Source organism: Quercus robur, chromosome 9 (genome assembly GCF_932294415.1).
Source record: "Quercus robur chromosome 9, dhQueRobu3.1, whole genome shotgun sequence".
Classification (NCBI taxonomy): Eukaryota; Viridiplantae; Streptophyta; class Magnoliopsida; order Fagales; family Fagaceae; genus Quercus; species Quercus robur.
In genome coordinates, this window is record NC_065542.1 from 32726145 (window position 1) to 32798233 (window position 72089).

Genomic DNA, 72089 nt, shown 5'->3' on the forward strand with positions numbered 1-72089 from the left:
GTAGCCCCGCTAAGAGCCATGAGTCTTCTAGTATGGAACTGTTACAGGCTTGGGAACCTAGTGACAGAGAAGGAGCTTGGTGGTACAACCTGAGCTAAAGATCCCTTTATCGTGTTCATCGCTAAAACATGGGCTAATGAAGCAAGGCAAAAAATAAAAAATTAAACGTAGTTTGTTGTATGATCATTTGTTCATTGTCCCTCGGATCCATAGAATAAGGGGGAAGGGGGGGCTTGTTCTATTCTTGGAAGGATTTGATAAATTTGATAATGGAGACCTCTTCAAAAAATCACATTGATTGCATCATTAGGAAGGGTAGTGAAGGAGCTTGGAGGTTCACTAGTTTCTATGGTGAACCAAACACTTATAATAGGAATGAATCATGGGATTTACTCCGGAAACTTAATTACCAATACGACCTTTCATGGTTGTGCTCAGGTGACTTCAATGAGATAATGAGGGGGTCGAAAAAGAAAGGGGGGAGCAATCGAAGTTATGCACAAATACAGCTCTTTAGAGAGGCGATCAACAAGTGTGGTTTTTTGGACATGGGGTTCAAAGTTACTCCATTCACCTGGAAAACACATTTTAGAGATGGGCATACCATTGGGAAGAGATTGGACAGAAGCTTGGCAAACAATGAATGGCTAATCTGGTTTGGGGGCTCCACAATACACCAACTAAACAGCAGTACTTTGGACCACTCCCCTCTATGGATCTTACCCGAGAATTTGGAACCTGCAAATCCAAAAAAACCATTTCACTTTGAAGAGATGTGGCTTGTCGAGAAGGGATGTTCAAATACTGTTAAGTCCGAATGGGTTAAACATAGAAACAGCAACACTGCTTTGGGTATTGTCTCCAAAATTGAGGATTGTGGGAAGGCTTTAAAATAGTGGAGACATAAGAATTTTGGAAGCATATGTAGAGAATTACAGCATAAGCAAAAATTACTTGCTAAGGCAGAGTTGGAAGCACTAACTTCAGGGATTAATTTTCAAGCTAGAATGCTTAGATGTGAAGTCAATGATCTCCTTGATAAGGAGAAAAGAATGTGGTTTCAGCGATCTCGAGCAATGTGGGCTACTCATGATGATAAAAATTCAAAATATTTCCATAGTAGAGCCACCCAACAATATTGGAAGAATAGAATCAAAGGAATCAAGGACTTCTCGAGGCAGTGGTCCTTGGATACAAGGAAGATAGCTAGGGTAGTGCTAGAATTTTACTGCAACTTATTCTCCTTTCCCAACACATGCCAACCCAATTTAGTTTTGGATTCTATTTAGAGAATAGTGATTGATGATATGAACAGCCAATTATTATCATATTTTATGGAATGTAAAGTTAAGGTGGCTCTCAATCAGATGGCACCACTGAAATCACCAGGTCCAGATGGCATGCCACCACTATTCTATCAACACTACTGGGATTTGCTTGGTAAGGATATCTCAACATTTGTTCTCTCTTTCTTAAATTCGGCTTCCCTTCCCGATTATCTCAATCACACCTTCATAACTTTAATACCTAAAGTTAAAAATCCAAAATTGGTTTCGAAATTCTGACTCATCAGTTTATGCAATGTGTTGTACCAAGTTTTTTCTAAGTTGCTGGCAAATATGTTGAAGAAGATCCTAACACATGTCATCACGCTCCAGAGTGCTTTTACAAATTATCAGCTTATATCTAATAATATTCTAACAACCTATGAGTCCTTACATTGCATGCAAAACCATAATTCTGCCAAGGATGGTTTCATGGCTCTCAAGCTTGACATGAGCAAGGCATATAACCTAGTGGAGTGGTCCTTCCTTGAAACCATCATGAGGAAGCTGGGGTTTAATGAGCACTAGATCACTCTCATGATGCTTTGTGTTTCCACTGTATCTTATTCAATTCTCATTAATGGTGCACCTACTGGTTTCATTAGGCCAACAAGGGGTATAAGGCAAGGTGATCCCCTTTCACCATTCCTGTTCCTCTTATGCACTGAAGGATTCCCTGGCTTACTCACCCAATCGGCCTTGAGAGGAGACGTTCATGGTTTTTCCCTTAGCAAGTGAAGTCCCTCACTGACTCACCATTTATTTGCAGACGATAATTTGCTATTTTGCAGGTCCAATGTGGAGGAGTGCCAAAGAGTATTGGAAGTGTTACAAGTTTATGAAATGAGTTTGGGTCAACAAATAAACAAGGCAAAAAGCACTGTTTTCTTTAGGAAGTCTACCAGTGAAGAGTAGAGACAGATGATCAAAAATACATTGGGAGTGGTAGAGATCAGGAATTATGAGAAGTATTTGGGATTGCCGTCTCTAGTGGGAAGGAACAAAAAAGCTAGCTTCAATTTCATAAAAGAGCGTATCTAGAGAAAACTTCAAGGTTAGGAAGAAAAACTCATTTCCTAAGCAAGTAGAGAAATCTTAATAAAAGCAGTGGTTCAAGCTATCCCCACCTATACCATGAATTGCTTCAAGCTTCTTATTGGTTTGTGCAATAAGATTAAGGCCCTTATTTGGAAATTGTGTTGGGGACATATAGGAGATTGAAGAAAAATCCATGGGATTAGATGGGGGGGAGTTTTGCAAACCAAAAAGTGAGGGAGTAATGAGATTCAAGGATCTAGCATTATTCAACGATGCTCTTTTAGCCAAACAAGCTTGGAGGTTACTTCAAAACAAAAACTCTCTTTTCTATAGAGTGTTCAAGTCGAAATTCTTTCCGCATTGCTCAATCATGGAGGTGGTAGATTCTCAATCAGACTCTTATGCCCGGAAAAGCATTCTAAAGGGTAGAGAGGTGCTTAAGGAAGGGATGAAATGGAGAGTGGGAGGTGGGTCAGCCATTCGGATCTAGTCTAACCCTTGGTTGCCTTCAGATTACTTACCTTACATCTCCTCACCAATTGTTCCTGTGCTTGAAGATGCACATGTCGCGACTATTATCAATCCAGCCACTAATGAATGGAATTTTTCTATTTTACAGGAACATTTCCTCCCAAGAGACATTGCCTTGATCGAATCTATTCCATTGAGCTCCAATCCGGTTGAAGATAAGCTTTTCTAGCCATTTACTCCATCGGGTATTTACAAAGTGAAGTCGGGTTACATGTTCCTCTACAAATCTCAAAGCTTTGACAATTATGAGTATGAACCCGATAACAGTGATTTATGGAAGAAGGTTTGGGGTTTAGTTGTACAACAAAAATCTGGAACAACCTATGGAGAGCCATAAAAAATTCAATCTCGACCAAGTCTAATCTCAAACGTTGATTGATTATTCCTGATGATTGTTGTGGTCACTGTAAAAATGCCATGAAAGATGTTGTTCATGCGCTTTGGTCTTGCCCTCTCCTTTCACCAGTGTTAGTAACACAGAATAATTGTATTGTATTTCATTAGTAATAAAATAAACATAAGTGCCTTTATATAGGAGGCAAAGTGTGCAGTACAAGTAAGTGTGCTATACAAGTAAACAAGGTGGGCCTAAAGCCCACATACCCTAATACACGTTAACAGCCCCCTTCAAACTCAAGGTGGATGTGAGACCAACTTGAGGTTGTCAACAAAAGTACGAAGACGTCCCTTAGGATGTGACTTGGTGAAGATATCTGCAAGTTGATCTTTAGAAGAAATTGAGATCAGCTTGAGAGCACCATGGACAAGATGACAACGGATAAAATGACAATCGATCTCGATGTGTTTAGTCCGTTCATGGAAGACATCATTGTGAGCAATATGAATGGCACTCTGGTTGTCATAATAAAGAGGAGTAGCAGAGGATGTGGATACACCTAAGTCTTTGAGAAGCCACCGTAGCCAAAGGAGCTCAGATGTGGTATTAGCAAGGGCACGATATTTTGCTTCAGTACTGGAACGGGCCACATGAGTTTGTTTCTTGCTTTGCCAAGAAATCAGAGAAGAACCAAAAAGAAAGCAATAACCAGTGGTGAACCTGCGATCAGTGGGATCTCCTGCCCAATCAGCATCAGAAAATGCACGGAGAACAAGAGGAGATTGAGCAGAGTAGAAAAGACTATGGAAGAGAGTGCCCTTTAGGTATCGAAGAATGCACAGAATAGCAGCATAGTGAGTTGATCGTGGAGCAGATAGATACTGACTCACCTGGTGAACATCATAGGAAATGTCTGGACGAGTGATAGTGAGATAAACTAGGCTGCCAACCAAGCGTCTATAAAGAGAGGGATTAGACAACGGTTTCCCCCCTGACGGAGTCAGATGCGCATTAAGCTCAACTGGAGTGTCAACAGTCTTGCTATCAGTGAGTCCAGCTCAAGACAAGAGTTCAGAGGCATACTTGGCTTGAGTAATATAAAGTCCATCTGTAGAATGAGTGATTTCAAAACCCAAGAAGTAGCTAAGATGGCCAAGATCTTTCATCTCAAACTGCTGACTGAGAAAATCCTTGAGTTCTTGAATGCCACTGAGGTCATCACCAGTTATGATCATATCATCCACATACAGGAGAAGTAAAATAGTGCCTTTGTCAGTGCGACCAAGAAATAAGGCAGAATCATAATGACTGGCCATGTAACCTAAGCGAGAGATGGTAGAGCTGAATTTGGCAAACCAAGCTCGTGGAGCTTGTTTAAGGCCATAAAGAGCACGCCGAAGGTAACAAACCTTATTTGATTCAACAGAGAGACGAGGAGGAGGTTACATATAAACTTCTTCACTTAAATCCCCATTAAGGAATGCATTTTTGACATCCATCTGAAAAAGATCCCATTTTCTGGCAGTAGCAACAGCTAAGAGAGCTCGAACAGATGAGATACGAGCAACCGGAGCAAAGGTCTCTTCATAATCAATCCCATACTCCTGTGTAAAACCTTTTGCGACAAGACGAGCTTTGTAGCGCTCAATGGACCCATCAGAGCGAGTCTTAATCTTGTAGATCCACTTACAACTAACCACAGATTTCCCAGGGGGGAGAGTCACCGAATCCCAAGTATGGTTTTTAGATAATGCATCAAGTTCCTCTTTCATTGCAATTTGCCATAAAGGGTCAGTGGAAGCCTCATGATAGGTGTGAGGCTCATGTAGTGTAGCAAGGGCAGTGTAACAATGATAATCAAGTAAATGTGTAGGAATGGATCTTACCCGAGTTGAGTGACGAGGTGGAATGTCTTGTGCAAGATCTTCAGGCGGAGCAGGAGCAGGGGACCTAAGCTCAGGGTTGGGTAGCTCGTCTTCAACTTGTGCATCTTCCACCTGTTCATTAAAGGGTGAACTAGGAAAGGGATCAAAGGTATCTGGTGGTTGGACAAAGAAGTCTATAGGAGGATCAGGAGCAGTTATAGAAGGAATATGTACCTCATCTAGAAAAAGATCTAAAACAGAAGAGGAAGATAGGGAGGCACGGAAGTGAAAGAGCTCGACAAAGGAGCGATGTTCCCAAAAGACAACATTGCGAGAGATACGAAGACGATGAGAGACAAGATCATAACACCGATACCTCTTTTGAGTTTTGCCATAGCCAAGAAAACAACAAAGCCTTGACCGAGGCTCAAGTTTGTTATGCTCATGTGGCTGAAGAAGAACGAAACAAGTAGAACCGAAGGAGCGAAGGTGGTGATAGTTTGGAGGTAACCCAAAAAGGCGCTCATATGGAGTTTGATTTTGAATAACAGGACTTGGAATGTGATTAATAGCATGAACAGCATGAAGGGCAGCTTCACCCTAAAAAGGAACAGGAACTTTGGCAGAGAAAAGAAGAGCACGAACAGTGTCAAGAATATGACGAAATTTTCGTTCGGCTCTACCATTTTGCTGAGAGGTACTTGGACAAGTTAGTTGATGAACAGTGCCATAGGAATACAAAACAGCTTGGAAAGCATATTGAGTGTACTCAAGAGCATTATTAGATCGAAAAATTTTGATACGTTTTGAAAATTGAGTTTCAACCATTTTCGCAAAATTAGAATATACTTGCAATAACTCAGAACAATGTTTCATATTAAAAATCCAGTTATAACGAGAGTAATCATCAACAAAGACAACAAAATATCGAGACCCACCAATACTAGAGATAGAGGAAGGCCCCCAAACATCAGAATGAATAAGGTCAAAGATATCAGTGGATATTGATTCACTAGTATTGAAAGGCAAAACTGGTTGTTTTCCTAACTGACATGAAACACAATCAAAATTTTCTGTAGACACTGAACCTAACAAACCCCTATAAGCCAATTGTTGTACATAAGAGGAAGATGCGTGACCAAGTCGAGCATGCCAAAGTGCAAGGGAAGGAGTAGAAGAAACTGCAGTAGCTGCAACAACAGAAACAGGAGCAACAAGTGGAAGACGAAGGTTGTCCACGGGAAACATACGCCCAACTCTAGGACCGGTCCCAAGCTCCTGTCCTGTCCTTGGATCCTGCACAATACACTCAGAATAATCAATGCATTAAAGGGAGACTGAATGGGAGGCCCATAAGGATCCCTGCCAACCATAATCCTTTCAGCCAGGGAGAAGTGAACTTTGCAGAAACGATGTTTTATGATGAATTGGAGCCAGATGTTGACAACCCCGCCCCAGGGACCCCAGGGGCACCTATCCTAGAAGAAGAAGAAGAAGAAGAAGAAGAAGAAGAAGGAGGGAGGGGCACCCGTGACCTGAGGAAACTCCTGGAAAGAAAAAGACAAAAAAGGGTGCCCAGCTCTTCAGGATCTCGAGAATGTGTGGTGGTGCGGGAACTTGGGGGAAGGCTAATCTATCGTTTGTGAAGGTGCGCGGGACCCGAATGCATTATGCAGGAAGGTCCCGGACCACCAAGCTGCATGATGGCTCAAGAAGAAATTCCAGAAGAACCAGTTAAGGAGGCCCAGATTCAGCCTGAGGAAGAATTAAAGGAAATAGATTTGGGAACAGAATCGGGATCCCGAAAGCCTGTCTTCATTAGCAGTCAATTGGTGGCGCAAGAAAGGGAAAAACTGGTAACCTTGCTTCAAAAATACAAAGATGTGTTCGCATGGACCTATGATGAGATGCCTGGTTTAGACCCAGGATTGGTAGTCCATTCTCTTAATGTGGACCCAGGGATGAGGCCAGTGGTTCAACCGGCTAGGGTCTTCCACACTGAGGTAGAAGCTCAAATAGTTCAAGAGGTCAAAAAATTGCTAACAGTTGGTTTTATCAAACCCATCCAACACCCAAAATGGCTTTCCAATATTGCACCTGTGAAGAAGAAAAACGGTCAGATCCGTTGCTGTGTAGACTTTCGCAACTTGAATAAGGCATGTCCTAAAGATGAATTCCCCTTGCCCAATATCGACCTCCTTGTAGATTCAGCTGCAGGAAGCTCAATGTTCTCATTTATGGATGGGTATAGTGGGTACAACCAAATCCGCATGGCTGCCAAAGATGCAGAGAAGACGGCATTCAGAACTCCAATTGGGAACTTTTACTACACTGTAATGCCCTTTGGCCTTAAAAATGCGGGGGCTACGTATCAGCGGATCATGACAGCCATTTTCCATGACATGATGCATGAGGAGATGGAAGATTATGTAGATGACATTGTGGTCAAGTCAAAGACCAGAACAGGACATTTCCAAGTACTTGAGCAAGTCTTTGAAAGATGTAGTAAGTACAAGTTACGTATGAATCCCATGAAGTGCGCCTTTGGAGTGTTTGCTGGAAAGTTCCTGGGGTTTCTGGTACATCACAAAGGCATAAGTGTGGATCCAGCCAAGGCCACAGCTATCACCACAATGAGAAGACCAACTACTGTTAGGGAACTCAAAAGCTTCCTGGGAAGGGTCTCCTATATTAGGAGATTTGTGCCTGGTTTAGCCTCAGCAGGTCTATCCAAACTGTTGAAAAAGGGGAATGAATTTACCTGGGGGACGGAGCAACAGGAAGCTTTTCAAAGAATTCAGGGCATCATGAATCATTTGCCCACCCTCCAGGCACCAGTACGTGGGCGACCTTTGCTGCTATACTTAGCATCAAACTCCCAGGCAATAGGAGCTTTGTTGGCACAAGAAGACGACCAAGGGAATGAGCAGCCTGTATATTATGTAAGCAGAACACTCAAGGATACCGAGACCAGGTACCCAGAATAGAGAAAGCCTGCCTAGTGATCATTTATGCGTCCCAAAGGCTAAAGAGATACTTCTCAGCTTACCAAATCCTTTTGGTAACCAAGTCCCACCCCATAAAAGCACTCCTGCACCAGCCCCTTCTTACGGGAAGGATAGCACAATGGCTAGTGTTGCTCTCTCAATATGATATAGGTATAAGAACTCTCAAGGCTGTCAAGAGTCAGGCCATAGCAGATTTGCTAGCTCAATTCCCAGGAAAGGAGGAAGGCCCGCTAAGCGAAGAAATCCCAGGTGAGGTAGTAGTAATGGAGATCCCAGGGAAGAAATGGACCATGAGATTTGACGGGTCGGCTACAGCAACTTCAAATGGGGTAGGAATTGTACTAAGTTGTGAAAATGGGGATATCATGCCCTTGTCTTTCAAGCTTGGTTTCTCGTGCTCTAATAATGCAGCTGAATATGAGGCATACTTAACCGGGTTGACTATAGCACTCAGCATAGGAGTGAAACATATGAGAGTGTTGGGAGATTCCAATCTTGTAATCTCCCAAGTGAAAGGTGACTTCGCGTTACGGGAACAAAGCTTAGCAGCCTACAGGACTTGGGCACAAAGGCTGGAGATGGAATTTCAGACCTTTAGCATAGAGTACACTCAAAGAAGTGAAAACAGGTTTGCTGATGTGCTCGCCACCCTGGGATACCAAATACCATTTAATGGGAGAGATACGCTGATAAAAATAGGAAGGCAGGAACATTCTATTGTAAGGATCCTTCAAGGGATGTACCCCGGAGAGTCCAAACAGTGGGACTGGAAGGACGAAGTCAAAGAAAAGATAAAAGAGGCAGGGCCTAGAGGGAACATCAAAGAACTAATGGATTACACTCAGATAGAAGGAGAATTGTATAGAAGGTTGCCGGGAGGAATATTGTCCAGATGTATCACCGAGAAGGAAGGAAAGTCGAAACTAGAAGAATTACACGCCCAAGCATGTGGAGTTGCAGAAAAGGTCAGCCTATATAGAAGGATGCAACGCATGGGGTATTACTGGCCAGATATGGACAAGGAAGCAGCAATTATACAGGAGAAATGCCAGGAGTGTCGTTTGGCAATTGATAAAGAAGAAAGCTACGCAGTGTTTATTACAGAAGATTGGCGGGTTCCTTTCATAGGATACCTGGCTCAAGGGATCCTGCCAATCGACAGAAAACTGGCCCACAAGCTCAAAAAGCTAGCAGGCAGGTATTTCCTACAGAACGACGTCTTATTCAAAAAGGGATACCATGGGGATCCCCTAAGGTGCCTAGGACCAAAGGAAGCTAGAGAAGTAGTCAGAGAAGTATATTCTGGAGATTGTGGAAGTCACCCGGGGAAGAGAAGGCTGTACAAGCAGTTACTGTTGTTGGGATATTACTAGCCAACGATGAAAAGAGACTCTGAGGAGCTGGTCAAAACATGTCATGCTTGCCAAGTCCTGGGAGATGCAATTCACACTCACCCAAATGTCCTACAAGATATGACGACACCATGGCCTTTTCATACTTGGGGGCTTGATCTCATAGGGCCTATAAATCCTCCATCCAACGGTTATATGTGGATCCTGGCAGCCACCGAGTACTTTACAAAATGGGTAGAGGCCATCCCTTTGAAAAAAGCCACTGGAGCAGCCGTAGCAAATTTCATTCGAAACCACATCATTACAAGGTTCGGGATCCCCAGAAGATTGATCAGTGACAACGGAACCCCATTCATAAACAAAGATATGAAGGGGTTAACTGAAGCATACCACATCAAGCATGGGAGATCTACCCCATACTACCCACAAGGAAACGGCCAAGCTGAAGCTACTAATAGGGTAATGTTGAAGTTCCTTAAGAAAATGAAGCATGAGTATGGAGGGAAATGGAGTGACCATCTGGCAGATGTACTTTGGGCATGTAAAAGCTCTGTAAAGACAGCCACAGGATTCTCCCCATTCTCCCTGGTCTATGGAACAGAAGCCATCAGCCCCGTGGAGTTAGTCATTCCTACACCAAGGGTAGTTCTGGAGGAAAATCAAGGAGAAAGTGAGGACACAAACAATGAAAGGAGGCTAGCAGATCTGGAAGGGGTAGAAGAAGAAAGAGAGCTGGCCAAGAAAAGAAGCCAGAGGTACCAGCAGAGAATGACCAGAGCATATGCACAAGCAGTACGCCCAAGAGTGTTCACTGAAGGGCAATTAGTACTAAGGATGGCGGAGCACGTGAGGAGGAACCTGCCAGGGCCTTCCAAGTTCACCCCAAAATGGGAAGGACCCTACATCATTAGTGCAGCTCATGAGAGTGGGTATTATTACCTTACCAAAGAAGATGGGACAGTCCTAACAGAACCCATAAACGGGAAATGGCTGAAGCAATACTATGCATAAGGACGAAGGGATCCCGGTACCTCAGGGTCCTTTTACCAGCTTCACCATCTGCTAAGTCTTTTTTTTTTTTTTTTTTTTAATCTTTTTATTTCAGCCTTTATCATGAATTCTGGTCTAAAATGATTTTGTTCAGAAACATATGATAGATTGACACTTTGTGGTCAATACTGCACTAAATGATTTTTCTTTATTCCTTAAAAATGACCATATTTTAATGAAGTTCCTTTTTCTTCAATATTTAAGTCTTTCTTTAAATACTGCAAACACCAAGTTTGGATAGATTTAAGGAAGGATACCTGAGTCAAAAAAAGAAAAAAGAAAAAAAGGTATGTAATACCCTTTTACATATGGCCTAGGATTCACCACACAAATAATTTTAGATACCCCACAGACAGTTACAAATGCATAGGTCTAGGATCACAGATAAAAGTAAAGTATCCAAGATACCTAGCCTAGCACTTGGCAAAAGAGGGGAACCTGTCAAAGTTCATGAACTGGGACCGTATCTCAAAAAAAAATATATAGGAAAAGATACCAGTGTATCCAGTTCAGTACTTGCATAATAGATTACCAGGTACCTGGACCAGAACTTACAGTGAAGCCTGTGGAAACCATGGTCCAGGACTCAGGAAAGAAAAGAGAAAAGTCATAGGAAAGAAAAGGCAATATATCAAAGAGAAAGGCAGATTCACATACTAAGAAATGAGAAGCAGTTTTGAAACACCAAAAAAAAAAAAAAAAAAAAAACAAAGAGGAGAGCAATGTTCAAAAAAAAAACTTATACAACCCCAATTTGTTTATGTAAATCTAAAATAAGCTAAGGAATGAGGCCGGCCAACAAGGAGGCATCCGGAGAAATAAAAGGCACAGTCAAAGTAGAAAGGATCCTCTGCCGCTTGACCTTCAAGTCTTGTAGAACCTTGTGAGCATGAGCCAAAGCTTCCTCAGCAGCAGCTATCTCAATGTCTATACTCTTGGATGATTGCCTCTGAAACAACATATGAGCCAACAGACGCAAGTGATCCAACAAAAAAGACAAATTGAACTTGGCCTCCAGAAGGTCTTGGACCACCCCTCTCCACTCCAGAAGCTTTTCTTCAGATAAAGAATCTACAGAAGAATTCCTCAGGGAAACCAGCACAGCACATAGCAACTCCATCAAAATATTACCCAAAAAAACGCCTCCCCTGAAACCACTGGTGAAATCCCCGTGACTCTTGAGCAGACTCTCTAATAGTGGCAGACCTTCAACAGGAACAGAGAAGCGCAGGAAGCTGCCATAAGAAGACCCAAAAACATGGAAATGACTGGCAGGAAGACTATTAAATTCCAAGAGATCAAAGCGAGCCAAGAAGGAGGAAAGCCTTGAATCAAGATCTGAGGCAGCCACTCTCGAGGCATCCCCCATCGCTGTGTCACCACTTGCAGAGACTAGAGGACTTGCAGCCTTTCGCTCTGGCTGAAGGTCAGCAATTTGAACGAGTCTCACAATTCCTTCAGGGATAACAGGCTCAGAACCTGTAAAGCTTGTATCAATATTCAAAAAAGAAAAGAAAAGGAAGAACAGATTTAGTCTTAAAAAAGAAAAGGGGAGAAAGAAGGACAAACCAGTACCGGCTTCTTGGGGCAGAGCCTCTTCTTCCTGATCCCCTGACTTCCCCGAGGATTCTGGGAAAGAACATAAGGCAAGTTGGAGAAAGGATGAAGAACCAATGGCAAAATGGCTAAAGGAAGGAAGAGATGCAGGAGGCTTCGCCATTTTTTTTTTTTTTTAAAAAGAGAAGGGCGAAGGGAAGGAAAGAAAGGAAAAAGAAACACAGTGGGAGCAGCTCGCACTCACCTTCTGAGCTTTCTGATTCTAAAGAAGAGGCAACACTGGGAGCAGACTTCTCACTAGTTTGACCTAAAAGGAGAAAGAAAAGAAGGAACTCAAAGAAAAAACTAGAAAAGAAAATAGAGATGTAACGCTATTTCAAGGAAACATGGCTCACCTGTTTGTTTGGATAAAGGAGTGTCTCCCAAAGCGCCTTTATTTGACAAGGTTTGAGGAAACACAGTCCTGATGGGACTAGGAGTGCGCTCAAGATGAGGACTTTGAGAAGAAGGGATCTTAGAGGCTTTGGGATCCTGAGAATCCTGGGAACCCTACATCGGTTGCCCGGTTTCCTCAGCCAAACCACCAGTAGGGGGCTCCTCCCCCACAGTAGAAAAAGCAACAGAAAGAGCTGTGACAGTTTCCTCTCCCAGAGCCTTGTCGGTCATAGGAGGAGATACCTCCACCTAAAGGAAGAAGAAGAGGAAAAAGCAGTGCCAAGTAAAAAACAGCGGGGTAATGCTAACAACACAACGTCAGAACAAAAGGGAGAGAACAAAAAAAAAGGGGGCATACATACCACGTCGTCACCAGAGGATTGACTTTTGCCCTTCTTGTAATCAGACTTGTGTTTGGACTGCAAAGGAAACCACCACTCGTCAGCAAAATAGAAATAAATGCAACAAGGTGAACAAGTGAAAAAGAGAGAAGAAGGAAAGAAGTCTTGCCCTTCTCTCTCTCTACAGATTCTCTAGAAGTCTTTTGCTTACTACGAATACTCCCAGAGGGTCCTAAAGGAGGTTGGGATACAAAACCAGAGGATCCTAAAGAACCATAGACTGAAGCAGTCACAGGAACCTGGGAAAAAGAAGACTCTACCTTGGTCTTCTTCCGGGTCCTTGAAGCCAAAGGTTCCCTGACATCCTTGCCTTCCTGAGATGTTAAGTGTGTTTGAGATTTCCCAGTTTTTCTTCTTTTCGTCTCAGAACCTATCTCCACACCCCCTGTACCTTCATCAACATCAACAACTTTTATTTTTTTCGGCCTGACATCCTTACCTTTACTCGGAGCAGTGACAGCACCCAACCTCCCCTGGAGGCATGCCACTCTACAAACCCAGTCTTGCTGCTTGCAGCAGCAAAAACAATCCCAGCAGTAGGAAGGGATAAACGCCTATTGGATGTCGAAGCAGAAACAATGCTAAGATTCGGGGTTTCCCGAACTGTACCGGAGCCAACATAGTCAACGAAAGACTTCTGTACTCTTCTCCAATAACTGGTATAGCCACTAGAAGCAAAGACTCCTCTCTGGGAGTTAGGCACTACAAATTGGGGGCTCCTCCGTGACCAATAAGAAAAGGCCTGCAGCCTCAGGAAAGGATCCAAAGAAGGAAGGGACGGCACCACGTCCTTAAAAACTGGAGGAACGTCCTGATCAAAACCAAACTGTCGGAGCATCTGGTGTGCTGAATAATGGGTATATTTTGGGCCACTCGAAGAAGGCACAGGAAGCCAAGAGGGGCTAATGCAGGCAAGATAAGCCAGACTGCCCTCATCACCACAGCGCAAGTCAAAGGTATTACCTGTAGAAGATAAAAAAGAAGACAATATAGAATCACACGCAAAGCCAGGGCCAAACTCACGAGGGGATCTCCAATGTAAGTTCCCTGCTTGGTCAAATAATTCCACAAGATTGAGGCCACCACCTTTCAAGCTAATCCAACGAAAGATAATGGGAAAGTCATCAGTAGAATTGCCACAAAGATCCTTCACTATGTCGGGGGATCCTTGGAATTTGTCCTTCACAAATTTCAAATTCCTGTACTTGGCCAAAGTAGCTGCAGAACGGTCCCACATGAAAAACTGAAGGATAGCACAGTGAAGAGATGAGGTAATCACATAACAAGAATCACCCTCGGTCTCATCTCCATGAAGCTGGTCCAATTGAGAGTAAACATGATCCAAAAACAGAGGGGCCAAAGGATATTGGGTACCTCGAGCCAACTTGATTGATAACGGAAAAAAGGAAGACTTAACTCCGTACCTAGGAAACTCACTAAACAAGAACTTACTAAGCCAAAAAGCCAAAAAAGGGGCCCACCTCACTTCCTTATCTTTCTCACGAGAAAGGGTCATCACCCACCTCCCCATCCTAGCCGGCTTACCACCAGAAGAGGCAGCACGACCACCAAAATGACCAAACAATTTATCTTCTACCACGAGATCCTCACCAGAAAGGTTAATATCAAAGGGGCTCTCGTCACCAAATACCGGGAGGAGGAAGTTATTAACCACATCTTCCAAGGTAATTGTCAATTCACCAACAGAAAAGAAAAAAGTACGAAGGGAAGGGCACCAACGACGTACCACATGCCTGAGCCCTTTGGCGTCTCTGAAGCCCTCAAGGTTTCTGGAAATAGCCACTGCCTTTAGAATACCGGCGCGCTCCAAGCGACCCACAAACTCAGCATCAGACAGTTCCTTGTCTACCCAGATAGGCTAGCCCTGAATTTTCCCCGGGACAAAATCAAAGAAGATAGGAATCGCCTCTCAAATTCCTAGTCTAATTTGAAGGTCAAAAATCTCTCTAGGATCAGGAACCTGGGCGGAACCGACGAAACCCGCTTGGGCAGAAAACATCCAAGCATGAGGAGATGGAGGAGCCTCACCGTGAGATACATGAAGGAAAAATGAACTGAGAGAATACCAAGGATCCCGTAAAGGGAAGGCCAGACGTTCGGTAACCTCGCAAGAATCACTTGGAGCAGAACCAAAAGAACCTTCACCCTCAGAAGGACTGGGGGTACGCTCTCTCCTCTTTCGGGAAGAAGAAGAAGCCATTGGAACAACACGTACAATGAGAAGAGAAGAGATTGAAAGTGCGTAAAGGGGGAAGACCGGAGTAACAGAGAAGAAGAGAAAAAGAAAGAGAAACCCAAATAATGAAAGACTCAAAGAAGCAAAGTGATAAGATGAAACGGCTACAATAAAGGCGCAAATAGCAGTTGGGGAAGACAGTGTATGGAAAGACGCGCCAGTTGCCAAAAAATTTAATTTGAAGAAGGGATTAATCAACTGTTATTAATGAGAAGTAACCGGAAACGAGAAAAGTGGGTAGAGGAATTTCACCTCAAATACTCAACTGCCACGTCCCGTGAAAAGAGGAAGCTGCAAAAAATAATAATTACAAGGGAATGCAACACACAAAAAGGAGGTAACCAAAAGCAGCAGAAAAGGGCCGAGATCCCAAGTAAAAAGGAAGGGAACCCAGTAGAAGTTAAAAAGGGGGATCCTACGAAAATCTTAGAAAACCTAAATCACTCACGTGTGGGCTTCAGGCAACCCATGAGCTCGGGGGGCTAAATGTTGAGGTCTAAAAAAGGATCATAGTGAAGGAAGCCCAAAAGAATGAGTCAAGCCCAAAAGGAAAAATCAAGCTAAGCCCAAAGTAGCAGATACAGGAGACCCATGAAGGAATAAAAAAAGGCCAGAGGATCTTGAAGCCCAGATAAAGAAGCATCCAAAAAAAAAGAAGAAGAGAGAATCACGACAAGGGATAAGAAGCAAGGATCCTCAGGAACCATCAAGAGGCGCGGATCCCTTCAGGCACAAAGACAAAGGAAGACTAGGACAGCTCGAAAGAAAAAGACAGAAGAAGAAAACAAGAAACAAAAGCAAAAAAGAACGCGAGCGCCAGTAGAACCTAACGACCTCTCATGGCACAGACAGAAAAAGCCTCGGGGAACCAGAACAGGGAAGCACAAAAAAAAAATGATAACAAGCGGCTTTCAAGTTGGCAGAACAGGATTCCGCCCAGCTGGGAAAGAAAAGGGAAAAGTGGAAATTGCCAGAAACGGGGATGCCGAGAAGGGCATACCTCAGCACATCCCAAAGAAGATGGCTAACCAGGAACTTTCAAAAGAATCAGAGCTGAAAGAAGGAAAGAATGAGAAAAAAACGGAAATAGGACTTACTGAGATGATGGGTACAGGACGTGCTCTGTTTGCAAAAGGGTAAAACAGGGGAATCAACAGTTCCCCGGGAAGACCAAAAACTCCATTATAAAAGGAAGGGATGGGTTGCGAAGAAAAGGGCAGCGAAAAAAGAGAGAAACACAAAAAAGAAGAGATTTTCTAGAAAAACTATCAGTAAAATCTGTGGTGAAGAGAAAATACTAAGGGAAAAACAAACTTTGCTTCCCGGTATCCTGTAAAAGCCACTATTTGCAAGTTTTGAAGGCTGAAATAGCCATTCAAGATTGTAATTTTTGAGCTTGATTAAACCTTGTATCACGTCCTAGTGAGCTTTCTGTAATTAAACAGACAATGTATTAATGAAATATGCTTCATATTTCCCCGTTTTTGGCATTTTCCACTTTTCCCTTTTCTTTCCCAGCTGGGCGGAATCCTGTTCTGCCAACTTGAAAGCCGCTTGTTATCATTCTTTTTTTTGTGCTTCCCTGTTCTGGTTCCCCGAGACTTTTTCTGTCTGTGCCATGAGAGGTCCCTGGGTTCTACTGGCTCTCGCGTTCTTTTTTGCTTTTGTTTCTTGTTTTCTTCTTCTGTCTTTTTCTTTCGAGCTGTCCTAGTCTTCCTTTGTCTTTGTGCCTGAAGGGATCCGCGCCTCTTGATGGTTCCTGAGGATCCTTGCTTCTTATCCCTTGCCGTGATTCTCCCTTCTTCTTTTTTTTTGGATGCTTCTTTGTCTGGGCTTCAAGATCCTCTGGGCCTTTTTTTATTCCTTCATGGGTCTCTTGTATCTGCTACTTTGGGCTTAGCTTGATTTTTCCTTTTGGGCTTGACTCATTATTTTGGGCTTCCTTCACTATGATCCTTTTTTAGACCTCAATAGGGGGCCAAGCTATATATATATATATATATATATATGAGCTATCCAAAAACCAAACAATTGCACAATGTATAAAACTTGTGTTCTAGACTAATTCAAAAGAATTGAGGGATTAAAGGCCTAAATTCTAAAATTTGAGGAGGGGACAATAACTACATTTTTCTATAATTTGTACTATTTTTATGATTTGAATACTCTAGATAATAGAAAATTGAAAAAGCTAGGGGCATTGCCTATGTGCGTGGCGTATCAAATCCAATTGCATGTTTTCATGCTACAATCATTGTACTTGTGACACATTATCAGCATATATATATATATATATATATATATACACACACAGAGTAAAGTGATTCAAATTTCAACCTCACAAGGATAGTCCTTTACTACCTTCATTTTTTTTTTCTTTTTGATTTGTTGGACACCAGCCCATTACAAATTATAGACACATAAAACCTTTTAAATTTTTAGTTTTTTCTTTTTCTTTTTTTTTTTTTCTGAAAAATTTGTGCTCGTTAACTCGGTCAAATGCTCACACACTTTTCCTCTTCAATAATTTTAGAGTCCGAAAACTTTCACAACCTATTGTACTGCACTAGATTGTACCTAAAATTTGATAAAATATGTCATTTTCACCATCGGGTTTTGGGTATTTTTCTAAAAATAAAAACAACAAAGAGCAAGACAATAGAACTAGAAGGTCCAACGAAAAATATGCAATGTGTTAGTATGTCATTTCACCATCCAATATGTTCAGCAAAGCGTATAATAGGTTAGCAAAACAAAAAAAAAAAAGCAAAGCTAATAATATAAGCTTGGCATCTACCAGAAACAGCTTTGCTGAATGAACTGACAATAAAGAGAATGCTAAGAAGTCGCTAAAGTTATCAAAAATAACAACAATAGGCGCACGACTAGGACATGACATCGTGGGAGATGTTCATATTTCGTTATCAAAGCTTACAAAGAGATGGGATTACAATGATAGAGTTAACCACCATATTTTTAATATGTCTTACCCTTCAACATTCACCAATCACGGGTCCGGTCTCTTCCATAAAATTTGATTCATCATTATCCCACAAATGCTTCATCTGTCTCAATCCATATAACTCAATTGCTACTTCCTTCATAGTAGGCCTCTCGTCCCCTTTTACTTCTAAGCACTTCGCTGCAAGCTTTGCAAATTCCTTGAGTTGCTCCGTGTTTCCCTCGTCCATAATACGCTTTTCAAGAATTTCAAACAACCGATCTTCTTTCAATGCGCAAAGCAAATACATAGCTAGACTTCTTTGCTCCATAGGCCTAAAAAGTGAAAGTACCTTTTGTCCTGTTAATAGCTCCACAAGTACCACTCCAAAACTATAAACATCACTTTTTTCTGTAAATTGATTTGTCTGCATGTATTCAGGATCCAAATATCCAAGAGTACCTTGTACTACAGTAGGTAATTGCTTTTGACCTCGTGGAACCAACCTTGAAGTTCCAAAGTCAGAGACTTTTGCAGTGAAATCATCATCAAGCAATATGTTTGTGGACTTGATATCTCTATGAATTATAGGTATAGAAGCTGCAGAGTGTAGATAAGATAGTGCATCTGCTATTTCTATAGCTATCCTTAGACGGGTTTCCCATGATATGGTGGATGCATGATGTATGTGCTTGAAGAGAGTACTATTAGGGACAAATTCATAAACTAATAATGGAACTCGTGTCTCTAAACAACACCCTAATAATTGGACCACATTTCTATGGTTAACTTGGATGAGAACAACCACTTCGGTAATGAATTGCTCAATTTGTTCTTGATCTACTGTTTTAGACTTCTTGATTGCAACAACCTTATTATTTTGTAAAAATCCTTTATAAACGACTCCATAACCCCCTTGGCCAATGATCCTGCTTGCATCATAGTTGTTGGTGGCTTTCTTTAGGTCTTTAGCAGTGTAAATTTTGGTTGTTTCACTATATCCTTCCATGGTAGAGAGTTGTTGTTGCAAAATCAATCCTCCATTTTGTCGGAAAAATTTTTCTTTGAGCTTGCTGAGCCTTCTTTTCTTGATTAAAAAGTACAACCAAAAGCTAATCACTAGTATAGCAATTAAGCTTATGACAGCAACTGCATATGGAATTAAGAAGTGGGTCTCTTATTAATTTTGTTACAAATCAAAAGTATCAATTTTGGACATGATCTTCCTCCAAATCGATTTTAGAGGATCTCCTCTAACTTATTACATGGCAACTCATAAAATTATCAAAGTATGTTATGTAAACAAGTCTTATGACTCATTAAATATGTCACATGATTAAAAGTAACATAGATAGTTTTATCAATTGTCAAGTGATTAGTTGGAGTAATTTTCCACCAAACTATTTTGGGGGTATACTTTGTTCTTTCTTCATCTCATGCAAGTGTTTTGGAATGAATCGTAGTAAGAATTTATAGAAAAGGCTAAATACTTACATTAATTTCTATTATTCTTAAATTTTTTGGACAGAAATTGAAAAATAAACTTAATTTGGGGAACTTAATTAAAACATATTTAATCTCAAAAATGTTATTCCACTAGTATATTAGCACCATGCTAGCAAATTAAGGTTGGTTATCATGGGGATATATATATGATTGATCATTCTATTTTTTGGATTAGTATCTTTAGAGTTTTTAAGATAAATTTACTATAGAATTTTTAATTTTTAGATATTTACTATGAAACAAGTTAATTAGATTATATCATGTCATAGCATTTAACCAAATATTATCTAGTAATATTTTGGTATTTATTTAAATTAATAATAATGTGACAAAATCTAATCAATTTATTATATAATTTGTAAGGTTGAATTTAATCAACCATTTTGTTGGTTTTATTCTGTGTTAATTTACTTGTATTTTAGCACTTAGAAACCCTGTATTTAGGTGGGAATCATGTAAGGGTAGTGTGTGAGAGAGTGTGAAAAAATGCTCAAGAATGTGCACTAAAGCAAGAACTCGCGACTGGGTCTCGCAGGTGGCTCGCGACTGGCAAGCCGCCAAATGATGCACACGAATGAAGCATGTAGAAAAGCTGAACCGCCATGCTAGCTATAACACTACAAGACAAAAAGTCTAAACTGGCCATTTAGTTAGCTCGCAGCTTGGACTCGCGACTCAATCAAGTCGCAAGGCCAAGTCGTTAGTCTACTTTGTTTGGGAAAAACTGACTCTTCGCATTCCATACATATTCCAATATAAATAACCCTTATACCCACGAAATATAGAGAGTTTCCAGAGAGAATTTTGAGAGAGAAACCCTAGAGAAAAACAAGATTAACTCATCCATAATCTTTACATAGTGACTCTTCAAATTCCTTAACTCTCACCCTCTTCATTGTTACATCCTTGAAAGGTTCATTAGCCAAATCATTTTCTCACCATACCCATATCTATGAGAAGGCTTTTTGGTGCTTTGGGAAGCAATTAGGAAGGAACCAATTCATATTGGTTGATGCTATGAGTTATGGCGGAATCCAGTAAGTTAAAGAATAAATAAGTTCGGCGTAACCTCGTTAAAGTAGGAGCTTGAAGGACTTAGGTACATTGGGTAAATTAAACTTGTATTTCAGCACTTAGAAACTTTGTATTTATGTGGGAATTATGTAAGGGTAGTGTGTGAGAGAGTGTGAAGAAATGCTCAAGAATGTGCATTGAAGTAAGGACTCGTGACTGAATCTCGCGGGTGGCTCGCAACTAGCAAGCTGCCAGATGATGCACACCAGTGAAGCATGCAGAAAAGCTGAACCGTTATGCCAGCTATAGCACTACAAGGCAAAAAGTCCAGATTGACCATTCAATTAGCTCGTGGCTTGGACTTGCGACTCAGTCAAGTCGCCAGGCTAAGTCGCTAGTCTACTCTGTTTGTGAAAAACTGACTCTTTGCATTCCATACACACTCTAGTATAAATACCCTTTATACCCACGAAATATAGAGAGTTTCCAAAGAGAAACCCTAAAGAAAAACAAGATTGACTCATCCACAATCTTTACATAGTGACTCTTCAAATTCCTCAACTCTCACTTTCTCTATTGTTACATCCTTGAGAGGTTCATTAGCCAAATCTTTTTCTCACCATACCCATATCTGTGAGAAAGCTTTTTGGTACTTTGGGAAGCAGTTAGGAAGGGACCAATTCATATTGGTTGATGCTATGGGTTATAGCGGGATCTAGTAAGTTAAAGAAGAAATAGGTTCGGCATGACCTCGTTGGAGTAGGAGCTTGGAGGGCTTAGGTATATTGGGTAGATTAGACTTTGAGGGTCTTCTGTTGTTCATGTATCCCAACTTAATTCTTTAGTGGATTATTGACCGCTTGGAAGACGACAGAGAAGTTTTACGCCGAGAACTTCGATTTCCTCTTCGATAACACATTGCTATATTGTCTTTGTGTTTGCATCTTTCTTCCCTTAATCTTTGCCTTTTAATTTCTGCTGTGAATGTGATTTTATTTGGTTTAGATTATGTTATCAATTCTGTTTTAGTTTATTTACATTTTCCGCACGTACATTGTTTGTTGATAAGCTTGAATTGGTAATTTGTAATTTGGGGGTCTAAACATTTAAGGGTGTTTTACACACATTTTGAACTATATTTTATACCTAAAGATTTTAAAGGATACTAATCAATTTCTTGTGTTGCTACATTATAGTAAAGTAAAGGTTTCCAAGCGTCTGAAATGATCTAAGTTCTAACATTTACATCAACCATTTTTTGCAGCATGTTGGTTGGTCAGTATGGAATTGAAGCATGAAGCCCTATTGGGATTTGGGATATGGTATTAAACCTAATTTGGGATTATTAATTAAGAATACTGAAAAATGCTAAAATATACTCTCTCTCTCTCTCTCTCTCTCTCTCTCTCTCTCTCTCTCTCTCTCTCTCTCTCTCTCTCTCTCTCTTTTGGTATAGATGGATAGTGGGGGAGCCTAGAGGGGGAGAGGAAAGGAAAATGAGAGGTGAGGTTCATACCACATAAGTGAGCATGAAGTTTGATTTCATTGTTTGATGCTTTTAAATTACCGATTATCTCAAAAACTTAAACTATTAGGAAATGATGAATTTAATCACTTAACTATAATTCTAACACTCCCTCTCACTTGTGGGTGTAAACTTCCCCTAAATAAATAAGAGTCCAACAAGTGGGAATTTAACATTTTAAATGGGAGGTAGAATGAAAGATAGGAATCGAAATTAGGATCTTCTACTCTGATAACATATTAAATTATCGATTGTCTTGAAAACTTAAGATATTAGAAAATGATGCAGTTAATCACTTAACTATAATTCTAACAGATGCCATTATCACTAATCCATCCTCTTTTGAAAATTGATTCAAGTTCAATTTTGGTCTTTCATATTGAAAAATGGTTTTTTTTTTTTTTTTTGATACGTTGATAGTGGAGATGGGAGAATTAGAACTTTGGATGTTTTCGTTAGAAAAACTAAGAAGTGCCAGTTGAGCCACAAGGCTCTTAGCTAAAAGTTTAAAAAGTATAAATTTCATTTTTTTTTCTCTATTTGTCATTAAAGAAATTGTACTTATGGCTGTTTTTTTTGTTGAGAATTTGGTTAGAAATGATCCTAATACAACTCAAACCTCACTTGGACCAAATGTCTGGCTGTGTAAATTAGAGTAATTTTGGGACCACAAATTATTTTACAATTTTTTTGTCACAGCTCTGACGTGGCAGATTATGAGTGGTTAACCATCACTTACATATCGACTAACCATTTTTTTTTTTTTTTTACCAATTACACTCTACTATGTCACAATTGTAGTAAGAAATTGTAAAAAATTATGTGATTCTAGACTTTTCCGGTAAATTATGGCTGTAGAAACTTGAAACGTTGCCATTACATATTAAAAAGTTAAAAGGACCTAAAATAAATTTAATATCTGATGGAAAAGACAAAATTCATATCCTTTAAACTTTTGAAGGATGAAACCATAACTTTCTAATTTAGAGGAGAAAAATCTAATTTAAACTAATTTTAGGGACGAATTATATATATTAGTCCGTATAAGAATTATTGTCCAAACAGTCAAGACTAACACCAAAGATTCAAAAGAAAATCAGATAAGAAATCCTTATATAATCCAAACAATTTTAAGCAAGGATGTAATCGAGATTTGGAAACAGGGAGGCCAACACTACGGTCTTAGAGGTAAAAATGAAACATTAATATTTTAAATGAATGTTTATACAATTTTTTAAAATACTTTTTTTAAGGATGAAGTGGGTTTTTATAATTTATTAGGACAATTGAGGATGATGGGAGGAAATGCTTCGTAAGATAATTTTCTTGGGTGAAGGGGAGGTTGGATAATTTTTTTGGGGACTTTTTTCACAATAGATTGCAATTTGAAAATTTTATAATGCATATTAAAATGTTTCAAATTTTATAATAAGCTTTCAAGGAAGAAAAGATAAAATAAAGAAAAGTTATTGAGCAACCTAAGAATTAGAAATAAATTTCCAAAAATATACTTACCACCGGCAATCTTTAACATTAGTAAGGGCTCCGGAATACAACCTTCACCACCTTTTCTTCCGTCACCATGGTACCACTTCGGACAACGACATGTGTAGTTCCCTTTTGTGTTGACACAGTTTTTTGCTTTTATGCAATTATTATGAGCTGAATGCTCACACTCATTAATGTCTGCAAATCAAGTCAAGAATAAGAACTCAATAGTACTCTAACCATAAGCAAGCACATTCATTTAAACTGGAAGACTTGCATGATTTAATGATTAAATTTATCATATGTCAATAGTCATACCTTGACAACCATTATAGAGGTATGGATTCCCTCGATAACCCGGCTTGCAGCTGCATTGGTATCCTAACTTTGTAGGGAAGTGATCACGGCATTCACTATTCCTCTTACATGCGAAATTTGTTTTGTTTCGAGCTGCTTCTTCACATGTCTCATTCCCAATTGTCCAGTCAAGCACTATAGGGAGCATTTCCTTTGACATATTTCTGAGATAATTAGAGGAGAAATTGAACTCGCCTTTTTCCACAATAAAAGCAGAGCTGCAGGGATTGAAGTCCGATACATTTGTGTGATTGTTAAAGCTATCTACCTCCATTGATATATTTCTTAATCCAGCGGGAATTGCTACCTGGCAACACCCAAACCCAGAGCATGACCCATTCCTCACACTGTGAAGGCTTTTGCACACAGTCAAGCACCCACTTGAGTAATATTCTCCGTTGTGTACACCATGAAGGATTGCGTAAGTGTCACAGCCAACAACTGTGAATATATTTCTGCTCTGAGAAATTATGAACGTCGAAGGCCAGACGAAGGGCTCATTGTACTCCTGACTGCGATGTTGTTGGTAACAGTCTCGGGCTACAAAGTGCAAGACACGCAACTGATGATTCTCAATGCATATGTTCTTAACAGTAACATCACCTGTTTTTGCTACTTCATTGTCACAAGTGATGAGAAAGTCCTCATTTAGCGAGCAGCCTTTCTTCAAGCCAAATGGGTATGGAATTTCTACATCTCCACACTTGTTGGGGCAGTCAAACTTGGCTAGAGATGCTGCTGCTGCCACCATTATTGATGATATTATTAGCCCTATCAGTGATATCTGGACGACTAAGAGCATCCCATGTATGCCCATGGCTACAACTTTGTTTCTCAGCAAAACTAGATTTTAATTCTATTTTGTGTTTGGAATCTTTGGATGTGCTCAAACTTTAGCGCCACACATTCCGAGTGGTTTGGAATTTGGATACGTGTACCATTTCACTGCTTATTTAAAAAAATAATAATTTTGATATGTGCAGATTCATTAAACGTGCACAAAATTTTAATAAATAAATAAATTGGTGTTTGTTTTAGGTAATTAATTTTGTCAATTTATTTTACTATTCAATTTATTTTTAATATTATTTATAGATTTTATGACAGTACTTTTAACAAAAAAACTTCAATTTCAATAAAATAAAGTGGATCTCAAACAAATCCTTAATATGTCTATAATTTATAGAAATTGTATTAACATATGTCCTTAAACATGTATTAATAAACTATTTAAAAAAAATTATAAAAAAAGATCGTGTTAATAGGTGTCCTTAGGAAAATGGTTAACAATCTATTTTAAGAAAGTTTTGACACCGTTTTTATAGAGAATGAAAAAAGCTGTTAAAATATTAATTATTTTTTCTTTTTTTATAAAAATTTTCTTTAAATAAATTATTAATCATTATTTTAAGAACATCTATTAATATTTTTCATAAAAAAATAAATAATTATTTTAACAATTTTTTCAATTTCTTATAATTTTTTTTTCAAAATAAAGGATTAATATACGAAAGCACATTAATCAGACCCAATTTGTAATGGGCTAGTGTCCAAGAAATTAAAAAACAAAACTGAGTGATTGCTATCTTATATAGTGGGGCCGGTTGAGTGAAAAGTAGTGGCTGACAATTCAACCATCTGACTGTGTCAGGCTTTCAGCAAATAATTGCTCCTCGTGGAATGCAATACAGTAGAAAGTTACAAAAACAAAACTTAGTGGTTGCTATCTTATCAAGTGGGGCCGGTTGAGTGAAAAGTAGTGACTGATAATTCAACAATATGCTCTTTGGCTGGATTGAGACTAGTGCGATCCGTTTGGGAGTTTATAAAAGAATATAATGGAATAGAATGGGATAATCATTTAAAGGAATGGAATGGAATAGAATGGAATGGAATGGATTTAGTAAGGAAATGAATGGAATGGAATGGAATAGAATGGAATTTAAAAATCTTGTTTGGATGTTATACAATAAATTAATGGAATGGAAAGTAAGTAACACCGTTTGGAAGTAACATTGGAAGGAATGGAATGGAATCATTTTATAATAACATTACTATTGTACCCCTCATTTTAAAGAATATAAAAAATAATCAATGAAAACTTATAATTGTTTTGAAATGTTTAGTATTTAGTGGATGATGTGAAACTAGTTAACCACAATTGGGTCTGTGTTAGATTATTGAATTACAATATAATTTTGTCAAGGTGAATAGAAATAATCACGCTAATCAATAATTTAACAAATGAAGATAATGACATGAAAATTTGACAATAGCACAATTTCTTTATTTCAGTTTGAAAATTTTTTTTTAGGAGCTGCTAGTTTTAGATTGAATCTTTCTTGGCTGGTGTGCTTTACAATAGATTTGATAATTTAATACATCTCCATCTCCCAATTTCTTTAAAGAAAAAAGAAAATTTTATTGTAGCTAAAAAACAAGTTATGTATATTTCTATGTTGTAAAGCAATTCACGCATCACATATTTATTCTCAACGAAATAAATATTTTCTAACAATGCAAACAAATATCTTAAAAAAAAAATAAAAAAAAATAAAAAAAATAAAACAACTCTGGTAATGAGTCTTGCCAAAACAAAACAAAATAACATAATCCATTCGAAAACTAAGGTTGGCCAAAAAATCCCACACTTTTTTAATTTTTAGGCCTAGACATTAGTGTCAATAAGACACATTTGCGCTCATGATTTGGGCAACCAAAGAACATCTCCTTATATGTTGGATTTTCCATCAAAAATATGTAGGTCTCAGTCTTTGATATTGGATCTAAGTCCAATAGGCCTAAAGCTGCTTGAACTTCTGCTTCATATGACTTTGAAAAGCACTTTGCCATAACCTCAATTGCCCTATCAATTGCCTTTGATACATTATCAAATGACTGGGAAATTACATTTCCGAGTTCAACATCTTCTGCCAGTCTTCTTTTCTTGCTTTTAGAAGACATTACATCTTGTGATGATACTTGAGAACGTGCAACATTAATTTCTAGTGACCTCTGATCATCTTCCACTTCAAAGTTCTCCAAAGAAACTTCATTTTGAGATATCAAATTATCAATCTCTTCAATAGTGGTCGATGCAGCATACCTAGCACGTTTCTCCTTTGCAGTTTCAGCATGATCACCTTTTGCTCTATCTTTAGCCCAAAGTTGTGTCATCTTAGAGTAGTTGGGTATAGGTGTTGTCATCCACTTCTTGGCTGCAGGTTTAGACTGTTACAAACCAAGAAAAATGGTTAAACAACATATATAATTATGAAATACAAAATTAAACTCACAAAAAATGATAATTTACCGTTATGAGTGGCTCCCAAACTTCTAGTTCAGCTGTCCACATATTTAAAGAATCATTCCATCCAAAACCACTCAATCCATCTTTAAATATGTCATAGCATTCATGAAAATTCTTTTTCAGTGTCTTCTGTCGATTTTTCACCTTATCCTTGTTAATCTCCATGTCAAATTTTTCAACCAACTCTTTCACTATGTCATCATATGCCTTAGAGGTAAAAGTTCCATTAACTCTACCACCTATGATCACCTGATGTAAAAAAGCATCCACTAAAGTATCATCCATAACACTACTCCATTGTACTTCTTTGCTTGGATCTCCACCATTCTTTTTTGATATCTTACCCATACTATAATTAATAGAACAGAAAACACATGTAAAATATTGTGTAAATATTAATATTAATTATCAAAAGATAGAGGGGAATATCAAAATGAAAAGAGAAATTTGCATAACATTTAGGTCTAAGTAATTGAAACATAGCATATTCTTAAACGACATGACAACAATAAATCCAAAAGCTATCACATTTGGACATAGTTTTGCCACATGGTTAATGCTATAGAATCTCTTATAATATCTCCTTGCCTAGCATCCTCATCATCTTCTCTTGGAGTAGGGGCTACACGTTCACGATGAGAATGCAAAACCTCATCATCAACTTCAGCAATAAGACTTTCATCAGGATTGACACCCATTAAATAATTATGAAGTATGCAACATGCTAAAATGATTTCATTTTGGGTGTCAACACAATAATTAAGCTCTGTAGTACTTGCTATGATAGAAAATCTCGTTTTAAGTACACCAAATGCTCTTTCAATAGCAGTGCGTAATGACGCATGTCGCAAATTAAACAATTCTTTATCATTTTCAGGGGGATGAACAGAATACTCTTTTAAATGATAACGCACTCCCCTATAAGGTGCAATCAGACGACTTCTATTCATGTATCCCGCATCAACAAGATAATATTTACCTAATAAACAATAATAACCATTAATTATATACTACAAATTTTTTAATTATAAAGAATACACCCTAATACGTATTTGAATTAAATTTACCTTGTGGGATTTTCAAGTTATCGTTTCTAGTTAAAGCATTCTTTATTATTCTTGAATCTGAAACAGTTCCTTCCCAACCTGGTAATACGTATGTGAATTTTAAATCAAATGAGCATGCCGCCAACACATTTTGTGTTGTGTAACCATTTCTACCCCGATATCTTGATGCATCCTCATTAGACACTTTGACACGAACATGTGTTTCATCAAGTGCCCCAATACAATCCTAAGATTAACATTATTTCTCAAAAACATTTATCTTAAAATATATTTGTACTAAAATACTATCAAATATAAATTATATGCATGATATATTTACCTTAAAATATGAGTTGAACCTACTACTTTGTAGTATTTCAAGTGGCACTTGGGTTCCATCAGGTTGTTGAAGGAATTGATCCTCTAACATAATTATTGATCTTAACACGTTATGAAAATGGCGACTAATGGTCTCACTGGAACGACAAAAAAAGAAGGACATTGTACGAGTCGTCTGATTATGTGCTAGCATGTGAAGAAACTTGCCTACTTGCTCTTCAACCGTGGCACGCAGTGTGTCTTGAAGATCACCGTCTCTCCGCAAAATGTCATACAAACCTTGAAAAGCTTGTGGACCCATGCGTATTACATCATAGCATTTTTCATTATTCCTAAGTCGAGACATTAGTTCATCACGAACTTTTTGTCTTTCTATGGTTGATTGTGTAGGAATGTGGGGAACACGACTTCTTTTTAGTCATTGCCTTTGATGGATAATGTAACACAAATAACGGCATGCAGCATGAACCAAGGCTAGTTTCTGCATAAAATTCGAAAAAATTATGGTCTTAAGTACCTCATCATTCAAGTCCATCTAGGTAAAAAAATAGTTATGTTATCAGTCCAACTTAGAAAATAATGGGTACATGTTCTAAAAAATAGTTACGTTATTAGCCTAACTAATTATGAGTTAGGATTTTAGTTCGGGGGGGCAAGGTTACAAGATAAGATTGAAAACAAAATTAATCTAAAAAATATTAGTTTGCATCAATAAATAAAAAACTATATAATAAAAAAATAAAAAAAATAAAGATAATTAATTCATATTAAATAAAAATTAATTGAAGGCATTAATCAGTGTATTTATTTACAATTCAAGAAATTAATCAATGTACTCAAAATAAACTATGAGATTAACTCAATGAAAAAGTGTAAAAAATATAACAACATATTTGAAAAGTTGTATAATGACTCGTTGGGCCAATGGCTACGGACCTACTGCTTTGAGTTGAAGTGGTGAGAAAGTTTTAAACTTGGTTTGGTAGAAGATTTTAACATTCATCCCATTGCATGTTAACTTTGAACTGACATGTTGTGTGCTCTTTGATTGCTGGCATTATGAGTGTTGGACATATATTAGCTTAAACTAAATTCATTAACCTGACAGGAATATCATCTAACAAAAACCCTCTCTCTAATCCTCACCCTCGCCTAATGAAAATATGGCTAACTTAAAAATACTCTGTTTCTTGACCAAAAAACAGAGCATATCTCCTAACATGAAAGGCAAATAGCACTATTTGGATAGCCCCCAACGAGTGTAAAATTTGTAAACGAACTAAAACCTTTCCTCTCTTACTCACTAACATGTTATGCTTATATCTTTATCAGCAACAATTATGATAAGAGTTATAGATTAGCATAAAGATTCAACATAAAAATTAAAACAAGGTTTAATGTGAATCGACCAACTCTAATCCTACACCACTGACAATGCCAACAAAAATGCAATATTAATGACATGATTTATAAGCACTACAAATGCTTATAAACACTCAACTTTCGTTCTCTCTTTTCTTTTTTGGTTTTGTCCATTTGTTACCCAACTGAAATCTTTCAAGTGTCAGTTGTCTTTCTTCCATGTAACGTATCCTTTCCTGTATGGATTTTTTAAGCATAGTTTCGAGCTTTAAAGAATGGGTATGAGTTTTGTATCGGTTGTAGCAATGAAGGTACGGCAATGAGTTGGTATTTACATCAATCTCAATCCACAATCCCAAGACATCAATGTATACATTGGCATAACATGTTTCTACGGGTTTTGATTTTTTTTTTTTTTTTTTAATGAATCATTCTCAATCCACAAGCCCAAGACATCCACCCTATCTTGTTTTCTATCAAGTCCAAACACATGCACATAGAATCAATTATTCATTGGGGAACGGGGTGTGGAGAAGAATCAATGATTCATTGGAACACTTAAAAGCAATAGCAAATTGAATTTTAAGGGTCAGACCAAAAATATGATTATCCAATAAGTTGTATACATTGGCATAACGTGTTTCTACAGGTTTTGAATTTTTTTTTTTTTTTTTTTTAATGAATCAATTTCAATCCACAATCCCAAGACATTAATGAAAAATAGTTCCTCACACAAACCCACACCATATTCTTTAAATAACCTTCTCCTAATGTAGAACTCTCCTTGTAAGAATACTGCTTTGAGCCAAAGCAATATAACCCGTAGAAACAATGATACATTCCTCAAATTTGTTCATAAATTTGGAGAAGATTGTTCACGAAACAAAGATAAAATATATATGACAAGACATGAAGTAGGAAGCAAACATAACATAACCTGTAGAAACATAAGAAAAAGAAAGACTTACTTGTGAGCAGTAACCAAAACTTGCAACAGTCAAAGAATAAACAGCAGTAGCTTCAATGGTGTCTCACGAAACAGCAATAGCTTCACTTTGTAGCAAATAGGCAATAACGTGTAGCTATGTTTTTTTTCTTACGGCTGATTGAGAAAAGAATGGTTGATATTAAAGGGGTATTTAGGGGTTTTAACAAAAATTTCATTAAACCTAAACCCATTCCCTCCCATTCCTCCCAATTTTGAGAGGAACAAAAATTTGAGGTTTGGAGGGAAAAGGGAGGAATGAGCATTCCCTCCTAACCATTCCATTCCCTCCCACTTAAACTCCCAAACAAGGAAATGAACTTTTCATTCCCTCCGTTAAAACTCCCAAACAAGAGGAGGGAAAAATATTCTAAAAATATTCATTTTTTTCAATTCCATTCCCTCCTTTCAAACGGACTCTTAAGGGTTTGCACTTAATGCAATTGGCATGAATGCCATTTTTAGGATTTAAAATAGTAAAAAATAACTTTAAATTTCAATCATTAAATATAAAAATGAGTAGAAGTAAAAAAGTATAAATTTTTTTTTTTTTTTTTTTAAATTGTGAGGGGGAATGGGTGAAATGCACCGGATCCCAATCCAGCCGTATTAAACTATTAATAAGACCTTTGATCAGACCTTTTGGGCCTAGCAGAGAATTGAAATTAAATCAAGTACGGTAATACTAGTAAATATCTTTTTACTTATCACTTTTTAACTGTTTTGAATTTCTTTTTGATAATTAGATTTAAAAAGTTTATTTTTTTAACTCTTAATTTTAATTATTTAAAAAAAATAATTGCACATATAGTGCAATACCTAAACTTGATCTCAACGATTTTGTTGTCTTCAATGGTCACCCCTTCTCTGATTTTTGTCTTTTGTTATGTTTGATGCTGATGGTCTGTACTTCTTAAGCCGTTTTACCACTACTATATTTGTTTTGGCTAGTTAATTTTTAATGCAATTCCTTTTAACTTAAAAATAAATAAATAAATTGATCTCAATCGTGGACCAAGCCACTTGATCTCTTTTGAAGGCATAGTTCCACAAATGAATAAGTAATGCAAAAAATTGGATATATATATATATATATATATATATATAACCATAATTCGTATTCTATTCTAAATTGTTTATATTTTCAAAAAAAAAAAAAATCCAAAATTGTTTAAAAATTTAAAAAGGTGCAATCTCTTAAAAGAAGGTGAAGAATTTTTATAGTACCACTAGAGCACATATGTTAGAATATTTTGTTTGATAGATATGTTGGAATTTTAACTTATGATGTCCACTTCATGATTATTGTTCTTATTATTAGGCTGACACAAACAAGTTTTTAATATATGTAAGGTTTGAACTCCAAATCTCTTGTTTGATAAGAGGAAACTTTAAACGGTTAACCTAAATGAAACATACTAAAATTATTTTAGAACATTATAAATCACACATTGTGTACCATAAATAAGGTACATTTATTTTATTTAAAAAAAATGGTACATTTCATGCTTTTATAGATCAAGGGAGTCAATTTCGTACTGTACCGACCAGTACCGCCGAAATATACCGTACCGGTAAGCAAACCGGTACATATAACCCCCCTATTTCGTATCGGAAAAAATATCGGCTGTACCGGCCATGTACTAGGCAATACCGGTCGGTATCGAGCGTACCGGCCGGTACAAAAAAAATGTTTTTCTTTTTATTTTTATTTTTTTAAGTTTTGTAATTTTTGAATTTTTGTTAGGGCAGAATGATAACTTATTTTTATTAACTTATTAGTATAATTTGTTTTCTTAGTATGCAATGGTAACTTTTAAACTTTCTATTTTTTATATTGTGTTTTTTTTTTTCTTTTAATTGATACTAAAGTCTAAAACCATGAATAATTAGTTCTGAATTGAGGAAATGTTTTATGGTAAACTTTTATATTTATTATAATACACACACACACACACACACACACACACATATATATATATATATATATTTATTTATAAATATAAAAAATAGCGGTAAACCCGAAACGGTACACCAGTATTGACCGGGATCCGAAATATATCGTACCACTGGCCAAACCGGTACAGCCTCCGGTACGGTATTGACTCCCTTGTTATAGATACTATGGGATACACAACCCAAAGGAACACTTGTTGACAGCATGGGATCAAAGGAAAATTTGCTTGTCTTGGCTTGTAAATCAATGACGCTGCTTTAGAAAGGGAAAATTTATTGGGTATTCAAATTTTACTAGGGGTGGACTAGAGCACATATGTTAGAATATTTTCTTTAATAGATAGGTTGGAATTTTAATTTATGATGACCATTTCATGATAATTGTTTTTATTATTAAGCTAAGACACCAATAAGTTTTAATATAGGTGAGGTTTGAACTCCAAACCCCTTGTTTGACAAGAGGAAACTTTAACCAATTAACCTAAATGAAACCTACTAAAATATTTTTAGAACATTATAAATCACACAATGTGTACCATAAATAAGGTACATATTTTTTTTAAAAAAAATGGTGCATTTCATGGTTTTATAGATACTATGGAATACAAGACCCAAATGAACACTTGTTGGCAGTATGGGATCAAAGGAAAATGGAATGTAAATCAATGGCACACTGCTCAGAAAGGGAAAATTCATTGGGTATTCAAATTTCACTAGAGGTGGACTCCTAGTGAAATTTGAATAACTTCCCTGTATAATGTATCAAAGTACAATGATTGTAGTTGTGTTATTGTAGAGACCCAAAAGGGAGGTTTGCAATCAATGGAATCCCACATCGTCTAGGAGTGACCTCCCTTTAATGTATTGATGCCTTTTCCCCCCACTACTGTGTGCTTTGGGGGGAGAACAAAACGGTAAGAGGTATGGGCCCCAAAGTGAGCAATATCTACATAGTTAGAGTGTGGTCGTTACAAATGGTATCAAAGCCATGCTCTACCTTCCTTTAATGTGTAGAGGCCTTTTCTCCCATTACTGTGTGCTTCGGGAGGAAAAAACTATGAGGGGTATGGGCTCAAAAAGGAGGCCTACAATTCATGGAATCCCACATTGTCTAGGAGTGACCTCCCTTTAATGTGTTGATGCATTTTTCCCCCACTACTGTGTGCTTTTGGGGGAGAACAAAATGGTAAGAGATATGAGCCCTAAAGTGAACAATATCTACATAGTTGAAGTGTGATCATTACAAATGATATCAAAGCCATGCTCTACCTTCCTTTAATGTGTGGAAACCGTTTCCCCCACTATTGTGTGCTTTGGGGGGAAAACAAAACTATGAGGGGTATGAGCCCTAACGCGTACAACATCTAAACAGTTGGAGAGGGGTCATTACATATGGTATCAGAGCCATGCTCTAGTCGAAAGTGTGTGTTGGGTTCCAAGACCTTAGGTTTAAATGTATTAGAACTTTATTTTTTATTGTTGGCAAACCATGATCAAAATGTTTAGTCTTGTTTTAGACTTGCTCAAAGTATGTTTATGTGTAAAGTTGGAATCAAGTGTACTGCAAGATTTACTGTGTAAATCTGCCTTGCTCGATCAATCGAGAATTAGACTTGATCGATCGAAGATCGTGCAGATTGTTTTTTTGCAGAATTTTCCAACTCAACCCAAACCCGTTTGATGTGTAGGGTTTTATGTTTTGCCTTAAGTATAAAAGGAAAAAACCCTAGCCACGTTTTGATGTGGTTGTTTATGCTGTGTATGTGAATCTCTTGTGAGATCTAGAGGTGTTTGCCTTCACATATACTTTGGGTTATCAAAAATCAAGATTATGTCAAGAACTTGATGATCAGTTCGGTTGCTGCATAAAGAGCTTAAAGATATATAAGCGGGAGTATTGGTGCTTGTTGTGAATCCAAGTGAGAAGTAGTCCGTGGACTCGAAACTATCATGGGGTCATGGTAGTAAGTTTTCTACTTAAGGTAGCAATAGAATGTTAGTGGTTTAAGTTCTATTGTAAAAACTTCAATTCTTTCATAGTGGATTTGCTTTTTATCTTGAGGATAGTTAGGTTAAATCCTCCCCAAGTTTTTTACCGAGTTGGTTTTCCTAGGTCATTATATCATTGTGTTCTTTATATTTCCGCCGCTTTACATGATATGATTGTTTTGTTTTAACTTAGATCTGAATAATAAATCTAAGTATTCACTTGGTTAATTAATTAGGTTAAACAATCTAGTTTTAAGGGGTCTAAAAATGTACAGTGTGGGCCCTACACACAAGGACACGTGTGCTCATAAGGGGGGTGGATTATAGAGACCAAATAGGGGACCTACAATCCATGAAATCTCACATCACTAGGGGAAGCTCATGGAAATGTGCTTATAAGGAGTGAAATCCCTTTAATGTGTAGAGGTATTTTTTCCTACTAATGTGTGCTTTAGGGGAGAACAAAATTTTGGGAGTATGGACCCCAAAGCAGACAATATCTACATAATTTGGGCGAGGTTGTTACACCTCTAGCTGGCATGGCTAGACATGCAATGGGATATGATGCCCCATGCACATGTGGCTGAGGGAAACCCCTCCATTCCTTACAAATAGTGCATACGTGTTACTGAGAACAACTTTTACACCACAACAATTAAAAAAACTGCATGTTTCAAAAAATAGCATTTGGCAGGAGCATGAGGTATACCATTTAAATTTTTTTTTTTTTTTTTTTTTAACTCAATTACATTACCCCTAGAGTTTTTGAGTGTAACAAAAAACTTCTATATGGTTTATACTTGATATTCCTATTAATTATAGATACAGAAGCTGCAAAGTGCGCATACAAAAATACGCATGTTATTTCTACGGCTATTCTCAAACAGGTTTCCATGAAAATTTAGAGATGTATTTTCATATAAAACAATATAACATGACGTTTTATGTTACACTAAAAAACCTCAAGGGTTAAGTGTCATACAATTAACGGTTTACACACAAAACAATACCACATGGGAATTAAGTATTTGCTAAAGGTTAGGTATTTTCTCCCAAAAAAAAGGGTAAATCTTAGGTATAATATTAATTTTTAGGTGCAATACATTAGGTTTCCCAATTAAATTCATATACATAGTTTTATTGATTTTAATTTTTATTGAATAATATACACTATTCGTGATTTAATGGCCAATGCATACATATGTCTGAATTTAATTGAGAAACCTAATATCTTATTCTTAAGGGTAAAGTGGTAAACCACAAAGCCATTTTGTGAATAAAAATAAAATGAAACAAAAACATAATCATAAAAAGAACAAGAACAAGAACTAAAGAACTTAAAGTTCCAACAAAAAATGTGCCACGAGTGGGTACGTGATGTCATTTTCACAATGCATAAAAGTTCATTAAAAGAAATGATTCAAGCTTGGCATCCACCACAACCAGCTTGCTGCATGGACCAACGATAAAGAGAACGCTAAGGTTACCCCCAAAAAAAAAAAATGACAATGAAACGACGACTGTTATTAAAGCTCACTAATACATGGGATTTCATGCTATCAATCCCAATAGTTTCAATACCATGATCGAATTGACCACCATATTTGTAATCGCCAGATGTCTCACCACATTCACCAATCAAGTGTCCAGTCTCTTCGGCTTTTCCAGTCTCTCTGTTGCTAGGTGAGTGAGCTTTCTCTTCCTTCTTACGGCAGCAGAAGTGTTTTTGTCCCTTCTAAGATGGAGAGTTTTATTCTCGAAGGCAACAAGTTTGTCATTAGAGCTTGTGGGGTTTTTTCTTTGGGGGTTAAGGGAAACACAAATTAGGCCGTCTTCCTCTCAAAATTGTATCATGGGGACTTGGCTGCCAAGTGGAGCAATTTTTCTCTGTCAGAGAGGGAGACTACAGGTTTTGTTCTTCAACGAGACCAACGATCAGGGGAATTTCTTTTAGCAGCACAATTTTTAACCCCTCAATTCCTGAATATGGAAGCAATGGTGAGGACTTTCAAACAGCTATGGAGATCCACCAATGGTTTTAAAATTCGAAATCACAAGGGGCAGAGAGTATTATTTGTTTTTGACAATCTCGGTAATGTGGATAGGATCTTGCAAAACCAAGCGTGGAGTTTTGACAAGCATTTAGTCATGCTGCAAAGATACAATTCTGATGTCTTCGTACGTGAATTGATTTTCAAAACTACCCTATTCTGGGTTCAAGTTCACGATATTCCAGTTCGCCATATGAACAGAAGAGTGGCTGAAGAAATTTGTGATATAGTTGGCGAGGTGCAAAAATCAGTGGGGGCAGTGGATGATGATGGTGGCCTTTTCATATGAGTCCGAGTCTTTATAGATATCTCTCTTCCCCTCTGCCGAGGAAGGTTAATTACAATGGAGAATGGAGAAAAAGTTTGGGTGAAGTTCAAGTATGAGCGGCTGCCTAACATCTATTTTTGGTGTGGACGTTTGAATTATAGTGATAAGAACTGTGAATTATGGATTGATAGCAAGGGTACACTTACACCGGAGCAGCAACAATTTGACTCAACTTTGAAGGCAGCCCCGTATACATCAGCAGGTAAGGATGTAATCTATGTCCCTAGGTAGTATGAGTGAAAGAAAACTGGAGTTCATGCCTTGGTTCAGGTCAGCAACTCACAACCAGGTGCAGCAGAGGGGCAAGCAAGGAATGGTGGTCTGGCGGATGCCTCAATCAACCTTGGTAATGAGTAGAAGCAGTGATGAGGGTATTGATTGCATGCCGCAGGAGGATTTCAATGTGGTTGAAGCATTACACGCTGAATTAGAGGTAAAGACAAATATGGACTCTATCTCAATCATATCTGACCCTATTAAAGCTTCTATTAATGCTCCTAATTTAATGAAGGAAGTTAATGGTGTCGTGAATTCCGTTCCAAATCAGACTCCAACGTCAGAACTATTTGAATTCCAATTAAAGGGGTTGATGAGGGAGTAACGAGATTTGTTTATGACACTTATTTTGAGTCAAGGCAAAATAAAGAGGCAGAATTTAATGGGGATATTCCTTTCCATATTCAGAACGCCACCTCAGCTGAGAATCAAGGAGCACGGCAAGCACAGAATTACTCAAAGTCCGTGGGCAATACAGAAGAGGGGAGGAAATTTTGTGGGAAGAGTAGTGGGGATGTTCATCTGAAGTTACCTAGCAAGAACAGGTGGGTTTCAAAAGATGAGAGTGACAAACTTTTTTCAACAGTGGAGGCTGATGCTCAGCCTCGCCAAACACAATAAGTTGCTTAGTCTGGAACTATCGTGAGCTTAATTGGGAACCCATGTACAGTGAATGAGCTTGCTGAGATGGTGCAGGCAAAATATGGGCAGATGAAGCAAGGTTAAAAGATGTGAAAAGGAAAATTCAGTTCTAAAACATGTTTGTACCGCCAAGAACAAGTAGGGGAGGAGGTTTAGTTCTTTTTTGGAGATCATCAATTGATATTTCAGTGGAGGGGTTTGATAAGAACTATATTGATACAATTATAAATAAGAACAAAGAGACCGAGTGGCAATTCACAGGATTCTATGGTGAACCGGACACTCAAAAGTGGATTGAGTCTTGGAATTTGCTACATACTTTAAAAAGGAAATTTCAAAGTCCGTGGCTGTGTGCGGGGGATTTTAACAAGTTGGTGAGAGGTGAAGAAAAATTGGGGGGCAATAAACGAAGTCACAATCAAATGCAATGGTTCTGTGAGGCAATAGATGCATGTGGTTTTGTGGATCTAGGGTACTCGGGTTCAAGGTTCACTTGGAGTAAACATTACACTTCGAGTTATTCAATATTGGAAAGACTAGATAGAGCCTTATGCACAACAGATTGGCTCAACCACTTTGCTGGCACCAAGGTTGTTCACCTCAGATGTACTACCTCGGATCATTCCCCTCTATGGATTGCTCTAAGTGGTATAGACCCCCCACCAAGTTCAAGGCCATTCTGTTTTAAAGAAATGTGGATGTCTGATAAGGGGTGTGGAAGGGTGATTGAAGCAGTGTGGAGAGGCTCATTCCCTTCTGAGGCCAAAAGATAAATGACCAAAAAGATTGAAAAGTGTGGGAGTGAGTTATCACAGTGGAGTTGCAAGAACTTTGGCCATGTTAGGAGACAATTAGATGAAAAAAAGAAGTGGTTGCTTCAGGCCAAACAAGAAGCAATGCAAAATGGGAGTAATGTTTGAGTGAGGGGCTTGAAAAAGGAGATTAATGAATTGTTGGTGAAAGAAAATCTGATGTGGAGGCAGTGGGCAAAGGCGTTTTGGTTGATTGATGGTGACAAAAACTCAAGGTATTTCCATAGTAGGGCTAATCAAAAGCATCAAAGGAACAAAATTTTGGGTGTCCAAGATTCTTCGGGTGCATGGATCAACCAACCCGAGGGAATTGTTGAAGCTTTCACAACATTCTATCAACAACTCTTTGAATCATCCAATCCGAGTTTGGGCCTGAATTCAATGGTGAAGGTGGTTACCAATGATATGAATGCACAATTGTCACAAAATTTCATGGAATGGGAGGTAGAAGTTGCACTAAAACAAATGGCTTCGTTAAAAGCTCTTAGCCCCAATGGTATGCCCCCTCTTTTCTACCAAAATTATTAGAGTTTTGTAGGTAATAATGTCACCAAAACCATATTGTCATACATAAATTCAGCCACACTACCCCATCCCCTAAACCATACTTTCATAACCTTAATCCCAAAAATAAAATAAAAAAATCCCATGGCCGTCACTAATTACCACCCCATTAGTCTTTGTAATGTCCTTTATAAAAAATTTTCAAAGTCCTTGCAAATAGGTTAAAAAAAATCCTACCCTCAATCATAACCGAACACCAAAGTGCCTTCACAAAAAACCGATTAATCTCAGATAATATTCTAGTGGCCTTTGAAACATTGCATAGCATGAATAATCACAATTCTAAGAAATCTGGTTAAATGGTGTTAAAACTAGACATGAGTAAGGCGTATGTAGAGTGGAGTGGTGTTTCTTGGACGAAGTGATGAGAAATTTGGGGTTTAATGATAGATGGATAGCCCTTATGATGGTTTGCGTTAAAAGAGACTCATACTCGGTGTTGGTGAATGGTGAGCCAAAGGGGTTGATTAAACCTACAAGGGGAATTCACCAAGGCAATCCTTTATCGCCCTTTTTATTTTTGTTGTGTACAGAAGGCCTTAATAATTTAATCTTGAAGGCAGCAAGTGAGGGCTCCATACATGGATTTGCATTGAGTAGAAGAAGTCCAAAACTAATCCATTTGCTTTTTGCAGATGATAGATTATTGTTTTACAGGTCCAATAGATATGAATGTCAAAAGGTGCTTGATCTTCTTGCATCCTATGAAAGCATGTTCGGGCAGCAATAAATAGAGGCAAAACATCAATCTTCTTTAGCAGATCTACCACTCCAGCTATGAGGATTGAAATCAAAGAAGCTTTGGGGTTCCAGAAATTTTGCAATATGATAAGTATTTAGGAATGCCATCACTTGTGGGAAAGCATAAAAAGGCGAGTTTTTATTACATTAAAGAGAGGGTTTGGAGGAAGTTTCAAGGATGGGAAGAAAGCCTACTATCACAAGCGGGGCTAGAAGTTTTGATTAAGGCAGTGGTCCAAGCTATCCCAACATATGCCATGTGTTGCTTCAAGCTACCACTTGGCCTTTGTCATGAAATAGAAAAACTCATTCGTGGCTTTTGGTGGGGACAAAGAGGAGACCGTAGGAAAATTCATTGGATTAAGTGGGAGGAAATGTGTGAACCAAAATCCGAAGGTGGCATGAATTTCAATGAATTATCATTATTCAATGATGCTCTCTTCTCCACAAGACCACCAACACTGTCCACAGCCTCTATTTTATGTTTATGTGTCACATATATTGTCCCTCCTCCGACCTAAGAATTGGTTCTATTGAACACTTTCCAATGTCAATTTTAGCTCAACATAAATACCCTCTGAGTTCCAAACATTATGTCTACACGTGCCTCTCTCCGTGCCTCCACACACGTGTGCATTGCTTGGCCACTACTACTACCACTACCACTACCACCACCACCACCACCAAGCCTAGGCTGAACCTTGACCAATTAGTCATTGAACCACAGCTGAACCCCTCACAAACCTTGGTCACATCACCTCCTAGCCACCCCATTCTTTTTTTTTTTTTTTTTTTGATAGGAATAGCCACCCCATTCTTAATGACCCAAGTTTGAGATCAACATGGGCTCATCGTGCATGGGTAGCAAGTGGGTGCACCACAGTCATGATCTCTCTAGCAAAGTCAATAATGGGTGCAACAGATCGCACATGTGGCTTGAGCCCATTTTAGCAAGCTTGGTTGGCTACATTTTAGCTGACCTTGGGTCCGGAGTGTACCATTGGGGTATTGACAATTATGGAAGTGCCTCAACTCCAATTTTTGGTGCCCAAATAGATGCATTTTAAGGTCACCATAAGTGGCCATGGACAATCACTCGAAGACAGTTTGTAAACAATCTACACGCCCTTACTCGTGCCATGACATTCACAGTGCTACCAATGGACCTTGCTAGTAATGATCCAATATTTCTTGCTTTCGTTGGTGTGTGCTCGGGTTGCATTATGTTTAGCCAGCAATTTCATGCTTGGGCTCACACAACTAAGAGTCGGCTTCCAGCACTGGTGATTGCATTGCAAGATATGAGATTGCTTTTGTCACGTTCAAAACATGCTGATCGTCACAAGTCACCTTATAATAATAATTATTGCATAGTGAGTGGTGTTTGGAATGACTTTTGGATAAGCAACAAGCTTTGAGGCATTGGAGATGATATTGTTCTTTAAGCTAGGGGTGAGACCGAGATTGAGACCTCTTCTCAAATTACAGCCCACTGATTTTTCATCATTTTACATGTTTTTTCTTACTAGAATGCAAAGACTCATGCCCTGTCAATGGATGCTCATGTTCTTCCAAATTTGCAGTGGAAGACAGGTGGAAACTTTACAAGGTATATATAATTTAGTCTATAATTTCTTATTGAAATTTCTATGATTAGTTGGTAGTTGAAGACACATATAATCTTGGACTTCCAGCAATTTTTTCCGCATGCTTTACCCTTATGCTATCGGTTGTTCCTTAACGGCTCAGAGGAAACTTTATTATCCATTAAAAAAAAACAAAGAAAAAAAAGGATACTTTATTATAAGTCTGTTTAGAATAATCATAGCAATTCATTAAGAAAATAACTATAACCAATTAACTTTTTGTTTTTTTTTATAAAAGGGATAAATTGCAGTTTTCGTCCTCAAAATAGATTGTGTTCAATTTTAGAAGCTTAATTTTAAATTTTTTAAAGGAACAGTTTAGTCCCTTAATCCCATTGTCTATTTTTTTTTCCCCAATTTGTTGCTAATTGGCTAATAGTCTTTTAACTTTTAAGTGGACTGCTAAAATAGAACCTTGGTTTCCTATTCCTCCGATCATTTCGAGTTTGAGAGCACATATTCTGTGATTTCAAACGCACAAAGCTTGTACGTATCAACGGAATCCAAACACAAAAATCAGATCTGATATAGAGAACAATTTGATTTTGAATTCGTGATTCTAGGGATTTTGAAATACCAGTTGAGGTTTACATGACACCGACTTTTAAATTTTTTTTTTTTTTTTTTTATTAATATTAAGTTTAGGCCATTTGGCAGTCCATGTGGCACTCTAGGTGGCAAAATAACAATTTTTTATTTTAGCTATTAGTCATGTCAGTATTTTTTATCCATTATTTAGTGGCAAAGACTACTTTTGCTCAATATCAAAAAGTTAAAAACTAAATTGACACATTTGAAATGCTACGGATTAAATTGATATATAGTATAAAGGTTAGGAACCAAATTTGTAATTTATCCAAAATAAACATTCAGCCTAATGTACATGTTTGCTTGTTAAAATAACAAAAGATTTTTTTTTTTTTTTTTTTTTTGGTAAGAGCATTAGCATTGGTGGGAGCAAATTGCTAAGATACTAAATTTATCAACCAAATAGAACAAAAGTGGGTTGCATCAATGGAGGAAAAGACAAATTTTTTTGCTGTTGAGCTACAGTGCATAGCCATCTTTGCATGTACACTGTAGCTCAGATGTTAAACAAAAAAAACAATATTTTTTAGGTTGTTTATATTATTTTATCGTGTTTAATACCAAAATAAAACTACTGATGTTGAGTGTTTTATAAAATAAGATGGTAAAATAAATAATGTAGCTTTTTGAAATATCAAATTGCTAAATTTTTACCACCACCAATGCTAATACTCTTTGTAGCCAAAATTGTGTAGAGGGTGATATGAATGTTTTAATGCAACGTTTTTTAGCTAACAATGGCGATGGTAAATTGCTTTTTGTAATCCCTTTAAACATTGGGTTGGTCTGATATTTGTTCCCTAAATATTATATCAATTTGATTGTAGTCCCTTAAATTTTGAGTCGATTCAATTTTGGTCCTTTAAACATGGGATGCGTCAACTTTTTTCATAAGTGAAATCATTTGGAAAAACAGACTAAATAACTAAATTTTGAGATAACAAATTAAACTTTATTAAAATTAAGGGACTACAATTGAATTTACTTATTACTTAAGGGGCGAATAATTAATTTAATCATGGAGCTTATTTTGATTTAGAATTTTTTAAGTGGTATATCTCAATTAACTTAGGGATAACACTTTACCTACCTATGGCTTGCCTCTAATTTGACTTACTTACCCGTGGTTTCATTTTTGACACTTTACCCACCTATGATTCCCTCCGTTACTTCTCTGTTACCCACCTCTAGTGTAGACTTTACTCTAACACATAAACTCATCAAAAACATAACTTAAAACAAATCAAACACTCCTCACTCCCAAAACACACTCTCATCCAATGTACTCACCAAACTAAGATCACAATGCAATGTGTTTGAGATAATGGATTGAGAACCACTTGGGTTTTGATTATGCAAGCAACCTGAGGAAGAAAGAGACACAATGTTCATCTATTCAACTGTTGCAGGTAGATCCTTTTAATTTTTGAAACCTAGGGTTTAAAATTCTTTTTTTGAAATTGGGTTTTTGCTTGTTTTCTTCAATGTGGAGCTACTGGACCATAGGATTAGGCTTCCTTCATCAATGTAGGGTCAATTGAGTATTGATTTTCATGATTTTGCAATAGTATTATCAATTGCTTTTCTGCTTTCCCTTTCCATGGGTTTGTCTCCCAAAAACAGAACAAAAACTTGTAATAATATTGTCTGTTTCTGTGTTGTGCTTTATGTGGACCACAGGACCACATGTTATTGGGTTTTTGCTTGCTATGTCTTCATCAATTGGCAACGGGTCTACAACAAGTGGTTTCTACCATGCCTTAGATGGCCATTTATGTACCCATGAGAATTGTGCCCTACGAACATGCACCTATGAGAATTGTGCCCTACGAACATGTCGAAAAGTTGGTAACTATGGAAGAAGATTCCTCAGTTGTAGTCAATTTAATGTAAGAAACAATTCCATTGGTGTATTTCATTTGAAATGAATTGAATTATTAGTTGTGATTAATTGTGAACTGTGAAATTAACTGTTGTAATTGTAATGATCAGGTTGGTCCCAAATGTGGCTTCTTTCAGTGGGTGGATAACGAAACTTGTAGGAGTGAAACTGTTCCACTTGTCCGTGAAATGATAAGTATGCTTGAGAATGAACTGCAATTTGCAAATCAGAGAGAAATGAGAAGTAAGGAAATGGAGGAAAGATCTAACTAGAGGGAAATAGAAGCTCATGAGCTTTATGAAGAAGCTAGGGAGGAACGTAAGAGGATTAGAGAGAGTGAGAGATTGTACAAGCTGGCACTAATTTTGTCATGGTTATTTTTTCATTTTTGTGATGATGTTGTTGTGTTTTGCCTCAATTAACAACAATGTAAAGGTGAGGACCCTTAATTTGCCATGATGCTTGGGGGGTTGTTGAAATGTGGTTGGGTAATTGAATTAAGTCCCTAATTATTGTATCCATCTTTTGAAATACAAAGTGTTGTTTTTGTGCAAATGTTCTGTAGTTTATTTATTTATTGTTTTTACTTCCTACCTATAAATGGATCCATATATATTGATTTTGGTTCTATGCTACACTTGCCCATAAATAGACCTATGGTCATGACATACACATGATTTGTTGTGTCAATACATACACCTGTGTAAATCCACCGAAAGCACAAAACAAGCAAAACACATACCCATGTGTAAATCCACCAAAAGCAAAGACAAGCACAAGACATTAAAATATTTTATCCTGTGTCAATGCACATTAACATTAATAAAATCCTGATAATGTCATAAGCTGTCAAAAGTGAAGATAGTCATTGTGACTTTATGTCACTTGCAGACAAATTTACAACCAAAACCCAACTACTAGTCCACCACACATCAAACATACACATCTTCCAACCAAAATTTCCAATATTGTTTTTGACACTTGACCAATTTAAATACTAGTTACATTAAGCGTGGAAACTATAACAAAAAAAGTGGTTGAAATTTTAATATTTTCCATCTTCTTTTACTGCTTTTGGTGACCTTATCAATAGCCTTCTTGCCCTTTCGACCAACAGGTTGAAACTTTGTTGGCCTTGATACACCAAACTTTCTGCCTTTAAACCCCCTAGCAGTACCACCACCATTTCCTTGACTTGGTACACCACTAGTGCTCACAAATGCACTTGGCTGTATAACCAAAATCCAGCAATTAGCAAGATGGTCCAACAAACAATAGCAAGTAAGAGGGAAAAAAAAAAAACAAAAAAACAAAAAACAAAAAACAAAATAGAAGAAAGTGAAGGTGCCTGAGATGGTAAAGAATCTCATGTCTCTCTAGGGGTATGGAAGCTTGGTTGTAACGATGAAGAGAACCACATGCCCTAGATGCAGTTGGAGGTTGAGTTGTTGCCTTAAATCTATTGTTTGGTGCAGGTTGAGATGCATTTTGACCAAAAGCTTTGTATGCAGGCTGAGATCTAGTACTTGGTGGCTGAGATGCAGTTTGAGGTGTTGCAGTCTGCTTTGTTGTTGTAGATTTACTGCCTTGTGCCTACAAATAGGGTTGTACAAGTTACATACACATGAAATATATGAGGAAATGACTATAGTTCAAAGCATGAAAATACTTACAGCTTTTGATTTAGCAAGTCTATCTCTTCTCTGCCATGGAGTTTCACCAGTGATGCCTGCCTTGCACCCTCTTGCATTATGTCCTTCTTTCTGGCACTTCCCACACTTGATTGTCTTGTTCATCCTAGAAACACTAAAAGGGTTCCTTGGCTCTTCAAGATCTCTTTTTCTTTGCTTTGGTGGTTTGCCAAGTGATTTATTCACATGAGGAGCAACAGGAGCAGGTTGGTTAGTCTCAACCCACTCAGACTAGCTAGGCATTGGCTATATTATCTTTTTGTAAGTTTCCACAAATGTCTCTTTCAAGTAACAAGGATGCACATAGTCCTCCACTTTCTCCAGGTTCTTAACAATAGCAAAGATCCCATGTTTGCAAGGAAATCCTGTCAAATCTCAAATCCTACAGCTACATGCTTTCCTAACCAAGTCAACCACATGTCTCTCACGACCATTATCAACCTCATACATAAACCTACCTGATGAAGTAGCACTAAAAGGTATAGATTCATGTTTTAACTTCTCTAATTTGTCTTGAATATTAGGATACACATTTCCAGTGTATTTTGCCATACCCTTCATCTTTTTGTATTGTTTGATCATGAGCCTAACTCTGATCCACTTCAACATTGCTAAAATTGGATTATCCCTAGCTTCTAAGATCACGGCATTAAAAGACTCACTTAAGTTATTAGCTAAACAATCACACAAAACTCTACTACTAAAGTGAGACTTAGACCATGGTGCAGGGTTGATGTCAGTAAGATACTCTTGTGCCTTGACATCCAAATCCTTCAGTTCTTGCATTCTTCTCTCAAACTCCTTGATTGTTGTGGCTCCAACACATCTCCACAATGCATCCTTCAACTCCAAGCCCTTATGATTCACTTCAAAATTATTATAGATATGCTTCACACAATACCTATGCTCACAAGTTAGGAACAACATCTCAATTGCAAGTAAAAGGCCCTAATTCATATACAAAATAGATCAAGTAAATATGATGGGATAGAATTTTGGGATGTGAATGCTCTGAGAGTAATACCCTTCTCAAATTACAACCCATTGACTTTTCATTACTTCACATGTCTTTTCTAATTATAATGCAAAGATTCATGCCTTGTCCAATGGATATTCATGGTCTTCCAAATTTGCAATGGAAGATAGGTTTGTTTGTAAATATATCTATTGCAAATTTTACAAGCTATATATAATTTAGTCTATAATATTTTATTGAAATTTTTGTTCATTGATCGGTTGGTAGTTGAATATACATATGACCTTAGGCTTTGCAATTTCTCCCACATGCTTTATCCTCATGCTATTGCTTGATCCTTGATGGGCTCAGTGGATACTTTATTGTAAGCCCATTGAAAATTATCAGTCTTTCTTTCTTTCTCTTTCTTTTTTTTTTTTTTTTTTTTGGGTGCTGGGAATTATCATAGTCATTTCATCCTCAAAAATGGATTGCATTTAGTTTTAGTGGCTCAATTTTATAAAGTTCTAATTTTATCCTTTTAAGTTTTTTTTTTTTTTTTTTTTAAGGGATAATTTAACCACCCTATTGGTTTTCTCTCCATTTTTTTGCTACCATGGCTAATACCTGCTAAGTGGGCTGCTAATACAACATTTTTTAGCTAACACTAGTATTGATTAATTGCATATTAATCCTTTAAAATATTGGATTCTTTTAATTTTGATTCCTTAAATATTATTTCATTTCGATTTTGGCCGTTTAAATGTAGACTCAAATTGATTCCTTAAACATTATGTCATTTCGATTTTGGTCGTTTAAATGTAGACTCAAATTGATTTTGATCCATTAAGAATGGGATGCCTTCGAATTTCAAAAGTGAAATTCTTTGGAAAAATAGACAATGATCATTGATTAGTTTTGGTTGACAATACATATGATCTTGAGCATCTCAGCAATTTATGAGCATGATATTATTTTTCTCCTTAATGGTTCAGAGGATATTTTATTGTAAGCCCATTTAAAATTATAATTAGCGATTCATTAAAAATTTAACTATAATTAACATTTTTTTTCCCTTGTCACCATTTTTTTCCCTTTTTCATTTTTTAATACGTAGATATTTCCTTTAGAAACTCCAAAAAGTGTCAGTTAATCTACAAGCTCTTGACTCAATTTAGGATTTATGGCAAGAGCTGGTTTACATGTCTTATATTTAAATCTTAAGAAAGAGAATAAGAGATATATAACAAATATAAACAAAAGCTACAAAAGGCACATTGATCATTTTTTTTGCACTAAGCGATAACAACGTTTGCTATAATTGCAAGACGTAAATAAGTTGAGTCAAGCATCTTAGCTTCTAAGATTCATTTAATTAGTTTAAATTGGCCATTTTTGTTGATACAGCATTGACAATTGACAGTAGCAGATCCTTCCTAAAACTGTTACAACAAATAGTACACGTGACAATTCTGCTCTTTATCTTTTGAGCGTGGTGTAACAAACATGAAATTGAGTTGATTTGAAAACCTTTGCATTCAAGTATCAGCTACTGGAGTTGAGTTGGAAGATACACAAGGGAACCAATATCTGCGTTTACCATCTCTATGGCCATCATCAATCATTGCAAGACCCTCCTGCATAAACAAACGGTTACGTCAGCCCAAGTGATCAAACCATACATAAGGCAGGAAGTGATTTAAAAAAAAAGGAAAAGATAGGCCAGAGATAGCAAAAACATACATCTAGTAAAGTATCAAGAGCATCAATAGCACGACCGGAGGTCCAAGAAAGCCGTCTTTCTACTTCTTCAACAGTCACAAAGCCTTGTGCCTGAGAAAACATGAAAACAGTGCAATTTTAAAACATCGTTCTCCACAATTCAAAGGTATGTAATTTCATTCCGATGACATAAACCAAACAAGTTTATTATAAAGAAAATACCATAGTACAAAGTCTGAAGGAAGAAAACAAAATAGAAAGCTAGTAACCTGAGCCAGCTCTAAAATTTCATTATGGTCTTTGTTTAACTCAGTTGGAACAGACCGCACAAGCTTTTTCTTTCCAACAGAAATCACCTCAAAACCACTACCCAATACCTGGAATTCATGAACTAGATGTTAATATTATAAGATCACACAAATTAATAAGCACACAAATGCAGAAAAATAACCACTTACATTGTAAAAGTTTTGATTATTTTAGAAAGCAGAAAAGCTTGATATAAATGTAAGCATTAGGTAAAAGCCACCAGGGGATATGATGTGTGCTTTCTGTAGAAGCAAGCTTGAATCCCATGATCATTTATTTTTTAGTGTTCTTTCTCCAGGAGGATAGGGAAGGATGTTTTGAGGTGGTGTTTGTTTAATAGGCAGATTGGATCTTGGGATAATGAGCTTGCTTGGGCTGTGAGGAGATTGAAGGGGATGAGTTTGCAAAATATTATTTGCAGAATTTCATGGCAGCTATCATTTATCACATATAGCAGGATTGAAACGCTTGAATTATGTTGGGAAGGTTTGTACTGAGGCTGAAATTCTTAAAGCTGAGAAACAGGATGTTAGGTGTAGATTATATTTGCACAAGAATGTAAAGTCCACTATCCAGAATAGATTTTTGTGCAGTCTATTTCAGTTACTATTTTTGTTAAGAGTTAGTTCTGTTTGTTTAGATGTCAGTCTACTCTGTTTTCCCTTTTAGCAGCAATGTTTTGGTGTCCTCTTTGGTGGCAGCAGGCTGTGTGTTGTATTTGTTTCGATTGATGAATTAATTCTAAGCTCATTCGTCAAAAGAGAAAAAAAGCCACCCAAAGTTCAAGAATATTTTCTAGCAGGCAGATCAAGAAAGTAAGTCTACCATTAATTTTTGAAACTTCAAATGAAGCATATATTCTCTACCTGAATACAAGTTATAAAGGTAATGATTATGGTGAAACCAGAATACCTTCAGTTTACTTATAGCACGCAGGCAGTCATCCTCAGAAATAGCTTCACGATCACTTTTCCGCCGACGAAGCAGAATGCAGAGTTCCTGCAGGTTTATCAAGCCTCCATTGTGGGGTCTTGTTGCCAAGCAAATCTCAACAATTTGTACTCCTGTCTAGCCAAGTAGCTCAGTTTTAGACTTTTAAGTATTATATTTTCCAAAAATCATGATAAGCAAGCTTTTTAATTATAAGGAACAACTAGAATGTAAACAATAATAAGTGAAGAAAGAAACTAATTCACAATTGGTAAATTATTAATTTGGTCAGACAGGCAAAAAAGAGGGAAGAGTTCTTATCCTATCGGAAAATCTGATCAAATGCATGAGTTCTCACAAGTAGAAGGGTCCAAAAATACATTACAAATCCTACTTCCAAATTTCAATATAAAAAAGAATGATCAATTTTTTTATAAATAAAAGAATTAAACCAGGGAAACACAACTTAGGCAGACGAGGGAATATACCAATTCCCAGTAATGACTAGAGATAGAACAACGCAAATTAACAGTAGCACAAACTGGCAACTGAAGCTCATTGTCTATTTCTAAGTTCAGCAACCCCCTCCCCATCCCCCTCCCCCAATCTCTTTTTCTATTCATGTGCACAATCTAATTTCTTTGTGTAGCACAAAGAAAGCACATATGCTTTCTCTCCCACACTCTCTCCTAGCATATTTATTTACATTTCATCTAAAGAACTTTAGAATCAACCACCACATCTGAGACATTAAACACTTTTCATTGATAAGACAGACAACAAGGGATCAAAAAAGGCAATACACACCGAGTTCATAGTAGAAGTCACCAATCCCCAACAACTCAGCCCAGAAACCCTTGTTTGAGGCCAACGGATCCACCCCTACTTTTGCACACATTTCATGGAACTGTGACCTGAATGCCGGGTTCTTGCGTATATCATTCTGCACCACCAAGCAGCCACATTTAACTAAATTTCATCCCTTAAATAATTAAAACAAAAAGAAAAACCCAATGTTGGGTTTTTTTTGGATTATCAAACACATGAACTAATTGATCAGAACCTTCCAAACCAAGACAATTTGCATATACTTATACAAACCCCACTTAAATATTCCAAAATTGAACTGAATCTGCCCCGGGTTTTCACATATTCACTACCTAAACCAACAAAAAGAACACCAAATATGCAGTTTTTTTCCTTGCTAAAAAAACCCAACATATTACAATTACAACGTTGGCTGTTTCAATGATCAAACACGATAACAACATCAAAATTTGCTCTTTTTTTTTATTTCTTTTTTCTTTTTAAAGACCTTGTGTTTGCGAGCGAATTCTTCGAGCTGAGTGCGAAAAGTTGCGAGCTGTTCCTTCATCATATCGGTTCTAATCTTCGCTACATTTTCACCCACCAACCGATATTGATCCTACATAAATATTTTTCAATGCACAAATCAAAAATTAAGAAAAAACCAAAATATATATATATATATATATAAATAAAAAATAAAAAATGGAAAATGAAAACAGACCCTCGCAGCAGCGGCGGTCTGTAAGCCTCCGATTCCTGGTCGTCTTCTCATTTTTGTTCTTCTTCGTACTACTTCAAGCTGAGATTAATACTTTTTTGTTTTGTTTTGTTTTGTTTCAATACGAGGAAAGAGGGGTATTTGTGTTTCGGGTGAAAAGTGTGGAGTGGAGTTCGAGGTTGTTTTGATTTTCAGAGTTGGACTGGAGAAGGATCTCTCTCAATAATCTGATTCAGTTTTAAGAGTTCTTTCTTATACCACTTTATTTTCTCCTTTGTTTCAATTTTCAAAAATAAATAAATAATACTTAATACGGCGAGTCTACGGTTGTACAAAATGGTATTTTAACTCAGAATTGGTTTCTTTGTTGTTGATTATCTTATTTTGCGCAGGAACAAAATTTTGTCTTTCATTGACCAATGAAATCTATTTTCTTATTTTAAAAAATCTTGAAAAAGAAAACTTATTGAGGAGTGGAAGGCTAAGTCTAATTTTGAGGATTTGGAAGAACAACTTGTCCCGTTATATTCAACTAGTTTCTGCACAATGTGCGGTGTAATTTACTATTAATTTTCTCTAATATTTTAATAAATTGTACCAAAAATCTTATAATTTAATTAATTGACACCTTAATTTCCAATAAGAACATTTAAAATTCATATCTCACACCAACTATCAATGTATAAAAAAGATATTTCAATAAATCTCATTATAAAAAATTGTAATCTTTCGTTATTTTATATATAGACAAAATAGAAATACACTAAGAGTAGTATAGTGATTTGATCATATTTTATATATGTGTGTGTGTGTGTTTACAAATTGAAAATTGCATGATATAGTAACTAATATAGGTAGACATGTTTCATATGCCTACTAAACAATGCATATATTCTTCAATTATTTTTTTTTACATTCTTGATTGTGTGTTACTAAAAATTTTCCTCCTTTTTGTTGAACATGGTTTCAATTGTTGCAAAAACAACTAAATTTGAGTAAAAATACCATATTTTAGATTAATTTTTCTTACATAAAAAACCAAATATTTCTCATATAAATCTTAGAAAAATGATATTAAAATATCATTATACTTAAAATAATTAATATAAAAAAAAAACATAATCTTTCTAGTTATATATAATACATACAGCAGTGTTAGTTCCACACATATAAAGGAGTTAGGAAATTTAAAGGATTAAAATTAATTTTAGTGAGTTCACAAATATTTAATTTTTTTTATGCTTTTGTGACAATTGTTGTCAAAGCAACTAAACATGAGTAAGAATATCATATTCTAAATTTATTATTATTATTCCAAATAAAAATTATTTTCTCTATAGAGTTTATAAAAATAATCATATAAATTCATTTAATATAAATAATTAATACACAACAATAAATAATTAATATATGCATTTATCTATTGGCTAATTCAATGAACTAATATTTTAATATAAATGCAAACTTTGAGTTCATTTCAGTTGGTAAAGTCTCTTATGGCATGTTTAATTTGTGTGTTTTCATCAGCCAATTCTCAATTTTCATAACTATATCACTCAAAAAACATGAGTCTCAGAGTTGCAAGTGATGTTTGGTTTGGTTTCTAAAAATAAATAATAAATCAAATCAAATATTTCATTATATATATATATATATATATAATTTCATTAAGGAATGCTTATCATTTCTTACTAAACTCTTATGAGAATTGATGAAATACTTTTAAATAATTCATTATAATCCTCTCCCCCTTCAATATTTTTTTGGGTAAAATTTCCAACAAAAAAAACAAACCTTCAAAGTTTCACCGTTGTAACAAATTAAATATAGGTAAACTACTATTTTGGTCCCTAAACTTTACTAAAAGTTTGTTTTTCGTCCCTAAACTTTAAAAAAAAAAAAAAAAAAAAATTTCATCCCTAAACTTTGTAAAAAGTTTTGGCATAAATGCACTTTTCATCCCTACATTTTGGGGTCATTTCTATTTTATCACTTTTAGTCCCATCCAATTAACGCGTATTATTTTAGTCCTTTCCATCAGTCAACAGATTGAAATAGCTGACGTGACTGACGGAAGAATTAAAATATTATTAAAAAAGCCACATCAGATAAAATAATATAAAAAATTTCTAACCTTCTTATTTAAAAAAAAAAAAAAAGAATTAAATTAATTTTGTTTCTCTTTTTTTGGAAGAACATGAAGTATCTAGAACATGTATTCTTCCCCGTCAATCATGTTCTTCATTTTCTTCTCAGCAAACCTTGCCCAGAAATTTAAAAAATCAATTTTTTTTTTCTCTTTTCTTATATTTCCTTAGCTACAAAACCCATAAAATCAGTCAGATTTACAAACACAAAGGCATGCCCACAGATTTACAAAACACAAAAACATTCAACAATTAATCTGTCATTCTTTGACATTCCCATTACAAACACAAAGACCTTCAAGGATTCAAAATACCTTCAACAAACCCAAAGTCCTTACACGCCTTAATCCAAATTTATAGACCCAAGCAAACCCAAATAGCAAAAACCTCAAACTCAAGATCGCTTTCCTCTTCCTCACCAACTCCGACCCCCACTTCACCCCTCTCTCGCAACAGTTTTTCCAAAACGCCCCTTCTAAAAACCTCTACAACGTGTATGTCCATGCTGATCCTTCCGTCAACGTTACCCACCCTAAGGGCATCGTCTTCGAATTTCACTTCATTCCGGCGAAAAAAACCTACCACGACTCGCTGACGCTCATCTCTATCACGCGCTGTTTGCTCGCCACCGCCATCATCGATGATCTGGCCAACGCGTTCTTCTTCTTCTTTTTTCTGTATCGAATCTCCTTGGAGTTCGGATCTGGGTTGATGGAGCCAGATCTGTCTCTAGGAGCCATTTGGGTTTGTAAAAGTTTTGGAGATTTGGATTTGTTTGGAACAAGTGAAAGAGTAAAAAATGGTGTTTGAGGAAAGGAAGGAAGTGAGGGTGTGGGTTTTTATAGAGGCGGGTTAGAGAGAGTGTGTGTGTGTTTAAGAGGGTGTGAGTTTTGTGTTGTTGTGATCTGGGTTTGTGTTTGTGTTTGATCTCTATTTTTTCTTTTTCTTTTTTCATTTGTGTTGTTGTAATCTGGGTTTGTGTTATTGTAATCTGGGTTTGAGTTCTTCGTTGCTAGGTTAGATTGGGAAGAACAAGAAGAACAAGTTGTAGTGTTCTTATGAAAATTAATAATGATAAGTAATTTTTTTAAAATTATATTATATTCAAGTTTTTTTTTTAATTTTAATAATATTTTAATCGTTACATCAGTGCCACATCAACGCCACGTTAGCCAATAGGATGTTCCATTAGCCACGTCAGCTATTTCCGTCTGTTGGCTGACGGAAAGGACTAAAATAACACGCCTTAATTGGATTAGGGACTAAAAGTGGTAAAATAGAAATGTAGGGACCAAAATAGAAATAACCCCAAAATGTAGGGACAAAAAGTGCATTTACGCCAAAAGTTTTTTGAATAATATAGAGACAAAAATAAGAATGAAAAAAAATAAAAAATAAATAAAAAATAAAAAAACCTTTTCAATAGTTTAGGGATAAAAAACAAACTTTTAGTAAAATTTAAGGACATAAATAAAACATTTTCAATAGTTTAGGGACGAAATATTAATTTTCAATAGTTCAGAGATGAAAAATGAATTTCTTAAAATTTAGGGACTAAAATAGTATTTTACCCATTAAATATTGACTCTTTAATTTGTTATTTTAAACTTCAAACTTTATGACCCATGGTAATATAATCCATATTTTTATTTTTAAAAAAATCATAAAGGGAAAACCAAGTTTTGATAGCCATTAGTTCTTTGATTCCGTCCTTTAAAATAACATTTTCACTATTTCTTATTTATATTTAGTGTGCGTTTGGGTTGCACTTAAAAATTAAAATTATTTCACTATTCAACTTATTTTTGCAACTATTCATGGACCCCACTACACTTTTTGGCACTATTCATAGCCCTACTGTACTATTTTAACTAACTTTTACCTTTATATACAATACTTTCAGCAATAATTTTTTAGTTTTAGCAAAATAAGCAGTATCCAATAATTTACCAGTGCTATCGTCTCTTATTTATCATGGTTTTGAAACCTGGACCGGACCGTACGGTCCAACCAGAAAAACCTTGAACCGTTCACTTTTGCGGTTGTTTTAGCTTCAAAAACCATTCTATGTGCAAAAAGCAGAGACCCGTACGAATCGCGGTCGGGCCTTACGGTTTTGAGAACCGTGATCGGACTGCTTCTCACGGTTCCCTACTTCATCTGAACTAAAAAAAAAAAAAAAAAAAAAAAACCCAACAACAACATTATCTACAAGCTTACAGAAGTAGATCTCCATTATTGTAACTTCAAACATGCTGTTAGACATTGAGACTTGAGATCACATCCTAGTTTCTTCTCATTCTTCTTCTCTATATCGCTCTCTCTTGTTCTTTCTCTGTCTCAGTATTCTTCATTTTCTCTTCTCTCTTGTTATTTCTGCATTTTTGCCTTCTCTGTCTTCCTCTCTTCTCTTGTTATTTCTTGTTTTTGCCTTCTCATTTACTCAACCTGACTATCAACCACAGGCTATATTCATGGGCTTCGATTTTAATCCGGTGGACAAAACAATGTTTTCCTTTCACACTCCTCTAGGCTTCTAGCTTTAGTTTATATTTTATTTTTAAAATTTTATGGGGGAATGGGTAAAGTATCAGAGCCTTGGGTCTTTCACAAAAGTTATTGGGAGCTTTGGTTTATATTTTATTTTTAAAATTTCATGGGGGAATGGATGAAGTGCCGGAGCCTTGGGTCTCTCAACAAAAGTTATTGGGAGACAAACTAGTAACCAAACGGAACTATTTGGAACTATTTTAGGTAATTGGAATTATTTGGCTATTTCATGGGGAATGTTTATTAACTTTTTTTTTTCAATTAATTTTATGGGAAATCAGAAATGTCTATTAACTTTTATATTGGGTTTCATAAAAATAAAATAAAAAAGTTTATTGGATTGAATAGTCAAATATTTGGAACTATTTTTCAAAAAATATATATATATATATATTTGGAACTATTTTAGGTAATTTTTCAATTTTTATTAATTTAATATATTTATTTATATTATAATTAATTATGATGTCATCACGGTTCAATCAAGGTTCGACCTCGGTCCGACCTTAAAAACCTTGAACCTTTCCCTTTTACGGTTCATTAAACGGTCTAGGTCTGAAAACCATGTTATTTATAGTCAAAATTTTCTCCGTACGCTCTGTTAGTAGTTTCTTACATATTTGGATAGAGTGTTTAGATTGTCATGGTTTATAAAGTTTAGGATTTAATATGACAAAATTAAGAAACCAAAGTTTAATTTGTCATAATGAGAAAACCTTTGAATTTTTTTTTTTTTAATTTCACCCTTTTTATTTGTAAAGATCCAATTACATGATAATCTTAGGTTTGTTGTGTCTACAGTTTGACTTAACACCATTTCTTTTGTAAACAAATATGTTTTTGGCATATAGTTTTGCTGCATTATGTCTAATGACATAAAAAATTTCACTACTATTGAGATGACATATTATGATTGATGTACAATAAAAATATATTGTCAATAATGAATACATATGAAAGTGATATTGTGGGGCCCAAAAATTTGTGGCCCTGACCCATTTATTCATTGGGGCCCAAGGCCCGAACCGAGGAAGGTTATAGCCAAGGATAGGTAATACAAAGTACAAAATAGTCTTGGGACACAACCGAGGACGATTCAGTCCTCGGCATGTCCGAGGTCCCCCTGGAAGGAAGGACAAAAACGGTATAGGAACAATTTGGAAAAAATCTAAAAATATCTATGTCAATAGGGAAGGATACGCTGGATAGTTTAACGACCAAGGACAAAGGGAAAGCTGCCCTTACTACCATTCAATACTTTGCACCTGACAAAACCATACCCTTCAGCTTTTACAACCACCCCCAACCACTCTGGATATAGGCTGATGGGACAAGTATCAGTCTTGGAAAAGTCGATCCTACACGTGGACGAAGGATAAGGAACACAGGCTAGTATAAAAGGAAAAGTAAGCAATTCAGAGCAGTGGCTAGGAAAAAATGGCCAAAAACTAGAGCCTCCCAGCCCGCCTCCAAGAGAAAAACTCCTAGGGTGAACACGATTTAATTATGTATGAACACCACGAAAAACCACCGTCTGGTGACCAAGGCTTAACCTTTCAAACCCACGTTCTATAAATGATATTGTTTGGGCCTATTTAAGTGCGAGCCCAGTATCGTGTTGGGTCGTTACAAATCGAGTCCTTACAATTGGCGCCGTCTGTGAGAAAGGCTTGTGTGTTGGCACAGGCGGTAGGTCGAGACAGTCCCCTTATCATTTCTAACAACCGGTTGTAGTGTTCTAGCGTAAAGTTCCACTAAGGGCTATGTTTCTTTACTAGGGGCTGCGCTTCGTAGCGTCAGCAGCACGGATGGTTCTAGGGGCTTGGCCGAGGAGCTAAGTACCCTAAAACCAAGGTCTCATGCCATAGCCGAGGGGTTAATTTCCCCAACTGCTTAAAAATCAAGTTTTTGACAGAACCAAGGTATTGCATGGTCCTCAGACTCAAACTTATGGGGAAACCAACTACTTATCAATATCTATCAAGTTTTGGACAGAACCAAGGTATTGCATGGTCCTCGGACTCAAACCTATGGGGAAACCAACTACTTATCAAAATCAAGTTTTGGACAGAACCAAGGTTATTGCATGGTCCTCGGACTCAAACCTATGGGGAAACCAACTACTTATCAAAATCAAGTTTTGGACAGAACCAAGGTATTGTATGGTCCTCGGACTCAAACCTATGGGGAAACCAACTACTTATAAAAATCAAGTTTTGGACAGAACCAAGGTATTGCATGGTTCTCGGACTCAAACCTATGGAAAGGTCAGCTACTTAATAAGAATTCTAAGTTAATTAATCCTCGGATCAAATACCAGAAGAGGTTAAAGTTATGAAAGTTATTAGGAAGATGGTGAAACGCCTTATTACTCAGCAACCTGTAGGGGCTGTTTATTTTTGGGTTATATGTCCTCGGATGATTACCTCCTACACTGTACCGAGTATTCAGCTGTCATCTCGGCTATTTTGGGGTAAGTATTGTTTTCTCAGGTCGGCATTATTGTGCCAAACAACTCTATTAAGTTCATAATAATATCTTTTCCTTAGCAAGGGTTTCGACCCTAAGTGTCATTTGTTCAAGTTGGCATTATTGTGCCGAACAGCTCTCGTAAGTTCATGATAACGTCTTTTTTCTTAGTAAGGGATTTCGGCCTTGAGTATTGTTTTCTCAGGTCGGCGTTATTATGCCAGACAGCCCTAATAAGCTCATCATAATATCTTTTCCTTTTCTTCTTAATAAGGATTTCAGCCCTAAGTATCATTTGTTCGATTCAGTATTATTAAGTCGGATAGTTTCAATAGCACGGAGCAAGATCTTTTTATTAACTGGGATTTTGGCCCTAAGCATCGTTCAAAGTATAGAAATAAAAAAGAAGTCGCAAAGTAGTGCGTCTATTTACGACATAACCATTTCAAAAAGAAGAGATAGAACATACGAAATAAAGCAATGATGATTTTTATTAATATAAAGGGGTATTACAGTGTACAAAGAAGAGCTTAAACAAGCCTATATAGAAAACGAGTTACTAAAACAATAAAAAAAATTAAAAAAAAAAAAAAAAAAAACAACAACAACAACAACAACAAACGAACAGCCAGAAATCTTTTTAAGCTCTGCTCCCAAGTCTTTCCAAATTTTGCTCCCTTAGCATCCATATTGAGAGGAGGACCTTCCTTGGTGGGAGAGGAGAAGAAGAGGAAGAAGGAAAAGCACCAGGATGGATCTGGTGGTGGAAAGAAGAAGAAAGAGAGGCAAAAGGAGGCACCAGTGAAGGAAGAGAGGAAGAAGCAGGGATACTTTGTCCCTGCGTCAGTCCTGACTCCTAACACGCTGGTGCCATATTAGCTATACTCGTAAGAGAGCGGCTGGTACTGATAATGGGTGACCCTAGTCCAGCCGCGCCAAGAGATTGACGCGACAAGCCCCTACTTCGGATTTTGGCTGAAAGGAGGGTAAGAAGTATCTTGAGTCTTTGCCATCCCTGCCCTAACCGAGCCAGTTTGAGTTTCACAAGAACGTAGCATTTCTGGGAAGGGTATGGTCTCTTCATTCCCGCTCCTATCATGGACGAATCACAATTCAAAGTATAAGCGAGCGGATAAGGGAAACTTTGGGGGAGGCTAAGAGTTTTCAGACTTTAAAAAGATTGAAAGGTCTCTATGTAAGAGAGGTAACCTCCTGCTTTCATTTTTATATAAAGGGCAAAGCAGGAGGTATTTAATCTGTCCAGATTTCCAAGAAAATCTGTAAACGAGAATACACCCGTTCCACTTCCCCACACCGTTAATAACTGTCAAATTTAAATGGTCTCGTAAAGGGAAATCATTAAAGGTGCGTTTTGGATAATCAAACGGCAGGAACGTATTGTGAATGAATTCAGAGGAATGTCTCGTAGCCCGGTATGTTTCCTAGGTAAATGAAGAGACACCAACATTAATGAAGGACAGAGTTAAACGAGCCGTAATAAAGGCTTGGCATTACCAAAACCCTCCTCTCCGACCAAGAGGTCGGACAGCAGGATTTTGAGGGGCTATTGTGGGGCCCAATAATTTGTGGTCCTGGCCCATTTATTCATTGGGGCCCAAGGCCCAAGCTGAGGAAGGTTATAGCCAAGGATAGGTAATACAAAGTACAAAATAGTCTTGGGACACAGCCGAGGACGATTCAGTCCTCGGCATGTCCGAGGTCCCTCTGGAAGGAAGGACAAAAACGGTATAGGAACAGTTTGGAAAAAATCTAAAAATATCTATGTCAATAGGGAAGGATACGCTGGATAGTTTAACGACCAAGGACAGAGGGAAAGCTACCCTTACTGCCATTCAATACTCTGCACCTGACAGAGCCATACCCTTCAGCTTTTACAACCACCCCCAACCACTCTAGATATGGGCTCCAAGGCCTAGCCTTTCAAACCCATGCTCTATAAATGATATTGTTTGAGCCTATTTACGTGCGAGCCCAGTATCGTGTTGGGTCGTTACAAATCGAGTCCTTACAGATATTAAGCTAGTTATAATTTATAACCTCATCAAGTATTAAAAATTGTAATGAAAAAAATTGTGTCATTAATATCTACAAATAACTTTTGATAAGAGGGATATCGAGGAGTTATAGATGCGGGTACTTCTTTTCCTTTTTTTTTTGGTTGAATGGGTACAATTGACTCCTTAATCTAAATATAATTTCAATGATAATAACTCTCAAAGATATAATTTTCAGTTGCCTATCTGTTTTGAAGTGCTTTTTCTTTTAGTGTGATTTATTAAGATCTACTAGCATGTCACTCATGCAAACGCATAGATGCATTTAAAATGCAATACAATTTTTATTATAAAAATATAAATTATTAATCATATTATTAAAAAAAATGGCAAGTAACACATGCATACGTATGGATACATTTAAAATGAAACACAATTTTTATCATAAAAATATAAATAATTAATCATTTTTTTTAAAGTAAATGTAATGAGTCATGTGGGGGTGACAAACTGGGAGCCTATACTAATGTATATGTTGTGCCAGGAGCCCAGCCAAAGAAGAACTCCTTCTCGGCCAGGCAAGGCCGAGGACAAAGGGGACGGTCTGTCATTGAGAGTGACACTTCAGAACATTCCATGGAAGAGGATAAGTATTAAAAAAGAAAAGGACAAAGGAAGGCCTGAAAATATCTAAGAGAAAGCTGCTACTATTACATTAAGTGCTCTGCAACTAACTAAACCCTACTTTTCAGCCTTTACAACCATTCTCAATGACTTTGGGAAGGGGCTGATGAGACAAGTATCATCACTATCAACCTAAATCTACACGTGGACGGTGGAAATGGAAGGAAGATAGTATAAAATAGGGGGGAAGGACGAGCTATATGAAGAATGAGTCTCCTCAGATAAAATCTAAGGATGCCTCTTCCTAGTAAATCTATGTCATATTTCTTTCTTTATCATCCATACTTGTTGGTTGATCGTCTGATTTGTTGAGGTCCAAGTTTCCAACCTATTCTTTACAAATTCATTGTATTGAGCTCATTAAACCAAAACTCCATATAATTTGGGCTTAGGCTCCAAAATTGTGACCCTACAATTGGCGCCATTTGTGGGAACCTGGTTCTAAGCAAGTTGAACGCTCAACCTACCGAGGCAGTACAGCGATATATTGACCATTGGTAGAGGAGAACATTTTGGCCGTGGCACATGCCATGCAGAAGATTGCTTCGTACGGAACTATATTGGGGGCTTTTAATATCAAATATATATCTCGTGCCCCTGTCATGAGGCAAATTCTCATGAACCAGATGGCCGATACCTCTGAACCTTCGCCAATCAAAATGATAGAGGCACAACAGTTAGATGGAAAATTAGTTGGTACAGTCTCGCTACATGGAATCCTTTGCTTAAAACGGCGCATGTTAATAGCACTACAAATCAAAAGATGATCCGAAGTGGGGCTAGCTATGATATCTCTATAAAGTGCTTAAACAGAACCTAATGCATGCTTGAGTCCTCAGATTAGATGCTTGGGGGAAATTAACACTATGATATCTCTATAAAGTGCTTAAACAGAACCTAACGCATGCCTGAGTCCTCGGACCAGATACTTGGGGGAAATTAATACTATGACATCTCTATAAAGTGCTTAAACAGAACCTGATGCATGTCTGAGTCCTCGGACCAGATGCTTGGGGGAAATTAGCACTATGACATCTCTATAAAGTGCTTAAACAGAACCTAGCGCATGTTTGAGTCCTTGGACCAGATGCTTGGGGAAATTAACACTATGACATCTTTATAAAGTACTTAAACAGAACCTAACGCATGCTTGAGTCCTTAGACCAGATGCTTGGGGGAAATTAACACTATGACATCTCTATAAAGTGCTTAAACAGAACTTAATGCATGCCTGAGTTCTCGAATCAAATGCTTGTGGGAAATTAACATTATGACATCTCTATAAAGTGCTTATATAGAACCTAATGCATGCCTGAGTCCTCGAACCAGATGCTTGGGGGAAATTAACACTATGACATCTCTATAAAGTGCTTAAACAGAACCTAACGCATGCTTGAGTCCTCGAACCAGATGCTTGGGGGAAATTAACACTATGACATATCTATAAAGTGCTTAAACAGAACTTAATGCATGCCTGAGTTCTCGAACCAGATGCTTGGGGGAAATTAACATTATGACATCTCTATAAAGTGCTTATATAGAACCTAATGCATGCCTGAGTCCTCGAACCAGATGCTTGGGGAAAATTAACACTATGTCATCTCTATAAAGTGCTTAAATAGAACCTAACACATGCCTGAGTCCTCTGACCAGATACTTAGGGGAAATTAACTACTTCGGACACCCTTTCATGTATTTAAACAGAACCTAATTCCTGGATAACTCCTCGGACCACAGGCTAAGGGGAATTAACACTATAATATCATCATAAATGTTGAACAAAACCTTAGTACACGATGGTCCCCTCGGATTACTTACTTTAAATTCTACATTCTTTGATGGTTGTACTGTTCACAGTATAGAGCACACGATTATTTTCCAAATTAGTCCTACATAGTTAACTTGTTTAAAGTTAGCAGTCGGGTGCCACTGTCAGTTTTGATAAAGTCAGGGTGACAACTTTTCATTACCATCAACAGCATCAATTCTAAGCCCTATTTGAAGAAAAAATACCAACACACCCATTCATGAAACGATTATTGCAAAAAAGGAAAGATTCATAAAATAAAAATGCAGTTCTCTTTTTATTAAATAAAGGGAAAGTACATCATATACAAAATGGTTTAGGCAAGCCTGTTTCAAAAGCTAACTATAAAAATAAAAAAAATAAAAAAATAAAAAAAGAAAAAAGAAAGCTCATAGGAATGGTAGGTCCACAATCTTGTTCTAGCAGCAATCGAGCCAGTATGGATGGTACCGGCGATGAGAAAGAAGAAGTAGCGGAGACACTAGATCCACAACCTTGTTCCAGCAGTAATCAAGCCAACATGGATGGTACCAGCAATGAGAAAGAAGAGGAAGCATGGATGGTACCGGCAATGAGAAAGAAGAAGAGGTGGGAATGCTTGATGGACCCTTCTTCTCCTAACTACAGGATGTTCTGCTATCAAGGCTAAGAAACGGGTGGGACTCAAACTTTGTCGCACCAAAAATCTGATGCGATCTACACTTGCTTCAGGTCTTGACTGAAGGAGGAGGGATTTCCTTCTTGCTCGATTGAGAGGAAGGAACGTCTTTGGCCTCTACTTCCCTTGCCTTAACTGCGTTATCCTAGATCTTGGCGGCATCCTTGATTTCCGATGATGGCTTGTTTTCCTTGCCCTCACCTTTATCCTTAGCCACCTCATTCCCTAGACTTTGATCACCATCATGGTAGGGTCCGTGGGAATGCATAAAGGAATAAGAACTTGAGGTTCCTGTAGAACTCAAGGATCTGTGGATGAGAAAGAATGATTCCCCCAAAGGTGTCTTATATAGAAGGTGAAATCTGGTAGAAATTAATTCGCCAAAGTTTCAAAAAGAGAGTTGCGAGTGAAATGAATTCCGCTCAATTTCCATAGAAGTCTTTAATCGTTGGATCTGTGTCACTTTGTAAAGACCTTAATGAAGGTGCGCCTCGTGTATCGAAACGTCAGGAACGTGACTTAGGTAAACTAAAAAATATCTTGCAGTCAGAAATGGTGTAAAATGGGCGTGAAGGGGCTTTTATCATATTGAGATCCTCCTTTCCTCCCAGGGAGAAGAAAAGAAGAATCCCGAGGGGCTGATGTGGGGGTGACAAACCAGGAAGCCCATACCAATGTATATGCTGGGCCATGGGCCCAGTCCAAAGAAGAACTCCTCCTCGGCCAGGCAAGGCTGAGGACAAAGGGGACGGTCTGTCATTGAGAGTGACACTCTGGACTATTCCATGAAAGAAGATAAGTATTAAGAAAGAAAAAGGACAAAGGGAGGCCTGAAAATATCTAAGAGAAAGCTGCTACTATTACATTAAGTATTCTGCAACTAATTGAACTCTGCTTTTCAACCTTTACAACCATTCCCAACGACTTTGGAAAATGGCTAATGGGATAAATATCATCACTATCAACCTAAATCTACACGTGAATAGTGGAAATGGGAGGAAGATAGTATAAAATAGGGGGGAAGGATTGGTAAAGGGGAAGGACGAGATATATGAAGAATGAGTCTCTTCGAATAAAATCCGAGGACGTCTCTTCCTAATAAATCTATATCATCTTTCTTTCTTTATCATCCATACCTGTTGGTTCGTCGTCTGATTCGCTAAGGTCCAAGTTTCCAATTCATTCTCTACAAATTCATTGTATTGAGCTCATTAAATCAATACTTCATACAATTTGGGCTTGGGCTCCAAAATTGTGACCCTACAAGTTACATATTAAAATTCTTACCCAAATTTAATACGATTTATGATCATTTTTTTTCTTCTAATTTTTAATAAGATAGAATGTGGTGATCTTTGTTATGTAATGATTTTTATTGAGTATATGTGATTAGTTTTTTTAAAAAAATTTATAGTTCATTAATATTATATTCTTAGTATTTTGCACTCATTAACTCACTTGACACAAAAATTAAAATACTTAAGTAAACACATTGACACAAACTTAAGTGGATAATTATGGTATGGTCCCTACATAAATTTAAACACATAACGCAAAATTGGATTCTAATTTCAAATTCTAATTAAACTCTCTCTAAGTTTTACCTATTAATATATATACACACACATAGTTGAAAGAAATAGCCAATCCTGTTTTAGGATCTTTTGAAACTCATGAGAACTTTTCAACCTATATGTCAAAATTCAACGAGGCCCATCCTAATGTCAAAGAAATGGGCTGGTCGAGGATTGTGTCATTGTACTCTTCTTACCATTGACATATAAATAGCGGCAATTTCAATGGCTCTTTTGATGGCTATAACGTCAATTCATTTCCTAGGTCATGACACTTCAGATGACACGCCATTCTAAGTATATCCACTTGGTGAGGACGTATACCCTGTTACAGGTGTATGCTTCCCCTTTCAGTGGGTCCCACCAGCTGTGAGAGGAGAGAAACATACACCCATAATAGGGTGTATTTTCTCCCACTTGACAACATCTTTTTCTCATGGCTCAACCACTTTTGGTGATGCACATCATGGTTTCAAGGGAAAATTTTGTATGCGCTGGGCGCATATGCCTTTTGTCTCACTGACAGAGTAGGCCCCACACCTATGGAGACCACCTGTCAATGAGACAAAAGTCTCATATGCCCAACGTATGAGATACCCTTTGTTTTAGTAGTGGTGTGAACTTGTACCTACTATAGTTGCTTAACAAAATTTATCTGAACCAAGTCAAACAAATAGCAATTAGAGTGTGAAATTACAACTCCATACACATCAAACTCTACGCGATCAAGGATATGATTACTTAGAAGAGTATTTCTGTTACATCCAGATTATGTTACTCAACCTTATGCAGCAAGGACAATAAATTCACCCAGTAGGTAGTTTAGTTCCACAAATGAATGTAAATACCATGTTTTTCTTCCTTTGACTGACCCAACAATTGGCTTTGTGATGTGGATTAATAATAATATCTGAGTTAACGCAATAAAAGCTTCCTTCTAAGTCATAAATAAAAATCCAGCAAAAAAAAAAAAAAGAAGACAGGAAACTGATTTTTCTGTATTTCATATTCAATTTCTAACCAAAACTTTTCTAGAGTTATGCATATCAGTATTATCAGAGCCATGCTCCGCATAGAGAACTGTATAAAAAGAGAAGGTGAAACTTAAGCTTTTAACTGTGCTAAGCTGTGAATCTTTACCACTATTGAATAACTGCAGTTGTAAAAAAAACCGGCCACTCTCAGATGATGGCAGTCCTATTTTGCATTGAAGAATCAATCACAATCTATGCTGATATCCCTGTAGCTTCTTTTGGTATCAAAAACAGAAATGCAATCGGAATGAAAGTGCAGAGGACTTGAATGACAATGCCTACAAGAAGGTTGTCAAAAGAACCAGAAGAGATGTTCAAAGTAGAAGCCAACCCAGCACCCATGAATGATCCCAAAGTGGACCCTAAGCTGTTTATTGACATAAAAAGGGCAAATAAAGTCCCTTCAATTCCTGGAGGGCAAAGTTTTACAAATAAGATCAGGAATGGCATAAACCTGCAGTTCATGAGAAACAGTCAATAGTAAGGATGATGAAAGAATCAGAGTTCGAATTTCCTGACACGTGGTCAGTGTGCATGCAAGAATATGGATAGGAAGATAAATGGATAAATTCATAACACTGGTGCATGTCCATGCACACAAACAGGCACATTATTATGACTTTCATGCATAAAGTCTACCTTTACAGGTGTTTACTGTTTGATAAAAAAGAGATTAACAAAAGGAGACTGCAACAAGTGAAAGGTGAATATACTTGAGAGACTGATATGACATTCATGCATAAAGCTACAATTACAGATGATTACTGTTTGATAAAAAAGAGATTAACTAAAGGAGACAGCAACAAGTGAATGGTGAACATACTTAAACTGATTTACTGCATCAGCAAGAGCTGATCCACAGAGCACCATGATCTTATCTGATATTCCAAAGGCAACATTCATTCGAGACACGAGAACAATATTTAGGAGAGTCAAGATAGACAAACCAATATGAGCCCACCTGTGTAGATCGTGAGCAAAGCATCATCAGTCAAATTAAATCTAGCAAAACAGAATGAACCTATTAAAAATAGAAATTCAAATTAAACCTTTTCCTACTAACATGAGGATTCTCCATAACTTCATGGTCTTTAAGTAGCGATTGTAAATGAAGGTTCCAAGCATGAGGCTAAACCATCTGACAACACGCACTGTCCCCAAGAAAGATGCATCCCGGTTTAATAACTCTGTCTGGTAATAGAACATGACAGTTGAGAGGTTTGGAACAGTAACATGTGCTAGGAAAAACCAAGTCATTGGTCCGGCCTTCCCAAGAGCAAAGTTAAAATCAAAAGAAACATTAATTAGAAAGAAACAAGATATCTACAGAAAAGAAATGGCAAAGACGAAGTCTAGGCATCGACAACAAGGATCATAGGTGGATAAGCACATTTAAATTACATTTCCACCTGGTATATGTATGCCCACAAGAAATTAATAATAATAAATAGGAAAAAAAAAGTGATCCTATCGGATGATTTCACCACTAATGATGTAGATCATCATGGACCATTAATCATTAACTATTTAAGTAATCAATATCATCTTAATGGATTGCCTTAACAATGGTAAAGGCCCTAGAGAGAAAGTCATTATTTTGTGACTTTAAACCACAATGGTATTGATCTGACAAGTTTTTTCATTAGTAGTTACCTCAAAAATGATCGGTTGTTTAAAAGCATGGCACGAACTGTAAGCAGCTGCTTTCAGAGAATGGAACAAACGTAATGCCAAGGAGTCAACTATTTCAGGAACCTTGGATTCACTAGGGAAAACTGCTTTCTGTTTGCTGTTCTTGGCTTTTCTTTCTCCTTAAATTGCCAATATCAGACTTCTTTCCCAATGAATTATCTTCATCCTGAATACTGTTCTCATTGACCACCTGGGAGCTTCTTGAATTATTACTGTCCACTGAATTCTCCTCTACCAAACCACATGATAATAACTGTATGGCTGGAAGTATAGAAAAAAGAAGAAAAATTGTATCTATCTGCAAGTATGTTAGTGCAAAACCACCTAGCAAACTCCCACATATTCCTCCCAAAGCCATTGCCAACCAAGATATTGTCTGGAGGTCTCCAGCAAATGAGGCCCTGATCAAGTGTTGTTGTGAGATCTTAGTCTTAGCCATCATAAGATAATCAAATCCATATCTTTTCTAAATCAAATAATCAAGTAGATATACTTGCAGATAATATAGTGGTTTTTTTAAACAAAAGATCCACACACCAATACTAAACACAAACACAAGATATAGCTATCTTCTTGGGTGGATTCACATACCGCTCAAATCTTACTGCTTCAGCAATCATTGCATCAACTACCACATCTGCCATGGCTGAACCTAGATTCTGCACTGTTAAGAAGATCATGAGGTGCCATGTGGAATTCCTCAGGGTTGCATTTTGGCCTAAAACAAGCCATGGCAAGAGAAAGAGCACAGTTGCAATCACTAAGTATGGAATCCCTTTTCTTCCTTTTATAGGGATACAATCAGACAAAATTCTGCACATGAGATACAGAATCAGATACAAATAATATATCAAATGAGGTAACAAAAGGAAGCTTTCTAGACACAGCCCCTATATTCCCAGCAACCAATTTAAAAGCGCATTGGAATAGAATTTTAATTGCATTTCTGTGCTATTAATATTTGATTTATACATGAATCTAATTTCTCTACCCTAAAGTGGAGTCAGTGTTCATATACATGTACCTAATTTCTCTACCCTACTCTATAAACATGAATCTAAATATACATGCATTACTGCGTAAAAATAAGCAGCATATAAGGCTAATCAACATATTTATCAGAAGCCACAAAGTAGGTGTATTTGTGTCTGTATGTGCATGCACACCTCCATGAATTTACCAAGTAAAGAAAGAGCCATACCCATATAATGGTTTAATGCTCCAGGGAAAAAATGCTATTGAAGACACAAATTGGGAGGCTGAGGGCGACAACTTAAGCCTGTCTTTCAGCTGGTAGGAAACTGCTGTCCATACAAAGGATCTGAAACCCTGTGTATTTACATATTCATGATAACAAGGAAAAAAGGGTATGTTGGTGAAATTTCAATATAAAGGCAGTTCCGGGGGTGGGGGATTGAAAGTAAGCATGAAGTGCCAGAAACACTCTATAAAAATCATTCTACTTTTAGTCAATAGCTGGAAATCTCATCCAATGAATTCTTTGGTGTAGGACTTTTAACTTCCCTCAACAAAAACCTTTTGATGGGCCAGCAAGTGCAAAAAAATTCAAATCCTCCTAATAAAATTATTAAAAAATAATAAGAAAGAGACATGCATTGGTATGCATTATTTCTTGAGACAACATAAATTTAAGAAGGTCGTAAATCAAAGGCTGAGAAAGGTATAATCTTACATAAGCTAGTATCCCTTAGTGAAAGGCTAGTCCCTTTAGTCTTTGGAATGAGAAGTTGATCTTGCTTCACTGCCAATGAGCTCTAGTTAAACTACCTCCTTCCCTTAGACAACCTCTCCCCCAATTTCTTTGGAAATGTTGATTTCCATATTCAAACTTACAACTTGTTGCTTTTGGTGGAAGACACTTATCATCGCACCAAGGCCCGACCTCACCTCATGGGTGTGTGTTGTGTAACTTAACCCCCCCCCCCCCCCCCCCCAAAAAAAAAAAAATCTGCATATCATTATAGGGAAACCCCAATCACACTTGGGATCCATATCCAAACAAGATAACCCCCTCAGGCTCAGGCACAGGCACACTCAACTAACTAAATTAACCTTAATTCTACATATGAGCAAACAAACATATGGTATAAGTACTTACTTTGCTCCAAGAAAAAGCAATTTCACCTTCAAAAGCACCAAAACAAGTGCTTCCAAAATGCCAAACATCATCAAATAATCTGAAAACTAAATTTAAAACAATAACAATTATAATAAATAAAAACGGCAATGAGCACGTGTACAATATATATCTTCCAACAGAATCACCAAAAAAAAACACGTATCAATAATAATCCTTTCAAACCCAGAAACCCAAAATCATAAATTTCCCAAATTTCCACCAAACAAACACAATTTTTTTTTTCAAAGCAATGGTTTTAGCTAATGCAGAAAGAGAGAGAGATAAAGAAATGGAACCTGGGTGAAGTAAATCAAGCAAATGAGCCAAATGAACGAAGCTCCAAACGATGCCTTTAACTGGTATACCTATATGATTTGAGAACCTGTTAGTTTGGATGTGTCTTAGATTTATTGAAGCTAAAAGAGATGGATTAGAATTTGAAATTAGAATCCAATTTTGCATTGCTGGTCTAAATTTATGCGAGGAACAAATTATAGTTATTCACTTAAGTTTGTGTCATGTATTTACTTAAAATTTTTAATTTTTATGCTTATTGAGTTAAAATTTTTTTAATTTTTATGCTAAGCGTGTTAATGAGAGTAAAATATTAAGAATCTAATATTAATGAATTATAAATTTTTTAAAAAAATCAATTATATATACTTGATAAAAATTACAACACATTTTATCTTATTAAAATTTAGAAGAAAAGATCATAAGTAGTATTAAATTTAGGTCAAGATTTTAATATGTGATTAATTATGTTTATTTTTTGAAAAAAATAATTTAACTAATTATTTATATTTTTATGATAAAAATTGTGTTTAATTTTAAACATATTTATACGTATACACATATTACATGCTATTTTTAAAAAAAAATTAAAAATTATTTATATTTTTATAATAAAAATTATGTTTAATTTTAAATATATTTATGTGTTTACATGGATTACATGCTAGTTAAACATAAAGTAAAAAATAATGGGAAGAAATTGTCTATCACTTATTGTTGGCTACTATGCAAAATAGCGTGAAAGATGAAAAAATAAAAGGGAGGGAAGAAGTAGAGAGAATATAAAAATAAGTTCACAAATTAAGAAGAAAAAAGAGAGTTTAAAATAAGATATAAAATGTTAATAATGGGTGAATAATATAACTCAATAAAAATACAGTAATAATAAATGCTACTTACGCTTTCGTTTTTAAATATATATAAATATAGATAACTTGATCATCCTTGGAGTCACTACAACACTATCCTAAAATCAGTTCAAATGGGATTTTTGTCTAAATTTAGAAAGTTATACTTTCACCCTACAAGGATGTAAATTTTGTCCATTTGTAATCTCTTTTTGTTTTCTTCCGTTATTATTATTATTTTTTTGTTTGTTTGTTTGTTTCTTGACCTGTGACTGCAAGAAAGCACAAAGCAGAAGCTTTCTTCAGTTTAGATCTAAGAACTCTGAACATTGATCATACCAACCTTCTTCATCTTTTTCAGTGGAATGGATATCCCAACCATTAGACAAGTCAAAAAGCAAGTCGTGAAATCTAGTCCACCGCCGCCGCCAAAGACCTCTAAGTAGTCGAAGCTGGAGCTCTGGACATCAAAGAAGACCTAGAAGCCTTCCTCGTCAACCACCGGGAGATCAAGGACCATAATGGAAGTGGTGCGTGA

The 72089-nt window shown here is 36.8% G+C and overlaps 3 protein-coding genes and 1 pseudogene across 3 annotated transcripts; all 4 read right to left on the reverse strand.

Annotated features, from left to right (window-relative positions):
* Nucleotides 1-17950: 17950 nt before the first annotated feature.
* On the reverse strand, nucleotides 17951-24894 carry LOC126701271 (wall-associated receptor kinase 2-like). The gene is made up of 3 exons (XM_050399390.1): nucleotides 23949-24894; nucleotides 23658-23828; nucleotides 17951-19246 (listed from the first exon to the last, which is right to left on the reverse strand). The coding sequence occupies exons 1-3, from the start codon at nucleotides 24802-24804 to the stop codon at nucleotides 18150-18152; spliced, it is 2124 nt and encodes a 707-aa protein (XP_050255347.1). The 5' UTR covers nucleotides 24805-24894; the 3' UTR covers nucleotides 17951-18149.
* A 1748-nt stretch (nucleotides 24895-26642) lies between these two features.
* Nucleotides 26643-28099, reverse strand: LOC126700979 (uncharacterized). Its single transcript, XM_050399135.1, has 2 exons — nucleotides 27301-28099; nucleotides 26643-27218 (listed from the first exon to the last, which is right to left on the reverse strand). The coding sequence occupies exons 1-2, from the start codon at nucleotides 27643-27645 to the stop codon at nucleotides 26643-26645; spliced, it is 921 nt and encodes a 306-aa protein (XP_050255092.1). The 5' UTR covers nucleotides 27646-28099.
* A 20304-nt stretch (nucleotides 28100-48403) lies between these two features.
* Nucleotides 48404-51917, reverse strand: LOC126701272 (vacuolar protein sorting-associated protein 22 homolog 1). The gene is made up of 7 exons (XM_050399391.1): nucleotides 51643-51917; nucleotides 51427-51537; nucleotides 50919-51054; nucleotides 50094-50245; nucleotides 49142-49249; nucleotides 48894-48983; nucleotides 48404-48787 (listed from the first exon to the last, which is right to left on the reverse strand). The coding sequence occupies exons 1-7, from the start codon at nucleotides 51691-51693 to the stop codon at nucleotides 48689-48691; spliced, it is 747 nt and encodes a 248-aa protein (XP_050255348.1). The 5' UTR covers nucleotides 51694-51917; the 3' UTR covers nucleotides 48404-48688.
* Nucleotides 51918-66514: 14597 nt separating this feature from the next.
* The window catches only part of LOC126701274 (probable folate-biopterin transporter 4), a 5766-nt pseudogene continuing 191 nt past the window's right edge, over nucleotides 66515-72089 (reverse strand).

Bases quoted from the DNA above. Each gene is read 5' to 3' on its own strand.
- LOC126700979 (XM_050399135.1), bottom strand. From the start codon at position 27,645: ATGGGTAAGATATCAAAAAAGAATGGTGGAGATCCAAGCAAAGAAGTA. The intron at 27,219-27,300 runs GTAAATTATCAT...GGTTTGTAACAG, and splicing joins TTTGGGAGCCACTCATAACG to TCTAAACCTGCAGCCAAGAA.
- LOC126701272 (XM_050399391.1), bottom strand. From the start codon at position 51,693: ATGAGAAGACGACCAGGAATCGGAGGCTTACAGACCGCCGCTGCTGCG. The intron at 51,055-51,426 runs GTCTTTAAAAAG...TTGGTGGTGCAG, and splicing joins AATTCGCTCGCAAACACAAG to AATGATATACGCAAGAACCC. The intron at 50,246-50,918 runs GTGTGTATTGCC...TTGGCTAGACAG, and splicing joins TGACTTCTACTATGAACTCG to GAGTACAAATTGTTGAGATT.
- LOC126701271 (XM_050399390.1), bottom strand. From the start codon at position 24,804: ATGGGCATACATGGGATGCTCTTAGTCGTCCAGATATCACTGATAGGG. The intron at 23,829-23,948 runs GTATGACTATTG...CTTGATTTGCAG, and splicing joins CCTCTATAATGGTTGTCAAG to ACATTAATGAGTGTGAGCAT. The intron at 19,247-23,657 runs GTAAGTATATTT...TTCCATATGCAG, and splicing joins AATGTTAAAGATTGCCGGTG to TTGCTGTCATAAGCTTAATT.